The sequence below is a fragment of the Mchenga conophoros genome, linkage group LG7, assembly GCF_057382185.1.
Source record: "Mchenga conophoros isolate Kocher_MC1m ecotype Shallow Benthic linkage group LG7, M_conophoros_male_GT1.1, whole genome shotgun sequence".
NCBI lineage: Eukaryota > Metazoa > Chordata > Actinopteri > Cichliformes > Cichlidae > Mchenga > Mchenga conophoros.
Genome location: NC_140532.1, coordinates 20,691,200 through 20,763,288, shown reverse-complemented (window position 1 = coordinate 20,763,288; position 72,089 = coordinate 20,691,200). Strand labels below are relative to the sequence as shown.

Genomic DNA, 72,089 nt, shown 5'->3' with positions numbered 1-72,089 from the left:
GATTTTTTTTTTCTTAAAGAACTGGTTTAACAAAAAAAGTGTGCATTAACAAGGAATTGGAACAATTATTGATAATTTACTGGACAATTAATTGGATAATTGACTGAAAGGCAATTTTATGGCTCGATGTTGCCAGTTTCCCAGATATTTCATGACAAATTAAGAAGTTAACAGGTCTTGAATTGATTCCAACTATAGAGTTTGCATTAGTAGCTGTTCGTGGGAACTCTCACAATGTGGTCCAACGAGATGTCAATACAAGTGAAGGAGAACATAATTAGTTGAGGAGCAAATGAGACCCATCACTGAGAGCATAAACTTCAAGAGAAGCCATCTCAAAAAGCTCATATTTTATAAATAAGCAACATTAATATATATATATATATAACCAAACAGGATTATTGAAAATTCCTTTGTAAAGAAAAAGCACTTCACAACATGTACCCAAGACTGAGAAGGTCTTTTGAAACATGCACTTTATAATCCGAAGTACAGCACATTATATGGGTAGAGCAATACTGTGTGCTCACATCAAACAGATGCTCAAAAATGGTTGGATGGCATTTCTTACAATAATAATGATATTAAAACATACAACAAAAAAAAGAAATATTCTTTTATGACCCGGTTAGTCACCTGATCTCAACCCCAAAGCATCTCAAGAGATGAAACTCAACATTTACTTATGTCCATAGGTTCAAGAGTTTAGACAGAAAAATTCTTCTAAAAAAAGATAAAAATGATGTTAATGTGGGCTACACTCTCCCAGAATTAGCAATCATGATTAAGGGTGTTTTTGAGAAGCATCATCAAATAGAATTAAATACATCAAACTATTAATTTATTAATAATAATACAAATATTCATTATACTTGTGCACAATTGTGCAAAATTCAGATGAGTTCTGTAATTTACATTTTCTGATGTTCATATACTGAGTGATGGATTTAAGATTAATGAGAAATGGGAGAAGGAGCCAAAACAACCAAAACAATTTGGTTAAAAACACCAACAATGATGCATTTATGTTATGTAGAACACTTTTATTTTCATAGCCTTAAACATGCCACATTTTATCCAAGTTTCATGTCAATGCAGAGAGGAAATGTGGACCAAATATAAGGGTGTTACATAAGTGACGTTTTAAAATAGGTGTATGTGATCTCACATACGGTATAATAACGTAACCCCAATTTTCCTTAATGATTAATTTAAGTGGAAAAAATGCAGCTTCTCAGGGGTATTTTGAAGTGACTCATTCAACTGTGGGATTTTGACCAGCAGCTCCTGTATCAGTCACCTCTACAGTGCTGAATGCAGGAATAATTGGCTGCAACCTACCAGGGAGGAGTTGTTTAGATCTGGAGGAGACCTCACGCTGCGAGATTTCCTTTCATGGTGACTATGTTCCTGATTTGGCACAGGTCATCCCTAAGGGGAATGCAAACAGCTGTCCCACACACAAACAGAGATATACGCACACCTAAACTCACAGATCTTTATTCCCAATACCCGAGCTGACTTTCATTCTTTTGCGTTGACTTTCACTGTAGAACCAGAAGGGTCCTATTTCACTGGAAACAAAGGGCACTTGTTTTGAAAAGGAGTATTGCCTGGTATTGCTGTTAAACTATGGAACACATTGATACTGGATGTTTAAACAAGATGACCCTAAAATCTTATAAAATCACTGTCAGTCACCACATTAATACTTAATTAATACTTAGACTGAAAATGTTTGATTTCTACACTGTTCAGTCTGTAAGACAAATCTGAAGATGCATGTTGCAAGTTTTTTTTTTTTACCATCACCATAGTAACCACTGTGTCCTCCTTTTTTTTTTCTTGAAACAGCTTAGGACAAACATCCAGCAGAAAGGTATTTTTCCTAAGGGTCTTTTTACATCTTTGATTTGATATTAATTTAATCTGAATTGTTTATTTAAACAGTGGCAACACAAACTAAGACATCTACATGTGAATTTTTAGTATTTATTTTACTATTATGAAAGCCGCGTTGGAGCTATGCCTCCGGTTAAAGATTTGCAAGACAAAACAGGTGGATCTACTCCCACCTGTGCTAATGCTGTTCAGTGAGTGTCAGGGAATAGCCAAGACAGGGGTGGCATGCATTTACCCAGCTGTTATTGCAGGTTGAGTCGGCGCTCCTTCAGTGTTACGGGCCTCACAGTAGCATGAGTAGAGGAGGATTAGCCTGTATTACATGCCTCACTATGATGCTGGCTTGCACAAATCCTTTTTTTCTTTCTCTGTTCTTTTTCTCCTGATGACTAAACACTGGAGTGTATGCCATTAACAAACACCAGGAAGTCCAGAAAGAACATCTGTCCTTGCAGTGAGTTATCAGTTTTTATTGGAACGACTACTTGCTTTTTAATTGGATGTAGAAACAGGGCCATTTGACAGTCACGTTGACCCCCACAGTACCATTTATTTAACGACTATTGCTTTAGGCCCTTCATCTGGTCCACAGGGATGATATTGTCACCTCTGTCCCCAAATGCCCTTGGCACTTAATTAATCAATTGATGTGATTGAGTGGCCTCTGTGTGAGAGACATAATGAGCTTGAGATTAAAATCATTACAGGAGGATCTGTAGACTCTGTCATGGCTCACAGGTTTCACAATGGTGCTATATAACAGTAATTTACCATTGTAACAAGCAGAAAATGTTAAATAGTGTTGTTTTTTAACTTCTAATTGCAAACAGATAGATAGCGGGCAGTATATCCAAACTCGCATAGCCTGCTGAGCTGTAAGGTATTAAGTCCACTACACACAGAGCCTCAAGTGGGAACTTATTTTTTTATACATGTAAACACCAGTGATGGGAATAACGCTGTTACTAAGAACAGCGTTACTAACGGCGTTACTTTTTTCAGTAACGAGTAATCTAACTAATTACTATTCCATTCGTTACAACACCGTTACCGTTACTAACAAGAAAATGCGGTGCAGTCGTGTTACTATTTTTCAACAAACAGACGGTTAAAGCTGTCTTCAGCTTACCGCACCTTATATCAGTTGCACGGAAGTAGCTGTCTACGTAAGTAATCTGGGTGTACAGCTTTGAGCAGCTGCGCGCGCTCCCGCGGACGGTAATCACTTTCTGCCCGAAGATCACTTTTTGGCACAACACCTGGAGCTAAGGGGCAAAACAATCGCATGAGTGCTGCTGTTTGACTGAGGAAGAATAAAGTAGTCGTGGTGAGCCAATCACATGACCAATTTAAGATGATAAAGCAACAAGGTGATATATACCAGTTTTTAAATTGTGTTGATAGGCCAAAAAATATATACACGTGTTTTTTCCTGAATAGTTTCGTCACGTTTACTGTCTAAGGACAACGCTAGCAAGCACTCTCTGCTTATGACCAAAAAATAAAAACAAACAAATAAAAAGAAACCACCCCTTTCGTGTTGGTGAAAAATGTACCATGTCAACCAATCAAAAAAATTATATGGCAACATGACATTTGGTTGTTTAGGAAGAGGGGGACATTTTAGGAACGACGGCGAGAGAGAGAGGAAGAGGAAGAGCGAGTTTTGAGATGTGAGAGATTTGTGAGTTGTGTGTTTGGAGTGTGTAGTTAATGTGTTGTCTTGTGTAGTTAGTGTGTAGTGTTGTGGATAGTTTTGTGTTGTGTGTCAGAACAATGAGGCGACTGCTGAATGAAAACAGGAGGAGTGATACACCTCCTGCTGTGATGTTCTCCTTTATAGTGGGCAGAAATTATTTTTTTGGAGTGGCACAAATAATTTGTGTGGCATCTTATTGAATGCAGAACAGCTGATTGTTATGTAAATAGTTTGGAATGGTTATTTTAAAAAGAGTAAAAAGTAAATGGCTGCAAATAACTTTGTTGTTTGCAAAACTTGTGCATATGATTTTAAAATTGACAATTTATATTTGCATTTAAAGTTATGAAATATGATTCAATAAACAAGTTTTTCTACTCAGATTTTATGTTTTTTGTCTGATTTTAGATCAATTGTGTTAATACACTATGTCAAAATGAAAACATAACTGTAAATTCAGACATGTGAGGTTGTGCTGAAAAGGATGACACCAAACAAGTAAATAGTTTTTAAAGGTGTAATGCAGAGGGAACATCAAAAGTGGTTAAAATGGCCAATTATACCCTGGGCCCCAGAGGGTTAAACATTTTTTTAAAAGTAACGCAATAGTTACTTTTCAAGTAATTCATTACTTTTAGAATCTTGTAACTCAGTTACTAACTCAGTTACTTTTTTGAAGAAGTAACTAGTAACTATAATTAATTACTTTTTCAAAGTAACTTGTCCAACACTGCACACAAACACAGACAATCTTCTTCCACTATTTAGAAATTTAACAAGACTGAATAAAATGAAAACATTATTTTTGCGCTGCCTGTCTGCACTCTACATGGACATCTCCACCTCTGCACTCCCTCCTGTCCTCCACGACTGTCAACTAGATTAATATTACTGCTGCAAACGTTTAAAACTGATCTCACTTTAAATACGTTTTTTGTTTCATGTTCAGCATCATATTCTATAAATCTCATACTTGTGGCAACTGTCCTGTGAGGAACACGTCTATGAAAAAATGCTGTTCATGACCTCAGAAACGCAGGACTACACCTTGATTTTCGAAAAGCATCTTAAAATATAAATTTAAGAAATATTAGCTGGATTAACAGGGTTGAGCAGTGTGTGGCAACTGTCAGTATCCATGGAGAATTAAAATATGAAAACTTATTACATTCAAACTTTCTCATAGATGTTAATCTGAAGTGTTGGCTGAGCCTGCACGTCATCAGCTTGCCTATTTTATTAGATCAGACATGGCCCTCTGCATCATTGTCAGAGCTCTCCTTGCTAATACATTCAATGAGTTATTAAAAAATATTTTCAAACTCTATCAACAAGACCTTGCATGTGAGGAGAAGGATTTTAAATTTGATTCTGGATTTAACAGGGAACCAGTGAAGAGAAGGTTTTCGAGTGCCTGTCATTACTCTTGCTGCAGCATTTTGGATCAACTGAAGGCTTTTTAAGAGGTTTTTAGGACATCATAATAATAACAATTTACAGCAGTCCATCCTAGAAGTGATAAATGCATGAACTATTTTTTCAGTGTCACACTGTGATAGGATTTTTTCTCATATTGTACAAATAGAAAAAAGTAGTCCTACATATTTGTTTAATATGAACATTGAATGACATATCTTGCTCATAAACTATCCCAGGTTTCCTCACAGTGTCACTGGAGGCCAAGGTAATGCAATCCATAGTAAGCATGTGGTTAGATATCATATTTCTAAGACTTTTAAGGGCCAAGTACAATAACCTTAGTTTTATCTGAATTTAGAAGCCGAAAGTTAGAGGTCATGCATATCTTTATAATATTCCTGCTGTTTAAATAATGGGTGTCTGTTTTCTGGCTTCATGGATAGATAAAGTATGAAGCATAGCAGTGAACATATATATGCTATATATATTCTATATTATATTGGGGCGATCATGGCTCAAGAGTTGGGAGTTCGCCTTGTAATCGGAAGGTTGCCGGTTCAAGCCGCGGCTTGGACAGTCTCGGTCGTTGTGTCCTTGGGCAAGACACTTCACCCCTTCCCTGCTGGTGTAGCTTGCTATCACCAGTGATTGAATGGGTGGATGTAGTGTAAAGCGCTTTGAGGTACTTAGAGACTACTAAAGCGCTATACAAGTACAGTACAGTATATTGTATATGTTATGCCTTCTAATGATATTGCCTGTAAGTGAAACATATATAATGTAAACAGAATTGGTCCTAACATGGAACCCTGTGGAACTCCATAATTAACCTTAGTGTGTGAAACGGTCGCTCCATTCACAGGAACCATGAACTCCATTCAAGTCTATTAGATAGCAAGATTCAAACCATTGCAGCACAGTACCTTTAATACCTATGGCATAATATGCTTTAATTGCTGTAAATAAAATATGTAATTAAATGTGCACTTCATTTATGTAATATGCTATTGTAGTCTTATATTTACTTCCAATTGATTTCAGGTATTTAAACCTTTTAGATATTTAAAACATGTTTTCATTTATTCTTAAAAGAATAAGAATATACATTGCAGCAATCCCACATAATGTTGAAGAACATGTAGAAAAAAAAAAGTGACTACTGCCATGTAATAAGCTATGTCTATTTGTCCAAAAGATAAGGAATACAACACAAAACTTTTGGAAAAGTCCTATGTGAGAATGAAGATGTTTGAATGTCAGACCAGAAATTAAAGTCTTCACCTCACCAGCTACAAAGTACAAAGTCATTGTAATGTCTCATCTGGAATAGAGCGGTTAACTGTGTGTAAATTTTAGGAAGTGAACTTGATGATGATGTTTTAATTATGTCTCATCCATGCCGCTCCCAGTTTACAACCTTGCCTAAAACAAACAGTATTCCCACTAGTGGTAAAGCATTTCATGGTCCCCTGCACTCAATTACATGTAGAAAAGGCAACCGTGAGTCAGTTTTTGTCAGCTAGTCTCCAGATCACTTGATTATGGAAAAGTGATCTGGAGCTCACAGAAAAGTGTTAACTTTAAGGTTAATTAAGACTTTTACACTTTTGTGGAAACTAAATGCACTTTACACTTATCTTTTGATATTCCAGTGTCTGGGTGAAGTGAGAGGCGTTATGCCAGTTCTGCTTGCCACCACAGATTTAACAGATTAGGTGGCTTTTGAAACTGCAATATTCTAATTTCACAGTGTTTTAGGTAGACTCAATAATAAAATTTATTATGATACATATGCTGCAACTCATTGCACATTCCAACATCAGGCCAGGGTCTTTCTGTGTGGAGTTTGCATGTTCTCCCCGTGTTTGTGTGGGTTCCCTCCAGGTACTCCGGCTTCCTCCCACTGTCCAAAGACATGCAGCTTGTGGGGATAGGTTAACTGGAAAATCCAAATTGCCATTAGGTGTGAATGTGCGAGTGAATGTGAGCGCAAATGGTTGTCTGTCCCTGTGTGTTGGCCCTGCGACAGACTGGCGACCTGTCCAGGGTGTACCCCGCCTCTCACCCTATGACAGCTGGGATAGGCTCCAGCACCCCGCGACCCTGAAAAGGAGAAGCGGAAGCGAATGGATATATGCTGCATATGCTTTCCTGTATGTTTAAATTCATATCCAAATTGGAATGATAAACACAGAACCATGTCTTTGTTTGGGCTGTTTAGTTCTCTACAGCATTTGCTAACACTGTACTGTGAGGAACAAATAAATAATTATGCAGATAAACTGTAATTCTGTCAAACAGAATTCACATTAAAGAATGGGATTATTATAAAATGTATACATATGACATTAACTGATAAAAGTTTTTTTTTAAAAGGAAATCAGCAAGCGTACTGTCTTATAAAATGGGAAAAGGCAGAAAATATAAACTGTGTTGCTGATTGTTGTAATTGTTGTGGATGCATATTTAACCTCTATGTTTAAATGAGCTCCACCAGAACAGATCTGTAAGTGTTCCAATCTGAGCCTGTAGTACAAGCACAAAAAAGTAATATCGAATGTAGAGCTGGGCGATATGAGATTTTTTCATATCACGATATGTTTTTTTCATTTCAGGCGATAACGATATCTATCACGATATAAGCCAAATAACTATATTTGTAAGATTTAAATGTGCCGTTGCTCACAAGTAAAATGTGAAATAATCAGCAGCTTGTTTTTATTTAAATATTTATTTCCCATAATAAGTTCAACAGGGTAGATGTACTTAAGGAACATGAGACTTTTTCAGATAAATAAAGGCAAATATTGCAAACTACACAAAAGGCAGCCGCTAAAGCGTTTAAGTTTCAAAATAGAACAAACAAAACAGACTAAATTGTCAATTCCACTTAGAAACAAAATATTAATTCTAAAAATAAATCTTAGTTTGTTTTACAGAAGAACAGACAAAACTGACTAACTTTTGTCAATATCAAATAAACTAAGAGCTAAAAGGAAATTCTCAATCTCTCCTTGTTGTATAGCTGAGCTTTTCAAACAGTTTTAACAGTTACTTTAGTCTGACAAAAGCCGAATGACGAATTAGCGCTTCCAGTCAGAGACTGAGGCTACGTCCACACGTACACGGGTATTTTTGAAAACGGAGATTTTCCGTTTTCGTTTTAAAAAATAATCCCATCCACACATAAAGGGAGAAATGAAGGAAAACGCTGCTATGAACATGCCATAGCAGCAGGTGGCGCTAGATTCCTAACCGTGCAGAAATGTTGGCCAATCAGAAGTCTAAAAGCCTCGGTGGGAAAAAGTAAACAAAGCTGGGGCATAGAAGCAGAACCGAGTTGTATGTGTGGAGGGACAGTAACTGTGTGTATATGTAAGCATTTAAACACTGCAGAGAGTAGAATTAACAGTATTGTAGAAATTAATTTCACCGAAACAATAACGTGGCGCACAGTGTGACGCATGCACCAGTTTATTGTATTTCCAGACTTGCTTTCGGCACAATTTACAGTGCACGCTACTCTGTTTTTTGTCAGACTTGAACTAGCCGAAATACCTTCACACTACGGAACTTCTTTGGCTCTTCTGTTTGACAATCTCTCCGGCATTGGAACCATCATCTGTTTTCTCTTCGGTCACGCTCGGTTGATTTTTCTAGTCGGCACACTCATTTCCTCCATTACGCGCTGGCTCCATTACCCGCTGGCTGCTTCCCAAACAAACACACGTGCGGCTTGGCACTTGTGCTGTACGTAACAAGTCACGCGACGTGACGCTGCGGCTGTGATTGGTTCGGCTCTGCGCTACTTAATTTGGATTGGCTGACCTTTTTTTTTTTTTTTTTTTTGAGGACAAGAGCGGCGAGGTCTATCGCAATAGCTTAATTTCTCTATCGAGTAAAAGTTATATCGCGATACATATCGTTATCGTTCTATCGCCCAGCCCTAATCGAATGCATTACAGCACATGCCCTGTCCTTCTAACATGTAGCCTAGGGCCAAGAAATAAGAAAACCCTTGGGCACAAAAATCACAGTGTTCTTGGACTAACCTTAGTTATCCAACACAGAAATCCAACACATACATGATAAGTTTTAATGAAGCCACCAAGGCAGCCTCTAGGGGGAGACACTTTTCCAGAACTGTTTCTGTTGAGCCTGACATCTTTCCAATAGCACCGTTCCAGTCAATACATGTCTGCATGGGTCATTGGCCATAGACTGCATCAAGCTCCATCAATTTAAAGTGTTCTCCTGAAAACTCTGAGGCATAACAGTGATGGAAATGCACCGATGAATTTCACATCTTTGTCTTAATTTTAGTCTGGTCACCAGACTCTGGTGATGAGACTTTTTGTGGTCATCTCTGGAACAGACAGAGCTCTGAGTATATCACCCACGCCCACCTGCTTGAGCTCACTCTGACTCAGAAATATTTATATCGCTCTGTTACAAGTACTCTCCAAGTTTTGGAAGATGACAAAAAAGCTCGCTCTGGGTTAGGGATGAGTTTCTGCCTCAAGCAGAGATATTTTAGTATATTGTTCACGAATGTTCGTGAGTCGGATATGAGTGGATCGTGAGATTGACAGATGGATTGGTGCTTATCCACTTTCCTAACCCTGTTGTTAGTTACTGAAAGATTAAAATGGTTGATTTAAAGGGTATAAGTCTGTAAGCTGTTCTAATAGGGGCGATATGGTTGGTCATTGGGGACAAGCACGGACTAAAGTCACTGTGCTTCGGCAGCAAAAAGAATTAGCTTACATGGGAAAAAAGTGGGACAACCATCATCACTGCTATTAAGGAATGCTCCTCTTATATTTCTGTTCAGCTTTTAGTGAAGTAACACTGTACTAGACACTGTTAATCATAATTAATACACATGTAATGAGGCAATATTCACCTAACAGAAATGTTCTGCTTAAAGTATTGTTCCTGTTGTAAGAAAGAACAATGTCGACCAAGAACAAGAAATAAGTTTTTTTTTCACAGGTTTGTTTTTTTCCGTTTTTTTTTTTTTCTCTTTTTTTCTTAGAACCTTCTAACTGTTATGTGGGAATGAAGGCATGCTCAAAAGTACTGGTTTCTGTTTGCAGAAGTTAGGAGTAGTTGAACCATCAAAAGAAATATGTCTTTTAGTAAGTATAGCCTTAAAAGGCAGTGGTTGAACTAAGGGGCAACATCAAGTGCAAGTATTGTAAATCTGTTATTTTTTTCTGGGCTATGATTCATCCATGCTATTCTAGTGAAAAAATCTGAAATATATTATATTAACAATCATATAATTTATATTTAAACTAATATGTTAAAATGAGCAGAATGGAGCCCTCTTTCTTTATTGTTTCATATGTTCGTGTGTGTGTGTGCGCCACTTATGATTATTTTCAATACTGCAAAACACTTGCTGCATCTCTTAATGTCTTTTTCTCATAATTGGTTTGATTTGTGGGTAGTTTCCGTTAAAGTCATCTTTAAAAGTCAATAATGAATCGAATCCATCTCCATATCTGTACAGTTTTACAAAATAAAATTTTAATGCTTCCCTCAGTGACTCATATTTGAAAAACAAAAAAAGACATTTCTGCATCTACAGTCAATTGCATATCTTTCATCAAGAGCAATATTTGATTCACCATAGCAACATGCAGAGGGATGCAGTAATCATACATTATAGTAGGCAGCTGTAGTTTATTAATATATTATTCTAATTTAGGTCCCCTGACTTCCACTTGTTTCCTTTCAATCATAGTATTGCCTTCACATTTTTAATAGTTTTATTGTACAAAAACAAAACCATGAATACAAATACATTATATCAATAAATATCAAGTATAAAAGTATCTTTGAATTGATTACATGTATATCTAAAATTAGTCATTGACTCACATGTTGCACCGCTATCGCAGCAACACCGACAACTATTTACCACTGATTTAAAGTCAGTTTCTTGAATGTGTTTCAGTAAGTGACTTGTTCTAACAGACCATTATGGGTGAAGAAGAAAAAGAGGATTGGTAAAGTATATGTGTCAAAACTGTTTTTCTTTTTGCTTCATCAAAAAATGCCTGGGAGCTGTTTTTGTGCTTACATCTACCAGTTGACATCTTTACTACATTATGGTTCATGGGTCATTTTGAGGTTGTCTAGAGCAGATGTATCAGCCAGTTCAGTTCTTAAACCCTTTTTTTATCTCCACACTGCAGCTTACAAGTCTGTACTGAAAATAAGGTCCTCTCAGCTCCTGATGTTTCAAGCAGTTGCAATATCAGCAAAAAGGGCCGAAGTAAATATTCTGTGGTATTGATCAGTCACACATTTGCATGTTAGTAGATTAAGTGGGAAACCGTGGGGGTATTGAGGTTTTCAAGCCACCATCAATTTGTCAGTCATTAATCTCCAGATCTCCAGATGATCTGTCTGATCATCTATTTTTTATTTTTTTGAAGTAGACAATTAATTTTCACAGCTTCCACTCTGATATTAGAATATTTGTCACAGACTTATGACATTCATTTCACCTTCTTTTTGACTGGACAGATCGCATTTATACTATAAATATAAGGGGTTAAATCAAAACATGTATTAAGCCACTGAAGATTTATTCAGGAAATTGTAGCTCCCAATGGGAAATAAGCAGTTAGTCTGAAACAGAAGGTCTGTTATTTGTGCAAAGCCTTTTATAAAAAACATCAAGGATAGAGGAGTATTTCTCATAATTTGCAAATTACAAAAACACGTAAAAGTCAAATGTGTAATAAATTAAAATGTGAATATTAGTTTGACCTAATTTAAAATCAAATGAATAAACTTTCACAAAACAACAGTTTGGGAATATTTACCTTGATGTTATTTTGTCTACTGATGTGTCAGTTTAAACAAAAGCCTAGTTTCAACCTACTCACAAACATGATTTAGTTACACATTAAGTTTGGCAGATTTCTGTGTAATTAGATGAAAGATGTAAAAGAGTATAAATAGTATAACTCCTTCATATAAACCTGGACAAACTTCATCATAACTCAGCTTATCCAGTTTTAGTTCTGGTTTAACCCTGATTGGCTTTGTCTGAAAAACACTCGTTAAGAAGGAAAAGAAAACAAGAAAAAATTAAGAACACAAACTGAAAGTTAAATACCAGGTCCTGCTAAATTAATCTGGTTAACAATGTATAATCCTATGTACCGAAATTGATTGTTGGTCTCAAATATGCCTGGATGCTAGCAGGCAGGGCATACATAGAACGCCATAACCTTGTATGCCCGGCATAGTATACAGAAACATCAAGGGTGGTGGAGAATGACCGAGCTAAGATCTTGTGGGACTTTCAGATAGAGAAGGACAAAATGGTGTTGGCTAACCAACCGGACATAGTGCTGGTAGACAAACAGAAGAAGACAGCCGTAGTGATCGATGTAGCGGTTCCAAATGACAGCAACATCAGGAAGAAGGAACACGAGAAGCTCGAGAAATACATAGGGCTCAGAGAAGAGCTTGAGAAGATGTGGAGTTGGAGGTAACAGTGGTCCCAGTGGTAATCGGAGCACCAGGTGCAGTGACTCCCAAGCTAGGCGAGTGGCTCCAGTAGATCCCAGGAACAACATCCGAGATCGCTGTCCAGAAGAGCGCAGTCCTGGGAACAGCTAAGATACTCCGCAGGACTGCGCTGTATCTTAGCATACATATACATATATACATATGTATAAAACACCCAGCACGCCCCTGCGGGCGGTTTATCCTTCAAGCTCGGGTCCTCTACCAGAGGCCTGGGAGCTTGAGGGTCCTGCGCAGTATCTTAGCTGTTCCCAGGACTGCGCTCTTCTTGACAGAGATCTCCGATGTTGTTCCCGGGATCTGCTGGAGCCACTCGCCTAGCTTGGGAGTCACCGCACCTACTGCTCCGATTACCACGGGGACCACCGTTACCTTCACCCTCCACATCCTCTCGAGCTCTTCTCTGAGCCCTTGGTATTTCTCCAGCTTCTCGTGTTCCTTCTTCCTGATATTGCTGTCATTCGGAACCGCTACATCGATCACTACGGCCGTCTTCTTCTGTTTGTCTACCACCACTATGTCCGATTGGTTAGCCACCACCATTTTGTCCGTCTGTATCTGGAAGTCCCACAGGATCTTAGCTCGGTCATTCTCCACCACCCTTGGGGGCATCTCCCATTTTGACCTCGGGACTTCCAGGTTATACTCGGCACAGATGTTCCTGTACACTATGCCGGCCACTTGGTTATGGCGTTCCATGTATGCCTTGCCTGCTAGCATCTTGCACCCTGCTGTTATGTGCTGGATTGTCTCTGGGGCATCTTTACACAGTCTGCACCTGGGGTCTTGCCTGGTGTGATAGACCCCAGCCTCTATGGATCTTGTGCTCAGAGCTTGTTCTTGTGCTGCCATGATTAGTGCCTCTGTGCTGTCTTTCAGTCCAGCTTTGTCCAGCCACTGGTAGGATTTCTGGATATCAGCCACCTCCTCTATCTGCCGGTGGTACATACCGTGCAGGGGCCTGTCCTTCCATGATGGTTCCTCGTCTCCCTCCTCTTTCTTGGGTTTCTGCTGCCTGAGGTATTCACTGAGCACTCGGTCAGTTGGGGCCATCTTCCCAATGTATTCTTGGATGTTCGTTGTCTCATCCTGGACTGTGGTGCTGACACTCACCAGTCCCCGGCCCCCTTCCTTCCTCTTAGCGTACAGCCTCAGGGTGCTGGACTTGGGGTGAAACCCTCCATGCATGGTAAGGAGCTTTCTTGTCTTTATGTCAGTGGCTTCTATCTCCTCCTTTGGCCAGCCTATTACCCCAGCAGGGTACCTGATCACGGGCAGGGCGTACGTGTTGATGGCCCGGATCTTGTTCTTACCATTCAGCTGACTCCTCAGGACTTGCCTGACCCTCTGCAGGTACTTGGTGGTTGCAGCTTTTCTAGTGGCCTCTTCATGGTTCCCATTCGCCTGCGGGATCCCCAAGTACTTGTAACTGTCCTCTATGTCTGCAATGTTGCCTTCTGGTAGTTCAATCCCCTCAGTTCTGACTACCTTCCCTCTCTTTGTTACCATCCGACTACACTTCTCCAGTCCAAACGACATTCCAATGTCATTGCTGTATAGCCTGGTAGTGTGGATCAGTGAATCAATGTCTCGTTCACTCTTGGCATACAGCTTGATGTCATCCATGTACAGGAGGTGGCTGACAACTGCTCCGTTCCGTAGTCGGTATCCGTAGCCAGTCTTGTTAATGATCTCACTGAGGGGGTTCAGGCCTATGCAGAACAGCAGTGGGGACAGAGCATCTCCTTGGTAGATCCCGCACTTGATGGTGACTTGTGCTATGGGCTTGGAGTTGGCCTCTAGTGTTGTACGCCACATCCCCATTGAGTTCCTGATATATACAGTGGGGCAAAAAAGTATTTAGTCAGCCACCGATTGTGCAAGTTCCCCCACCTAAAATGATGACAGAGGTCAGTAATTTGCACCAGAGGTACACTTCAACTGTGAGAGACAGAATGTGAAAAAAAAATCCATGAATTCACATGATAGGATTTGTAAAGAATTTATTCGTAAATCAGGGTGGAAAATAAGTATTTGGTCAATAACAAAAATACAACTCAATACTTTGCAACATAACCTTTGTTGGCAATAACAGAGGTCAAACGTTTACTATAGGTCTTTACCAGGTTTGCACACACAGTAGCTGGTATTTTGACCCATTCCTCCATGCAGATCTTCTCGAGAGCAGTGATGTTTTGGGGCTGTCGCCGAGCAACACGGACTTTCAACTCCCGCCACAGATTTTCTATGGGGTTGAGGTCTGGAGACTGGCTAGGCCACTCCAGGACTTTCAAATGCTTCTTACGGAGCCACTCCTTTGTTGCCCGGGCGGTGTGTTTTGGATCATTGTCATGTTGGAAGACCCAGCCTCGTTTCATCTTCAAAGTTCTCACTGATGGAAGGAGGTTTTGGCTCAAAATCTCACGATACATGGCCCCATTCATTCTGTCCTTAACACGGATCAGTCGTCCTGTCCCCTTGGCAGAAAAACAGCCCCATAGCATGATGTTTCCACCCCCATGCTTCACAGTAGGTATGGTGTTCTTGGGATGCAACTCAGTATTCTTCTTCCTCCAAACACGACGAGTTGAGTTTATACCAAAAAGTTCTACTTTGGTTTCATCTGACCACATGACATTCTCCCAATCCTCTGCTGTATCATCCATGTGCTCTCTGGCAAACTTCAGACGGGCCTGGACATGCACTGGCTTCAGCAGCGGAACACGTCTGGCAGTGCGGGATTTGATTCCCTGCCGTTGTAGTGTGTTACTGATGGTGACCTTTGTTACTTTGGTCCCAGCTCTCTGCAGGTCATTCACCAGGTCCCCCCGTGTGGTTCTGGGATCTTTGCTCACCGTTCTCATGATCATTTTGACCCCACGGGATGAGATCTTGCGTGGAGCCCCAGATCGAGGGAGATTATCAGTGGTCTTGTATGTCTTCCATTTTCTGATGATTGCTCCCACAGTTGATTTTTTCACACCAAGCTGCTTGCCTATTGTAGATTCACTCTTCCCAGTCTGGTGCAGGTCTACAATACTTTTCCTGGTGTCCTTCGAAAGCTCTTTGGTCTTGGCCATGGCGGAGTTTGGAGTCTGACTGTTTGAGGCTGTGGACAGGTGTCTTTTATACAGATGATGAGTTCAAACAGGTGCCATTCATACAGGTAACGAGTGGGGGACAGAAAAGCTTCTTACAGAAGACGTTACAGGTCTGTGAGAGCCAGAGATCTTCCTTGTTTGAGGTGACCAAATACTTATTTTCCACCCTAATTTACGAATAAATTCTTTACAAATCCTACCATGTGAATTCATGGATTTTTTTTTCACATTCGGTCTCTCACAGTTGAAGTGTACCTCTGGTGCAAATTACTGACCTCTGTCATCATTTTAAGTGGGGGAACTTGCACAATCGGTGGCTGACTAAATACTTTTTTGCCCCACTGTATATATGTATGCACACACATACCTATATGTCAATATCTTTTTTCTTTCTCGTTTGTTTTACCAATTGAAATTTAGTGTTTCAAACTTAAGCACACGTTGCATTATTTACAATATTTTGTTTTGCCACTCCAGGAAAACCTCTAGTGATCGCTTATGTGTCAGGAGTATCGGAACAATTGAGACACATTTTCTCTAAGCACTGCATCTCTGTGGCTTTGAAACCCCAAAACACGCTGCGCCAAAAACTGGTGAACCCCGAGTCGATCCAGTCCCCTGACACAAACAGAGTAATGTAGTGTACGCTGTGAAGTGCCAGGAGGATTGCCATGAGTTATACATCGAGGAAACCAAACAAACCTCTGGCAAAGCGGATGGCACAACACAGAAGAGCTACCTCGTCAGGACAGGACTCTGCAGTCCATTCACACCTACAGGCCAGTGGACACTTTTTCAAGGATGAGGATCCTGGACAGAGAGGAAAGCTGGTTCGAGCGCGGAGTCAAGAAGGCCATTTACATGAAGACGGAAAGACCATCTTTGAATCAAGAAAGGGGGCCTAAGGGTACATCTTTCACCATCTTACAATGCTGTGATTGCAGCCAACTCTCTGTGAATGGTTCTCATGGCCATTGATCAGTGGTTGTTGATCAATGGTCATGACAATTTGCATATTAATGATCAAGTAACTAACCTCCCAGCCCATTGTTCATTCAGTGGGCTGGTTTCAGTCATTGTACAAATTTTATAAATTTGTTTATAAGGTTGGGAAACCTGCAGTCAGCTGAGACTGAAGAAGTTACTTGGATGAGTGACGAAATGTTTCTCCCACTGAAAACGTTACGTCCAGATGAACAGAATCAACCTTTTCGGATTTACTTACCTGGATGATTGAGCATGCATCAAGACAAATTTTAATATTATCTTACAAAATATATCCAGTGAGAATGAAGAGCCAGTAAAGCAAAAATTGCTCTAATGATCTAGGTTAGTAAACACTCGGGAAACTAAAGAAACTAAAGTTCCAGTTTTGAGGACTGATTTGGTGGGGTTGTTTTTCTTAGGACACGTAAGTAAGTGCAGTACGCAAAGTGACTGATTTAGAGACTAACCAGTGATACATTTTTAAGTAAAATTACGAAACATTTATCAAAAAAAATCTGTTTTTAATGATGACATAATTAGAACATGTTAATAAGAAATGTAAAATATAGATAACTTCTTCGTCATAGGATTTCAGTTTGCTAAAATTCACAATAAAATCACCAATATTTGTTTTTTAAACAAAAATAAAAAACAAAAATGTTTCCCTAAACTTTGTATTAGACATCAAATCTGAAGCATAGTTTAATTGTTATTACCCCATAAATGTTCTAATCATAACCATGAAATTGTAACTTTGTACAGATGATGTCATGACAAATACCTGGAAGTGGACATCACTGATCTTTAAAAAGACACTGATTAAGTTCCAAGCACTGTGAGCTCACTTAGACGGAATTTATGGTTCTGTGTTAAATTCAAACTCCACCCATCTAAAAGCCTACAACGAAACCTATGCTGTAACTAAGCCGTAACCTGATGTGCAAAGGATTATCCACGCAGGCCCCAACTATTGTGATTCCTCTGTTTAATACAGCAATTCGTCCTATGCATTTCTGGTACTATTTTCTGGCAAATGACCAGAGAGAGAACAATAATCACAATAATCAATCAAAATAAGGACTAGTAACTATATATATAGCATTGGGATGTGATCACAATGTAATTAACACATATTGTGCTGCACCACATTCAAGAAGGAATGCTGGCAATGGTGTCAGCTATTTACATAGGTTATGTTGTAGGAGTGACAAAAATTCCACAACAAGTGTAAAGGGAGATCTTACAGCATCACATATTCCATATGTGGGTGTTAATTTCATGGTATGTATAAATATAATAAATAAAGATAAATAAAGAACCTTGAACCTTGAATATAAAGTAGTATTATACTGCTGGTGTTTCACACTCTTGTTCCATATATACATAAGCCTTGACCAGGTATTATTATTTGCATGCTGTGTAGAGCAGTGCAATGACAGCTCTGAGTTATGATGGTTGGTAGAGTTGGCATTCCTGGGAAAATGACACAATATTCTGCAGTCTGAGTTTAATGGAATCTCTGCAATCAGATCCCTTTGATGCATCCACAAGGCCCACAGCCAAGACAGGAGGAAGAGGACCTTAAAAATGAATGAACTTGAAAATGAGAAGGTTAACATGATTTATGCCGAAACATAGCGGGGGAAAGCTCATTGAAATGATGAGAAGCGCTCTTGGAATTCATTTGTTCAGTGCGACATTTGGCAGGGAGGAATGCCATTTATCTTCATCATTCATCATCTGTCTATTGTCTTCCAATCTATGAATGACAGGAGAGCCACCACCGATTCTACACTTATAATTTCACTTGCGCTGTTATAGGCTGACACACACACAGCAATATTCTGTCAAATTGAATTCCAGGAAGGAGGCTGGTAGTGAGACAATAGTAGAGAGATGTCACAGTTTCAGCTGAGAGCCATGCTAACTTTCGAGGGGATTTTAACTACTGGTAATTTGAAAATGGCCAATTTTTCCATCTTTCCTGCTTGACTTGTCTGTGAAGTCAACACCTTGGAGGTTGGAGGTTTTATCCATTTTATAAAATAAAATATTATACGCCTTTTTTTAATTCGCTCTATTCTTAAATTATTTGACCAAAGAGATTCCAGTTAAATGGAGGAAAAGCTTTCAAAACGTAAAACCTTTTGGTCAGACAACAGCGAAAGTTTAAAAATCAAACTAATGTTGTGACTGACCGATAAATTCTACTTTGTATTCTATAGTACTCTTCAATGGGACGAGTTCCAGCAGCTTATTGAAACATCTAAAGAAAGAAAGAAAAACTCAGTTTGTACAATTCTAATACACTTGAAAATCAATATTTGGTATGACTGCCTTTTTTCTTTAACACTGCATGATCTCTCTTAGGCAAGCTTTCTTATCATTCTTTAGGTGGTTTTACAGATGCCTGTAGACACCCACTCGTGTACCCTCCTCCTGAGCTCCTCCATAAATATTTCAGACAAATAAAACCAAAAATTTCAGTTTGAACCAAACTGATTTACCACTTCATAAGATCTGACCTTACCACTGACAGTCTGGTTTTTGTGTAATTTGGCATACCTCAGCCTTTTCCCTCTCTTTCCTCTTCATTAAGAGTGGCTTCTTGACAGCTGGCTGTCCATTGAGACCATTTCTTACGAGGATTCTCTGAACAGTAGATGGCTCAACTAGAGTGTCAGATGCAACTCTCTCCGCTAGGTAGTTTTCTGTAGGCCTGCCTATTCCTCTTCGACCGCCACGTTTCCAATTTCCTGAACAAGTGGAGGAAAAACTATATACTGCTGCTGAGGTGTGCCATGTTTTCAGCTAATAGCTCTTTGGGAATCACGTTGTTTGTGCAAAATACTATTTTATGTCTGTCAAACTGTGTTATCTCTGATATTTTTCAAATATTCAACTACAGAAATGGGACAAAATTGTGTGTTGTTGTGTGTTCTTAACAGTGCATAAAGTTGCAACTTGAAAACAGAATATTCCAACATTTTAGGTTCACACATGCTCCTGAAGACTCAAACCATTTACTCCAGTAAGTAATGTTTGTTTTTGTCCTGATTAAGACTCCTTAAACCAGTCTCAACAGGATGCTTTGTTCAAACAACAGTGCTAGCCTGTGTGCATCAGCTGGGCAGAGAGGAACAGACACCTCAGTTAGCAATTCTCAGATCAATCCACTCCTTTCAGCATGAACCAAACCAGCCACACACCATGGATGCAAATATTCAGTGCCAGTCAAAACATCAACAAGCATCTCTTTGTTGGCATCCGCAATGAATCTTCCACCCTTGTTTATTATGAACAAAGTGCCTTTGATTGTGAATGTTTCACAAAAGAACAGACAGGCAAAGTAAAATTACTGAACTGGTGAGACAGAAAGGATTATCAAAAGGGATCTGGCAAGAGTGACCAAGACTGTTTGATGAATTATTTGTGTTATTTGAATTAGTTGTTAAATAATGCATTGCGCTGTTGTTTTCTGTGGCATCAGCATTGACATTCTTTGTATTTTTCCAAGAATCTGTGTGACAGGAGCAGAGCTGCAGCGCTTTAATAAACTTAGATATCCCACTTCTGGGAACAGTTCTGCTGACTTCCCTCCCACTCTGAAGTCATCACTCTTACTTTCTCAGATGTTCTTCTGAGTTAAGAGCCTATTTTCCTTGCGCTCAATATGTCAGTTCAAGTCCGGCATTTTGATGCCACAGACAGGTGGAATGGCTCTGGATAACACAGCAGTGGCTCGATGACACAAAAATAGGGCAAGAAAGCTTCAAGCTCTACATTCATTGTCGGGGCATTCTGGTACACTGAACATGTACTGTAATTCTTTGTGACTCATTAGATAACAGATAAGGGCGATAACTGTTTCCCTCGTGTTTCAGTAGTTGTTGGGCTTCAACGCTGAATTAAAAAAATACTCCAATTGTCATGCATTCAAGGTGAAATTAAGTTCATATACAACCCTTTAGCCTCTTGCATATTCTTGAAAAATATGAGGGAAAAAAAGTGTTTCATTGCACCTGTTTCACAAAGAAACTGACTGGGAAAGTGCCAAAGGCCTTTTTACATGGAACAGATACAGTGTTGGTGGTGTCATGAGCTACACCACATTTCCCATACTATACCGCCTATATGTTCCTGTCCATCAGGCTTATCTTATCAGGGTCATGCACTACGAAGCTAGTGTAATATTTGCAGAATATCTTCCTGTGATCTGGTTTCACTTACCCTAACATCAGCAGTCATGCTAAGCAGTCACACAAAGGTGCTTATCAGCTTGCTAAATCAGGCCTTGGTCTCCCAGCCTAGCTATGAGCACATTCACATAAAAGTGTCATTGTTGCCACCCTGAATTGGTCTAGTAGCAGCAGAGTGCCATATTTTACAAATGAAGAGCAAACTATGATTTTAGAAAAACACAAAGAACAGCAACAATTTGCAGACATTCTGGAAAAGACTGAAAATATCTAAACACAGGAAGAGTGTGGCACAGCGATGCAATGGTTAGCACCTCACAGCAAATACGCCCCAGATTATTCATTGTAAATGAAAACAGTTTTCAGGTGCTGAGGAGATTCCTCTTATGTTCAAAACATGTATACATTCACTTTGGCACGGTACTCGGTCTGTGATCCAGGGGTTTGTGTTTATTGGTTAATTTATATTCCTTGATTATTGTCATTCATGGTTATGAGTCTCATTATTTCAGTCTCATTATTTTCTGCTTATGTTCTGCTTATATTCATAGTTCCTCGAATTTAGGCTTCTGTTACTTTGCCTTCCTCGTGTTCCTCGTCTAGTCACTCTCGTCTCCCCAGTCAGTCGTGTCGCTATGTCCGTGGTGCTATGTCCGTGGCACTATGTCTGTGTTGCTATGTCCGTGGCGCTATGTCCGTGGCGCTATGTCTGTGTTGCTATGTCTGTGGCGCTATGTCTGTGGCGCTATGTCTGTGTTGCTATGTCTGTGGCGCTATGTCCGTGGCGCTATGTCTGTGTTGCTATGTCTGTGGCGCTATGTCCGTGGCGCAATGTCCGTGGCGCTATGTCTGTGTTGCTATGCAGGGCTCTAGAGTGCGACCACTTTGGTCGCAAATGCGACCAAATTTTTCAGTGGTGCGACTAAAAAAAAATATTTGGTTGCACCTGTGCGACCAACTGTTCGGGTAGCAAAAAAAAAAAAAAAAAAATCTGCAACCTTCCCTGTGGTCAACAACAGACACACATTATGCCCCTATCGTGGACTAAACCAATCAGAGATAGTCAGGGGCGGGACCTCTCTGATTGGCCGTGGTCCAGTTGAAAGTGCAGGTGGAAGTGGGAGGTGAGTAGCTTGAATAAAGCGATATCAATTCATTAAATCCTGAATCGACTTTTAAATATAACTGTGTTTTGCCAGAAACGCCAGATTCTCAGATTAAAGCTCACAAAACCATTTCAACAACAACCAAACAGCAAATGAGAGCAGGTACACGGATTCCACACAAAGACGTAAACACAGAGCGGACCGACGCATCAGAATCAGCTTTGTCTTTCTCGGCTTTCTCACCCGACGGCCCGTAGACGTACACGCTGCCGGAGCTTAGCGATCCTGATGCGTCCGGTACGCGCTGTGATTACGTCTTTTTGCGCTGATTCTGAGCTGCAGGTTTTGTCTCTCCAACCAAAATTCACCGAGCCAGCAGCAAAAGAAGCAGCAAACTGCGCTTCACATTTGATCAATGTGGTCATGAATTTTGCTGTTTTGCTTCCACGACTATTAAAATCACACTCCATGCACAGCTAGCTCTCTCTCTCTCTCTCTCTCTCTCTGTACTTCAAGAACAGTTTCCCGTCTCCAATCTCTGTTTTCTGTATTCGCTTATTACCCACCAGTCTACCGTTGTTTACAGCGCTGTCGGCTGCTGTCTTTTTCTTTTCTTTTTTTCACTTAAATGACCTCGGACAAGAAAGCCTATTTTTTCTGTTATTCAATACTGAAGAAATTTAAACTTTATATGCAGAACATTGTAGAATATTTTTAAGGTTATCTGCTATAAAAAGCCACACCAGGAAAATCTCCTTCATGTTTTTCTGTGTTTTATTCTCAGTTACTTTCACACAAAGGCATCTGCTGTGATGTTCACAATTCTGATGAAGTCAGTACTGATAAAGGATCAGAATTATAATATTTCTGACTGTCTGAGGCTAAGTTGAATCGAATCGGGACTTTGAAAACCGGAATCAAATGGATTATAGAAATCAGTGATGATACCCAGCCCTAGTGAGCAGCCTAGGCACGACAGAAGTGGATGTAGCTGTAATAGGAAAAGAACTATTGCTAACTTTTAAGTTAAGGCCTGATCCTTCTGAAATTCATAGCCAGTGCTCTGACACGGTGTCATCAATCTTTGAATGCTGAAAAAGCACAGTGTATCCAGAAAAACACATTATATTATATCAATTATTATAAAATTTGTGTGCGCCTAACTTTTGTGCCGGTACGCCTAACTTTTTAAAGGCGCTATGTCTGTGATGCTATGTCTGTGTCTCTGAACACCAGCCGTCCTCTGTAATGGACATTTGTTTTTGGTCTACATCTTTTCACTTATTTGACATATCCTACTAAGTCCTGATGTGGAGGACATCCTGGGCTTTCCAATGATATTTCATGTGTTTGGGTGGCTTGTTCTAGCTTCAAAGAGGCAAGAAATCACCCAAAAATGTTTTTCCTCAGTTCTCACTGGGATATTGTGTAAAAAAACAGTCCAAAAAGGCGACTGTTTCTCACACACACACACACACACACACACACACACACACACACACACACACACACACACACACACATATAAAATTTCTTTTGTAAAGCTATAATCCTAAAAAACCCAACGGTCACATCAATATCTCCAGCATGTCATGGTCAGTGCCCTGGTCAAAGCAAACATGAAATAGAGCCTGGCTTGCAGATTTGCAATTGTCTGGGTGCACAGGGGTTGCTGCATTTCACCCTTTCTTATGCACAGGGTCATATATGGCTGGTAACACACGCCATGTAACATATGCACTGTTCCCCAGGGCCCAGCTACTCAGAAACATGTGCAGAGAGCTGCACATACTGTATGAAACAATGACAGTGTGTGATAGGATCCACAAAGCTTCACATACAATTTATGGATGAATGATGATGAAATTTTGCTCTGTTATTAACTTACATTAAATGGATAGTTTTAGTTGACTTGTATTCAAAAACGGTTATTTTAGTTTGTTTAAATACTCAGAATCAATGTGAGATAGATGACTTTGGCTGGAAGTCATGCATGTGCTTTTTTCTGATGGCTACCCTGACCATTACATTAACGATATCACTTTACAGCTATAATCTTTGGTAAATATGTATGTTTTTATATGTCCATTAGCAATGCAGTGTTTTTATTTGTCTGTCAATTTTACCTATGCTCATCATATTTGAGGTGCAAAAGGATATCATGGCTTTCCTGCAGCTTCAAAGTTTCGGTGTCAATTCCAGTTTAATCTTTTCCTATCAAAGAATTACGCTGACACCCTATGAATCGAACGTGGTCTCATCTTCAGAGAAGCAGATGCACAAAACTAATTTTTAATGTCAATTCAAGAAGAGTTACTCCGTGGCAAAGCTTAGACTCAAATACGGCTTTTTTCTTTATAAGGAGTGATAGCATTTTAATTTCTACGCATCCTAAGCAGAAGCTACAAATACAAGACAAGATTATTTATGCATTACTTTCATCAGTGTCGTCTGAGAAGAATATTACTTTCTATCAAAATCCTCGATGCCTCTCAAAGGAGTATTCATGAACCAGTGAGATAACAGCAAAGACCGAATTGTTGAAACATTGGCTGTATCAAGAGAAAAGTCTCAAAGAAGGAAAACGCTTGAGCTTACATAGGCTTTGTCATTTATTGAACAAGGAGAGCAAAACATTTTACTTTCACAGGCCTAGTCTGATCAGCTGTTTTAGAGTAGGATGGTTGGTCCGAGCTTTAGCTTTCAGATCATTAGCTCAAATGTTTACGTGACCTCGGTTAACTTCTTCACAGAAATTGAAAATTATTCTGCATATTGGGCAGAGTTGGAGCTTATGTGGGTAGCAAGGCCAAACATTTTGACTCCAATCTAGTCACAATGACTTTTGATTCTGAATAGAGTCCATTTTTTCACATCATACATTGCATTACTTATTACACAAAATGTTAACAAGATGATATTGTCATCTTCCTTGATGTTCATTAATATGTACTTTTTATGGTTAAACCATATTTTCTTCGTATTTAAAGGAGCCATTCAGTGTGGTCCAGCTGTGATATTCAAAGAATAGCCAATTGGAACAGGACTGCAGGGCAGATCAAGGACACACTGGCCTAGGAACATTTACACCACAGCAGGATGTGAAGGAGTCTACATATCTCATGTAAAAGAGGACATTTAACACCCTCATTACCAGTGCAGTCCTGCAATCTATAATATCATAAGGGATTTCTAAAGGAGACCTACTGAAGGCTGAATTTGAAGATCACTCACCACAAACTTGGAATTAAATATATAAGTATAATATATTTAATAATATCGATGAGGCATTCCACTTATTTCCACAGTATGTGAGGACTCAGGGCTGTGTGTCGGACAGGGTCGTCTGCAGTACGGGGGCCCCACAGGGAACGGTTCTGGCTCCGTTCCTCTTCACCATCTACACTGCAGACTTCTCCCACAATTCCACCCAGTGCTTCCTGCAGAAGTTCTCTGATGACTCTGCAATAGTCGGCCTCATCACTGATGGGGACGACAAGGAGTACAGAGGACTGACTCAAGACTTTGTGGACTGGTGCCAGCTGAACTACCTCCAGATCAACGCCAGTAAAACCAAGGAGCTGGTGGTAGACTTCCGCAGGCACAAGCATTCTCCACTGCAACCACTGAACATCCAAGGTATGGACATTGAGGCTGTGGACAGCTACAGGTACCTTGGTGTTCATCTGAACAACAGACTGGACTGGACTCATAACTCAGACGCCCTCTACAGGAAAGGGCAGAGCAGGCTGTACCTGCTGCGGAGACTCAGGTCGTTTGGGGTGGAGGGCCCACTCCTGAAGACCTTCTATGACTCTGTGGTGGCTTCTGCTATCTTTTATGGCGTGGTCTGCTGGGGCGGCAGCATCTCTGCTGGGGACAGGAAGAGACTGAACAGGGTGATCCGAAGGGCCAGCTCTGTTCTAGGATGCCCTCTGGACCCAGTGGAGGTGGTGAGTGACAGGAGAATGGCGGCTAAGCTGTCATCCCTGTTGGACAACGTCTCCCACCCCATGCAGCAGACTGTGACAGCACTGAGCAGCTCCTTCAGTGGGAGACTGCGGCACCCACGGTGTGGGACGGAGAGATTTCGCAGGTCTTTCCTCCCCACTGCTGTCAGACTCCACAACAAAGACTTTAACTGAACAAACACACACATCCACACATGTGCAATAACACTAAGTGCAATAATCTTTTCTGGCATCGTTGTATTTTTACTCAGTTGTATATAGCATTCGTATTCTATTTTTATCTTATTGTATATTTTTATTCTATTTTATTCTACTGTATATAGTATATTATTTTATTCTATTCTGTACAGCTGTGTACTGTATTTATTCTTATTGTATTCTAATTTTTGCGTCATAACTTTTGCACTGTCCACTTCCTGCTGTGACAAAACAAATTTCCCACGTGTGGGACTAATAAAGGTTATCTTATCTTATCTTATCTTAAATCCTAATAAAAAAGAAAATAGTAATCTTGAAATAGGTATGATATATAAAATCTATTCGGAAAAAGTACATTTAAATATTATGTATTTAGCTTGCAGAGTGAGAAAAACATTTCTTTTATAACTGGGATTCTTATTTTGCAGATATCAGCAGTCAAAACCAAATCTGTGTTTTAGTACCAGTGAGCAGATGGTCCACGTCTTTGCTAAGGATATGGAAAAATTTGAATTGATTGACACTTTTCCTATGCACTCACTTTAGAACTGAATTTAAACCAACAACACCAATCTTCACTGTTTACTGCCATTTTGCTATGATTGTCTATATCAGCAAGCTTAATAGGTCCCACAAATGTCAGGCTGACATAGTTTTTGCTGAAGAAATGTCTATTACGACAGGCAACCAGTGCAGCTGCACAGAAATGTTCTTAATTTGTTAAAGTGAAAAATGTGACAGTGAGATTACAGAGGCCCTTAAAGCATTGTCAAAACAAGGACATAAAACGGCTGGAAGACATACACCCAGAAAAAACATCTAATGCACCTTAGTATTGTTAACAAAAACACTGCTTAAGCTACACCAAACACCTGGTTTTAAGAGGAGAGTGCACACTACCAAACAGCAATTGCAGGCATTTTTGTATAGGTAACTATAAATATCTACTGTAAATACAGATGTTTGCTTCCGGAATGATAACTATCAAAGTTATCAAATACTCCATGCTCCATTAAGCTGACAGCATGGCTTTCTGAGTAACTCACTGAGACAAAAATACATAAAAATGGCAGTTGTTTAAGTTTCAGTTGTGTTAATGCAGAGCATCAGCAGTGAACAAAGTGAGCAATGATTATTTTTCATAGAAGTTGTATTGCTGATTAAAATATTTCCTTTTTTCTCACACTACAAGAATCCCACTGGCATCCTGCAGGACACTGTATATTAGCATATTATAGTTTCCTGATGCCTAGCTTAGCTTTTTAGCTGCAGTATTTATTACCTTAATTCAACTGCTAAGGTGAAAACTGAATCAAATGAATGCATAGCCTTTGATAAAAACCTGATACAGCCAGCAATAAGTGTGTATCACTGGGGCAGACTGTGATGTACAGTACAGGCTCCAATCAGGATAATCTTTTAATAGACGATGGCTGATGTTAACAATATGACCCAGACAGCTGAATGAAGTTAAAATTGAAATGATAAGCTGTCATGCTATTTTCTAATGAAAAAAACCCCAAAACAATTCAGCCAAGTGGGCTTGCAGACCTCTTGTCCACGGCATCCAGCTCTGGGATGTTACTTCTTAGTTTGACCCAGTTTTTAAAAAGCCTTGAGAGGCATGTTTTAGTTGCTGCTGCTAGAAAAAAGAAACATGTTAATTGATTGATTTTTTTTTTTTAACCATTAGCTGTTGGGGAGCCTTCACCTTGAGAATGGTTCGGTAGTTCTGTTTCTCTTTCAAATCCCACAATGGAACCAACTCCACAAACAAAGGGAGAAATCAATGGACTTTCTTTGGCAGCTCTGAGAGAGATGCTTAGCATCACAGAATGCTTGCCTGAGGTGAACATCCCAGAGTGTATTATGGTGTTGCTCCATTGCCCTGTTCACATCCGCAAGCTGTTCTAAACCCATTTGAAGTGAAGCACACAGGGTTTTAACAACTATCAGCACTAGTGTGAATAGCCTCCTAAGGCACTCTCACTCTATTTGACCGTTGAAATGGTTTCTCTTCTCAGTTGAACATCTATATATTCCAGTGTGAGTGCGTTAAGAAGAGTGTTTACATGAAAGAAAGGTGCTTCATCGAACACTACACACTGAAGCACTGTTCAAAGTCTACAGTTTCCTGTTCATTACTTTATCATGAATACTCGTTCCCTTTCGATTTATCATTGTGAACTGCAATAATCACTGCAGAGTTTAAAAATTACATCACAGAAGATGGTAGCTTTTTTTTCCATTTCCTTTTATTATTTCATCTCACCACTGACTTAGACTTCAAACTTTCATTGTCGCCCCGGGTTGATCTGAGATTCAACCACTCCTCTGTGTGATTGAGGAGCCTCATAAACTGCACTGATACATCCCTTTGGTCCTTTGGAAACCTTCCTTTTCTCTGGAGGATGGTAGAGGATGTAATTCACTTTACAATATCAAATAATCACCGCTTGTGATTCTTGTCTCCTGGCTAACTTGTCAGGCATAAGTTTATGGCTTTTAAAAGCAGAGGTGAACTGCAAGGAGGACAGTTTCCCATGCTGAGTTTCGAAGGTGATGATGCCCAAAGTGAAGCTTTGCCTCCAGGTCGTTGAGCAATAATGAGTGTTATCAAGCAAGTGCCAGAAGACAGGTAACGCAGGTAGAATTTATGAGAGGCCTTGCAGGATGACCCTAAGCACGACCAGCCATTCTTCAGCAGAGACAGGGCTAAGGCTAGGAAAAGACTAATATGGCAGGATTGTGATTAAATAGGCCCTTGATTTTATAGGCTTTGGCACCAACAAGCGAGTCAGTATTTATCAGCATAGATATAAATTGTAAAAACTGAACACTTCACTGATTACTGTACTCAAGGTGATCTCAGTGGGGGGCAGTGATTGTTTCTTACAGTAAAACACTGAACAATAGTATGCAAAAGACAAATCTGCACTTTAACAAGTACCACCCTCAAACACAGTTGCTTTCTTGATCCCAATCACTGAAGCATCTGTAAGATGTGATGGCACAAGTACTTTTCTCAAATGCACCACCCAGCGATCAGCATGATCTAAAATATATGCTATCAGCGTCTGACTCTCAGACGCTACAAGATACCACAGAGGTCCTGTGTTCATGACCTGACAGGTCAGAGATGTTTAGGCAATCTAATACACTGCCTGCATATATAGCATACTACAAAATTAAACTTTGTTGTGTGCTATAAAACTTTGGAGTACTCACTCACCAAACCTTCTCAGGCTTACACAAAAGATGTGATTAGCAGCAGTTGGAAATTCTTGGCTATCAAGTGCCGACCTCGTACAGACTATGTTGGCAGACACACTGTCTCATTCAGTGTCCGTTTTTTCATTGCACATTTTCCACTTCTGTAAGAAGGCAGCATTGCCAATCTGCACTACATTGGCTAACAAGAGGTCTCAGCTTCTTTTGTTTAAGTTTTGATTTTAATTCTTGGTGCTACTTTCAAGGTACATATTTTCAGCTGCTCACTGCACATTAGTGCAACTATCTAATTAGCCAATCACATGTGAGCAAACCCGGTGTATTTAGGCATTTAGACATGGTCAAAATGACCCGATGAAATTCAAACTGAGCATCAGAATGGAGGAGAAAAGCAATTTAACTGACTGTAAACGCAGCATGGTTATTGATGCAAGATAGGCTTCAGAAACTGCTCATCTACTGGGAGTTTACCACACAATGTCTAGAGTTTACAGAGAATAAGAAAAAAAAACAATTGCTAGTTCGCCACATTCACTAGATCTCAGACCAGCAAAGCACCTGTGGGATGTGGTGGAACAGGATATTCCCATTATGGATCCACAGCTGACAAATATGCGGCATCTGCAGCATGTAACACTATGATGTCAATACTGACCAAAATAACTGAGGCATGTTTCCAGCAACATGTAGAATTGAGGCAGTAGTAAAACTAAAAGAGGCTCCAACTTGGCACTAGCAACGTGTAGCTAATGAAATAATAGTTAAATGTACATGTTAAGGGATTAAATAAAATATATATTAGTCAATATAACATAGTTGCTGCAACTACATCTAACTATAAATGAAAAATGGTCCCTAGCAGTATAGCGGCAATGCGTATGGCAGTATGCAATGTGTATGCATCACCAACGGCATTACCTTTTTTCAGTAACGAGTAATCTAACTAATTACTATTCCTGTCTTTACAACGCCGTTACCCTTACTAACAAGAAAATGCAGTCGCGTTGCTATTTTTCAACAAACAGACGGTTGAAGCTGTGTTCAGCTTCCCACACCTTATATCAGTTGCACGGAAGTAGCTGTAAGTAATCTGGGCGCTACAGCTTTAAGTACCTGGAGGTAGGGGGCAAAACAATCGCATGAGTGCTGCTGTTTGACTAAGGAAGAAGAAAGTAGTCCTGGTAAGCCAATCACATGACCACTTCAAGATGACAAAGCAACAAGGTGATATATACCAGTTTTTAAATTGTGTTGATAGGCCACGTAAAACCAGAGTCATGATAAACAATATATACGCGGCGTTTTTTCCCCAATAGTTTCATCATGTTTAACGTCTAAGGACAGTGCCAGCAAGCACTCTCTGCTTATGACCCAAAAATTTAAAAACAAAACAGAAAACAGCCATTTCGTGTTGGTTGAAAAATGTACCATGTCGACCAATCAAAATTTATATGGCAACATGACATTTGGTTGTTTAGGAAGAGGGGGAAGTTTTAGGAGTGACGGCGAGAGAGAGAGAGAGAGAGAGAAAGAGGGAGAGAGGAAGACAGCAGAAAAAGATAGAGAGTTTTGAGATGTGAGAGATTTGTGACGTTTAGCGTGTTTGTAGTGTGTAGTTAATGTGTTGTCTTGTGTAGTTAGTGTGTAGTGTTGTGGATAGTTTTGTGTTGTGTGTCAGAACAATGAGGCGACTGCTGTCTCCAGGTAAAAAACAGAAGCGGTGATACACCTGCTGCTGTCAGACCTGCAGGTATCAGGCTGTGATGTTCTCCTTTATAGTGCCAGAAATTATTTTTTTGGAGTGGCACAAATAATTTGTGTGGCATCTTATTGAATGCAGAACAGCTGATTGTTATGTAAATAGTTTGAAATGGTTATTTTAAAAAAGGGTAAAAAGTAAATGGCTGCAAATAACTTTGTTATTTGCAAAACTTGTGCATATGATTTTAAAATTGGCAATTTATATTTGCATTTAAAGTTATGAAATATGATTCAATAAACATGTTTGTGTACAGTAAAAAATATAACCTTTTTTACTCGGATTTTGTTTTTTGTCTGATTTCAGATCAATTGTGTTAATACAAAAAATGTCAAAATGAAAACATAACTGTAAATTCAGACAGGCGAGGTTGTGCTTAAAAGAATGATACCAAACAAGGCAAAGTAAATAGTTTTTAAAGGTGAAATGTAGAGGGAACATCGAAAGTAGTTAAAAATGGCCAATTATACCCTGGACCCCAGAGGGTTAAACTTTTTTTTTTAAGTAGCATAATAGTTACTTTTCAAGTAATTAATTACTTTTAGAATATTGTAACTCAGTTACTAGTTACTTCTTCAAAAAAAGTAACTATAATTAATTACTTTTTCAAAGTAACTTGCCCAACACTGGCGTATGCTTATATCAGCATGCACAACAACATGGTTGCAATGTTAGCATGGATGACAATGCTCATTTACAAATGCTAACTTGCACTGTAGTACCACTGAGGAAGATGTGATTATCAGCAGCTTTTCATTTGGTCTTTTTTCAGTATGAAGAGATCTTCAAATGCTTTAAAGGAAACCAACATTTCTATACAAACATTCAAAATGAGAAGGGTCAGAGAAACAGTGAGGAGGGACAATACCTGAAAAAGGGGTACATCCAAGAATCCAGTCTCTGGGCACGAATGAAAGCCTGTTTACTATTTCACAGCACTTGTTGCTATAGTCATTAAAGGCTTAAGTATATGTCCAAAAAAAAGGGGTTAACTGAGAAATTAACAACATTATCATAAAGACAATGGAGGCAAAATGTGTGACATTAGTAAGTCTAGCTTTCTCAACTGTTACCAGCCTGATTAAATTTGTACTGCACATTTTGTTCAGTAGTCTCATTTTTAGGTTAGTCCATTGTTGAGTGTAGCTGATAAAACAGGTGCATTTGCTTAGTGTTGCTTTAAATTGCCTACACTGTAAAAAAAAAAAACGTTGCTAAAACTTAAAAACTCAAGGCAACCGACTGCATTTACGTTTTTAGGTTCTGATGGATAACTTATAATTTCAAGTTTAGGAGATAAGTTGCTTTAGCTAATGTTTTTGTGTTGACAAAATTAATAATTGTCCTTTTTCTCAACTCATATTTTATTGTTTTTGCAACGTATTTCCTAAAGTTTACACAAGGTATTAGTTTTAGTTTCGGCAACGTATTTCCTAAAGTTTACACAAGGTATTAGTTTTAGTTTCGGCAACGTATTTCGTAAAGTTTACAAAAGGTATTAGTTTTAGTTTCGGCAACGTATTTCCTAAAGTTTACAAAAGGTATTAGTTTTAGTTTCGGCAACGTATTTCCTAAAGTTTACACAACATATTTTTTTTTGTTTTGCCAATCAATTTCCTAAAGTTTAGAAAAAGTATCTTTCATAGTTTTCATGAGGTGCTCCCTGTTGTACCAATGAATGTTTACACAGTTGATTTTCAAATAACTTTGTGTTCAAACACAACTGCACCACTGACAATGTTGACTTTTGAGATCAGCCATTTTTAACATACTGACAACATTCAGCCACAAATAAAGTCCTTCCAAAAACACAAAAAAAGTCAAATTTTTGTAACAAATGTTACTCATCCAATTTTAAAGGTGGTGTTGTCAGACAGAATATCAAACCTATCTTGATAGATAGTCACTAACAAACGGATTCAAAACATCAGATGGCAGGATGTGAACAACTTCTATCTGGTTTCCATACAGCAAACAACTTTCAAACAAATTTTTCCACCACTTGTCTTTTAATAGTAATCAACACTCCAATTTCCTGTGAAGTTCAGTATCGCGCCACATTTGTTATAAAACTAATACAAAAGTACCTAAAACCAGATTATAAAAATTGTTTAAAACAGCTCAAGTTAGAATAAAACCTTTCAACATTTTATAATAACATGTTATACATGAAATCTGCAATCAGTCATGCAAGCCACATTAAGTAAAGTTAGAACAGAAGACATTGATTCAGAACTTTCTGCACCTTAGTTTTCTTAAAGACAGAAATGAACTTTTTTCAGAGCAACTTGCCACAAAACCCAAAAACTGTAAATCAAAACAAATTGCTGCATTCTGTTTTACACAAGTTGTATTTGAGTTGAACATGTTGTCAAATAGGTTAGACTTTGGTTAAGAGCTTGGTTTTGAAGCTTCTTATCCTCTGGGAACAGGTAGATGTCAACTCCATAAAAATGTGTTGCACAGCTTCAAATGTGTACTTGAGTTCTTTGGGAAACTCCATGTTGAGCCCATAAAGTAGGCCAAACAAGTAGGCAAAGGCAGTGGGAAGGTCTGGCAGATCATCAAGAATAATGTCCTCTTCCAAAACAATGGCAGTGTTGACCACTGTGGACTGCGAGTTGGGTCCCACGTAGTCCTCCAGAACAGTGAGGATGCCCACCGTAACACCTCGGGTTGCCCTCTCAACTGGATCTGTATCCTATGCAAAATAAAAAACAACAGTACATATAAGTCTCTGAAAACCAAAACTGAAGATTGAGTAGATTTGCATACTCACCAGACATGTTAAGAAGAGTTTGGTCTCGTCGTCGCGAACAAATATCGGTAACCCTTCCAAACTGATGGTTCGTCGATGCTGGACTATGTTTGAGACCTAAAACAAGGAAATCAAATAAGACTCAGTCTCATTTATAAACCTACCATTTTGTTTTTAAAACACATTAAGTGTTGTTGCTCAAAATACAGCCTTAAGAAATAAGATGTTGAAATGAGTTATTACAGATAATTGGTCATGTTTTTGTCAGATTTTTTTTATTTATTTTTTAAGTAATTTTGATGTGCAACAAATGTAGCACACTTATTACAACATTTATAACAAAAAGTGCCATGAGTGGGATGAGAGTTGAACTGTCTGTCATGACCTGCAATCTGCCAAACACAGCGCTGCTTGTTAGCTTATAATCCCATTCAGGACACACTTTTTGAAAACTAACAATTTTTACATCAATTTAGTAAATATTTAATAAAGTATCTTTCGTTACAGTGGGAACTTCAGGTTCCTCATAAACCAGACACAAATACATTTTTATATATTACCTGTTCATCAAACTTCTGCAACAGGGAATCCATGTCATTGCGGAAAGCAGCTTTTCTAATTCGATACAGCTTAATCAGCCGAAGTGAGTAAGTGTCGAGGGCAGTCAAGAAGGTCCCCATGAGATCCTTGGTGGTAATGCGTGAGAATTCCGCACAAATCTACAAAGCAACAAAAAAAATATAGAAGAAAACTTTTAAAGGTACATTATATAAAAATCACATTGTTTTCAAATTTGGTTAAAAGAGCTTAATTTCAAAACATTTAGTCTCGGTTGATCTATTGGTCAGGCCTTGATTGGATTTTTTTTTTTTCCTTTAGTGGTAGTGGTGGTACAAATTATAACTGACGTATTAAAAAAAACAAAAAAAAAAACCCAAGAAAAATCTGATCGGCAGATCTTACAGTAAGTCTATAGAATACCTAATCAAATGTTGATAAGACAAAATAATGGTTTCAATTGTTACAGGATTCATTGCAGAAAAGAAATAAATCAATAAATTGTATTTTAAATTCATTGAAAAAATTCCATTAATTTTATAGTTATGTAGGAATGAAGTAAGAATAACATCCTGTGGTCAAATTTGTATACTTTCATAACACGTAAGTGACTTTCTCAATCCTGTTCTGTGAGTTTCATGGCTGTTGCCTGCTAAGGGTCAGCACCAAAAGATTCTAGATGCCCAGTGAAGACACGTCATTGCGGCGACCGTGGTTCAGGGGGTTGGGAAGCTCATCTGTAACCGGAAGGATGCTGGTTCTATCCCCAGCTCTCTCTGTCCTGGTCGTTGTGTCCTTGGGCAAGACCCTTTACCCTACCGCTTACTGGTGTTGGCCAGAGGCGCGATATGGCAGCGTCACTTCTGTCAGTCTACCCCAGGGCAGCTGTGGCTACAACTGTGGTTTCCCTGCACCGATGTGTGAATGTGAGAGTGAGTGAGTAGTGGAATTGTAAAGCGCTTTGGGTGCCCAGAGAAGAGCGAAATAAAAGCAATCCGTTATTATACACAGCAAGTTGACAAGTAAATAGATTTCACTTCAATAGTTGTTGGTAATACCAAAATTAGCTTCATATTTTTAGAGCCAAGTATTTTTTTTATATTTTACCACTAGCATTGTTAGCTCATCGCGAGCCTTCAACCTTTTCTACAAGATATTGGAGTGATACAAACAGATGCTTTTAAAGGTCCTATATCATGTAAAATCAACTTTTTGGAGCTTTTAAACACATTTTAATGTTATTTCCTTAGATTAAAAACCCTCCAGAGTGGTTTTTGGCTTAATTCAGGCATTTCTTAGTTGTCTCAGTGAATCCTTTCCCCATAACCGTGGCTCAGCTCTCTCTTGCAAAACGACTGACTCGTAACATTGGGATTAAAATTTCTTTCTAACAACTCCAAATGCCTTGAAATTTTTCTGGGTGAATAAATGAACGTTTTCCATTTTAGAAATAAGACCACACTGGGGAAAAAGGGAAGAAGAAAAAAAAAAAAACGGAAGTTTTCCTTTAAATATTTAAGAGATTATCTTACCTGTTCTTTCAAGAAGAGAGCTGGCCATCTGAGCTGCATTTCCTTGACCAAGGGCTGCATCTCCACAACTTCTTTCCTCCTGAGAGAGAATGTGATGTCCATCTTTTGGGTGATGAGTGCCATGTTCTTATCCCTCTTCTTCATTTCATCTTCCAAAATGCATCTTTCATTTTCAAGAGACTCATCATTGTAGTTTTCTGGGCCATCAGGGATAAAGTTGACTTCACCTCGCTTTGGTTTCTTTAAGGAAAATCTATTTGAGCCACTGTCATCTTCTTCCCCTCTTCTTTTTCGATTGACTGCAACTTCACTACATCCAGCTTTACTTAGCTTGGAACGGTAGTTGCCAAGCTTGAACTTAATGCTTGTTGCCCAACCATCATATCCTGTGCCATTGCCAGGCTCTTTGAGGCAGGGATGTTTGGAAACTAGCTCCTGTGCAACAGATGTTATTTCATTCTTGTCAGGGTACGCTTTGATTGCAAACATTTCTTGTGCCAACTTGTCTAGAATTTCCATCTTGATGTCTCTTGTTACACTTAAATTTGCCCCTGCTTTCTCATATACCTCATTGCCCTTGCGAAGTTTTAACGCTACATCATAGGAAAAGGTTGGGATAGGAAATGGATTTGGCCACTGTGAAGTGCTACGCATGTAGGTCTTTGTGGATGAGGATGGGCTGAAAGAAGATGCTGAACTCACACTGGCTGTATCAATAGATGAGATAGCGCTATGATCAGATGGAGTCTGTGGTGGCGAGGCTGATGCATTTTCCTCCCAAATGAGGTGCAACACTGCCCGTCCAGCAGGTAGCTCCTTAATATCCATCAGGTTGCAAAGTGCGTTCCCAAAATCTGGGTCTTCATATTGTATTGCAAAGTCACCTTCAAGTCCAAGCTTTGCTTGTAGTTCATCTTGAAGCTGCTTCACAGATTCTGGAACAGTGGACAGTTGGATTTTTCTGATAAGTTTTGGACTGACGTGGACTCGCAGTAACAGGGCCTGTGAAGACAAACCAAAAAAAAAAGGGCGCAATTCTAAATAATTGACAAATTCAAAGTAATCAACTGAAAACTATTTATGAATAATACATACCATCACTTTCAATGCAGGAGGCACGTAACAGGTGTCACCATCAGTTGTCCATCTACGCAGTATTCAGCTAAAGGGTGGTAATCATTCAAATCTTCTGGGTCAAGTATTTCCAGATCTTTGTAGCTGCTGTCAAGCCGATATGATCTGTAGTGTTCCATAAACCAAGAGGAGAGCTTTGTAGCAACAAATGACACTTTCCCAGAGTCTACCAAAATGTTCAGTATCTTGTAGAATTCAGGTAGTCCACTCAGTTGTCCTGATGAAATGATCATGCCTTTAACATACTGGGTCCCATACAGATAAACACATTTAGCAAATGACACAGCTTTTACCTGTGGATATTTCAGTTTCAAGCACTTCTGAAGATTTTCATTCAAGAAACAGATGTCAACTGTGTCAATATTATCAACATGCAGACTTGGTTTAAAAAGACTGTGACCATCTAACAAGTATGCCATCATTTGTTGATGCTTTGAAGAAAGTGTTAGTAGTATATTCTTAAAACATTGGACATCATGCACAGTTTTCTTGAAAAAGTTGTGCTTAGATTCAAATCGAATAGTCCACAAATCAACTAAGGGACCAAAACAACGCACAAGATGACTATAATGTTCAATATAGTGGTGTTTTGGCTTCAAATTAAAATCAGGAAAAGTCTCTATCAGTAATCGTCGATGATCCAATATTTTGGTGTCCAAGTATGACAATATTTCTTCTGATAGAGTTGTCGAGACAACAATTTCAACAAGCTCCTTAAGGTCCATCAATACTTCCCATGATGGCTCATGTTCTGGTATACGGGTCCCAATGATAAAAGGCAGCAAACGCAAAAGTGTCCAGTTTTCATGTCCATTGCCACTCACTCTTCCTGTTCCAAAACTGGCTTTTGTAATTTGTTGTGGCTTGTTGAGATTATCAGAGAATTTATATGGAAATGATTTTATACGTTTGTTTAATCCTTCAAATGTAATAAAACCCTTTCTGATTAAATCTTGAAGACACAAACACAATTCCACAGGGACAACACCTTCAAAGAAATCATGTAATATATCTGGAGGAAATCCAGTGACTGGATGAAAATAGGACAACGCACTTAAGGCACAGGAACCTTTGACACCACACACACTTTGTCTTTGACCATCCTCAAGCTCTTCTAGAAAAATGTTATGCTGTTCCACAGTTCTTAATGGAAATTCTGTAGGATCAAGAGCTGCAATCTGATGTTTATCAATACTACAAAATCGACAAAATTTGTCGACATTAAAGGACTCCAAAAAGCCTGCAAGGCTGTGAGCCCCAAGGTTATCTGCACAGACACAAAATACAGTTCCCTTTAAAAAATTATTTAAAGATTCAACATACACCCCTGTGCTTTCAAGACATTTTAAATCCTCAATGAGTGGATAAAGAAAAGCATCATACCCAAACTGTTTAACGTCTACACTTTTACCAAGAAGAGCAAGCTGTATTGAGTGTAATGTAGAACGAAACCTTGCAGATAAGTTGAGTACAACCCAATAGACAGCAGTTATTTTATGAATTTTTCGAGATGTTCCTAAAGGGTTGCATATTTCAAAGTCGTCAATATACAAAGCTAAACTAATGCAAGTATCTTGCAATCCTAAAAGCTTGTTGTTTTTGAAATACTGCCCATCTCTAAATGATCTGTAACCTTCACTAATTTCTTTATCAAATGCTAACTTTTCAAAGAAACTTTTCTCTTTCAATAAGTTCTCCAAGACCTGGTTTACTGAGACATAAACAAATGTATTTCTAGTTCTCGCTTTGTAGATGTACTCTGTAGGCTCAATTACATGAAAATTATTCTTGAAATAAATATTTCTCTTGTAATCAGTAGATAATGCACCTTTTGGTTCTGTTGAGATAATTAATGGGTTGGTTTTGAAAAGTGCATCATTTATATTTTTAATTACATCATCATCTGCCTCAATGTTCTGTTCAGCAAGCACCTGTTTGATTCTTTGAAATGAATGAACCTGAGAAAATTTTAAAATGTCACTAATTTCCTCAATAATTCTCTGCAAAGCACTTTTAGAAACATGTAACAATGTTTGCATGCATAGAAAAAGTCTAGCTATTTTATGTTCAAGACATTGGTAATCTACAAACTCATTGTCCTCTTTATCACTTGATGCTACACCTGAACCACTTGGTAATGTCTCTGGCTCCTGAGAGGTATTTAAGGATTTATCAGGGGAGCTACTTTCACTAGGACATGCATTTGCATGAGAAATCAGTCTAATACAGTTTTTTATATCTTTTGAGTTTTTGTGCTTTCTGCTTGTGTGTGACGTAAAGGTTGTTAAATTGTTGGTAGCATAGTCACATTTTTGGAAAGGACAGGATACAGTCTGATTTTTTTTTTAAGTGCCTTAAAATATGTGAAATAAATGTATGCTGTGAGCAGTTTTCCTTAAATTCACAAAAATCACAAAAAAATGTTGAGATCTCCTGCCTTTTCTTAGCCCTGTTGTGTGATCTGCTAAGGTGAGACTTCAATGCCCCTCGTGTCCTGAACGAACAGACGCAGTCACTGTAAACACAGGGCAAATGAAATCCTCTTCTATGTCGTAGCTGGTGATGTCTTAAGAGTACTTCTTGGCTTGAACAGACAAAAGAGCAGAACTGGCACTGCATACAAAAGCTATAATGAGAAGAGAGGAGAGGACAGTGTCAACAATTCAAAAGAAACCTGAATTAATCTCAAATTACCAAAGTTACATTACCTGATAATGTGTTTGGGGCGGGGGGCAGGCACTCCTGTTCTGATTCCTCTCCTTACCAACTCCTCATCAGTCCCTCATAAATCAGGACAAGCAGTGGTCTGGAGTTGGCTTTTAATTCTCTAAATAAATAAAAATAGCAATTAGTTTTAAAATAAAATACCAGCTTCCTGACATTACTTAAGAATTTTTTTCTCCTGTCCTAATTTTTTTGGCTCACTAAAGTGAGCTGATTCTGCCTTGTAAAATGCCATGTGAAACACAGTAAAACAAATAATTTACAAAACATACATTACATCAAATGTTTAATTTATTTAATTTATTATTAACAAATTGTATTCTACATGGAATGCACCAACAGTATACTGGGATGTATTATGTAAGCCAAGGATAATTTTGTGTGATTGGTTTTACAACTTAGAATGACAAACATTGGATTGAGAGTATGAGTGGGATAAAACTCCTGAAGCATCTGTTTAAATTATCAGTGCATTTATTAATGGTGCTCCATAAATAAACCAAAACAATGTTGTTTTGTGCATAACAAAAAGCTCACAATTGTGCAGTCAAAATGTAAAATAAAAGATGCTGAGCATAATAACAAAGACAGATTTTGCAGCTGCTCTGTTTCCAAGTTCTACTGCGCAACTGACAGCCTGGAGTTTGAAATCCTCTTTGTAACCGTGTCTCTTACAGGCGCCATTTATGGTCCTTACACGCATAATATGGTAATATTACGTTGAAGCAGAGTACGTATCACTCTGCGAGGCTCCTCGGTAGACGTAATGCTCCAACAATCCATCAAGCAGTGCAGCTTCATAGCTTACCAAAGTCGTACCAAAACATTTTTTGACATATTTTTTTAAGCTGTGTACCACATAAAATTGGTTCGAGGTCAGTAAGCACAACCAGAATTCATACATAAGGCAGACTGTCGATTTTTGAGATGAAAGGATTTTAGGCCGTGCGTCAACGCGTTAGCCCGGTTAGCTCACTAACGCCACCCAGCCCCACGCACGGGGTGATCCGCGGTAACTAGTTAACGGAGATTTGCCCCGTTAATGCAGTTATGGCATTAACTTTACGCTGACAGTACTAAAATAGTAATCTTCAAATGTTTTCTTTTTACCGACCAGCTCCTCTTTGATAGCTGCCGTGTCCATCTTGTCGTTGCCTGCAGGTGAAGCGATGGGGGAGGGGGAGTTGTGTTCAGTGAAGGAGAGAGGCGGAGTAACACAGCGTAGAGACAAAAGTGGACGAAAGAGAGGCAAACTTGCGGCTCCACGAGTATAATGATAATGTAGACTATATCGATATAAACTATATTGTCACATCTCATATTTCATTTAGTGGAGCTCGCTGGCCATGAGGACTCCACCACCCCGTTCACACAGAAACTAAAGCACACATTTTATTGGCTAGATGTGATTCGAACAAATTAAACGACATGGCAGCAGGCGCCCCCGAACTTTATTTTATTTTATTTAAATAGCGGTGGGGGGTTGCTGCCGTTGGTCATGAGTGAGCCAGCCTATTTTGTTTCGTTCGGTGGTATGGCGGCCACAGACTGCACTTCATGAAATACGCATAGGGGGTGTCGCGGAGGCTTGTCAGATATGAGCGCGCCTCTTTAGTAGCGAAGTTTGTCGGATTTTCATTGTTTTGTGACATGGCACGTAGTTTGTGACATGGAATCTTAAATGATATAGTGTAAACATACCCATAAGCCACAAGGCTTCTTAGCCAAGAAAGTAATGCTATGCTAAGTTTCGGAAAAATACGAAGAACTTCAGTTGTGATATTTCTAACAGACAAATTGAGACTGTTCAAACATATACTGTCTGATATAATAAAAGAAACATTACTTGCCTTTAGAAACTTGAGATGAACAGCTCCTAGCCTCACGTTCTCATTAAGGCAGACGGGCAGGTGGCTTTCAGTCCTTGCAAAAGCGCAAAGTAGACCCCGTAGCATCCAAAAATATGAGATGCGCATGCGTACTCAGGCACAGAAAGGCGCCAACAGCTTCAACTCATGTAAAACTTGAATTCATTCATTTTGCCAGCAATAAATTTCATCTGAGACCAACTTTTGCTCCAAAACGTTAAATGATTAGTTGAAACCCTTAATGTATTTGAGTTTATGGGCCAACTGAACTTTTATTGTTGAATTGTGAAAGAAATGACTGTAAGCTCAACAACTGCAAGTTTGATTTTTTACAGTGTACCTGCAGAGTTTGAGTTTTTTAATCGAAAAAGCACGGCTGTGTGATAAAGCGTTACTCATCTCACAGTTTTTCACATTTGACACAGGTATCAAGTGCCAAGCCAACTGGCTGGTTTAATGGAGAAATATGACCCGGCAAACTTGACCTATTTTTAAACATATCTGCACTCCAGCCTAAAAAACATCAGGCTTTTTGTTAATACAGTCATCTTGTTTTGCATTGGAAAACATGACATTTGTAGGATGCGTTCTCTGTGATGCAGTTTGAATCTAAATGTCAAGATTCATCAAGATTCAATAGGATTCCAGCGTCATCATTGCAATCTGATGTCCCATGCCTACAGCCATTAAATTTTGGAATATAGCAAACAATTATAAACAAACTGCTATTAAGAACAATAATTTGCAAATATTGAACAAAATAGAAATGGAGTGTGACAAAGTGGTGCAAAAAGTTCACTCCTGGAGCCTTTCTGTGTGGAGTTGGCATGTTCTCCACAAGCCTTCGTCTCCATATGTCATCAGATTTCAGTGATGACTGCAATCTCAGTGAATTTCAATGAAAGTGGATACTCTTATCAACTTTTAGAAACTTCCTTCCACTGTGCAAAGACATTAATCTGTGATTCTAAATTGGCTATAGGTATGATTGGTTGTCTGTCTCTCTCTCTGTTAGCCTTGCCATAGACTGGCAACCTGTCCAGGGCCGCCTCTCATCCCATGACTGATTAGATAGGCTCCATCATCTTCCCAACTCTAAATTGGACAAGTGGTTGAGAAAATAGATGGATGGCAGAGTGTATAATCATTAACCACTTTTTTTGCAAAGCCTACTCATGTTTGAGTGGATGCAAAGTTGTGGCCTTTGTCCATTTAAAAATGGTAAATATAGTTACAACCAAGTTAGAAAGTTTTCAGAAAAGCTTGTTGAATTTGTTTTTTTGCAATCTGTACTGGGTATTTGTGGGCTTGGTAGCCTGCAAGCATGTGTCTTCTGGATTTGATGTCATGTAGCATGTAACATGTACACATTGTTTTGGACTATCAGCAACCACAGTTCTCCCTTTTAATTGGTATTGAAGTAATGAGCACTCAACAAAGTTTCTGAGACAGATTTGACAGTCACTATTCATTATCAAACTGATACTTGCAGCACCATTTAGCTCTTACACAGCTGATGGACCAAACACTGGCACATTATTCACAGCATGACAAAGAATGGAGGGCTTCTGTCATGACTGTTTAGGATATCCATTATCTTTTAGCCCTAAGATGCACAGAGTAGCTAAGTCATTGAACTGGTGGAGTACATTCAGCTTGATGATTGCTTTGCACTATGCAATTTCTAAACAAAGTAAAAGGCTTACTATGCTGCTTGTTTGATACATACTCTGCATTTGTGACAGACACAGCATAGTTGTTTTTGTCCCAAATTAATAGACAGATTTTTAAGTGGATGACAACATTGCAGCACAATGTATAATAATTGAATATGAGTCTCCGTATCAATGCTGTAAAGCAGGATGATCAGACAGATTAGATGTCTCACACATGGTGGCCTTAATTCATATGCGCAAAGATACTACCGGTACAGCTGCTACACAACACAGGAAACCTGAGTGACACTTGACTTGCAGATAAGGTTGACAGTGGGAGTTTTTTTTCTCTTATCTCACAAGGATGCAACATGATCAGGGTATCACTCATGGGATTAGAAACATGAGGATTTTTACTTTCAGATAAAAAAACATTTTTTTAGCAAATTATGGATTGGTCAAAAATATTAGACTGGGCAAAGCATTTCACATACAACCTCTAAAAACTCAGAGATAAGGTCATATACTCAAGCCACAGAGACTCTGTATTCACAATGTATTAGTATTTCAGCTGCAAAGTCTGCACTGCATGACAACAGCCATGCAACATTGCCATTAACAAAGTTACAAGTGATTAACAAGACCAATCTCTTGCAGTAAATATATACATTAATATATATGCACTAGGGGTGCAACGATATTCGTATCGATATTGAACCGTTCGATACAGTGCTTTCGGTTCGGTACGCATATGTATCGAACAATACAAAATTTGTAATTTATTTTATCAACTTTCCTTCTGACGATGCTGTCTGTGTTGAGCGCTCAGTGAATCTGCGTTCGACTACTCCGCCTAGGCTGCACTGTCGAGCGCAGATCCACTGAGCGCTCAACACAGACAGCATCGTCAGAAGGAAGAGCGCAGGGCACCTCCCCCACCCTCATTCAGATGTGGTGTTTGGAATTATTTTGGTTTTCATGTGGCGTATGACCCTGAAGGTAAGCGCGTCATGGACTAAAGTAAAACAGTATGTTGGATGTGCCATGCAATGCTCAATTACATGGGTGGGAACTAGTGTGTTAGCGCAGTTAGCTCGTTAACGTGTTGGCCGTCCAGCCCCATGCACGGGGCGATCGGCGGTAGCTCGTTAACGGAGATTTGCCGTGTTGTGGCGTTAAGGTCATTTCAACGAGATTAACCTGAAAGCACTAGTGGGAACACAACGAATATGACTGCACATTTACGCCGACATCATCCTAGTGCAAAGACCAAAACAACAAGCATGCTACTAACTTTAGCCGAGTCATTTAGACAGCTGTTAGCACATGATTCTCCTTATGTTTAATATGCTGCTGAGAATATAGCCCAGAAGAAGCGGATAGTATAGCTTTTATTTTGGAAAGAGACATTTCTCTGTAATAAACTCTCTTTTCCAAAGATGAGTGATTCCTCAATCAGATACAGGGCTTGCAATATCGCTAGCCCGACGTCCTGGGGCTAGCGATTTTTTCAGTCGGGCTACCAAAATCTATCTCTGCCCTGCCCGTCGGGCTATTGTAGGAAGGAAAAATATATGTCAATGCTTTTGCATTCTTTCAGAAATGTAGCTGGGTAATTGTGTCATTGGCATCGGTGAGCCACTGTCAATATGTGACATATTGAAATCGCGTTTGAATTTGCGCTTGTTTTTTTGCTTTCACTTTGCAATTGCGCGAACTGTGTATAGAGAGCGACAGCACTGATCTGTGAGTGATGATAATTTGCGCACCAATTCCTCTGACATCGTCTTATTAATCGTTAGCTTACTATGCAAACATGACAAGTGAAATCTCCCGCAGCAAGCTTAAACATGTGAGAGGTTGATCGCGCAGAGAATCGCTGAGCTTATGTGAGTGCGTCTGTAAAAGCAGCAGGATTTATATTTGACTACGATGACCTGGATGACTGAGAACCTTCACAGAGCGATATATATTTTAGTTCTGCTGAGCCAAATAAGACAGGTCAGGGTGAAGAAGTGACAGCCAAAGAAAAGCTTACCACAAAACGGAGAAGTTATGACAAATCAGACTATAAGGCAAAAAGAAAGTGCAGCTTTATGGTTTCATGGACAAAAGAATTTCTGTGGCTGCAATATGACGAGCTAAATAACCAGGGCTGCACATAAGTGGTCCGCAGGTGCGCATTCGCTGTCAAAATAAAAAACACGCACAAGGGTTAGGGTTAAATTTAAAAACTGTACTTTTGAGTTAAAATATATATTTATAATTTTAATAAATGACAAATTAAGAAGGCATGAACATTTTTTTGTATCGAAAAAATATCGAACCGTGACACCAAAGTATCGAACCGAACCGTGAATTTTGTGTATCGTTGCACCCCTAATATGCACATTTAATTTTTTGCACGCTTGTCTTCATAATATCTGTATGTCACATCCCTCCGCCTCACTTGAAGGACCAAGCTGTAAGCACCGCTAACCTCTGAATCCACTGGGAAGCAGCCAGCCACCGTGCCAACCATGGTGCTCTCCTGATGCAGGAAACTAAGCAATCTAACTACAAGAGGCACCCAAGAGTGTCACATCTGCTAATTACAGCAATAGTGTCTACTGAAATGGATATACACATGGGCTGATAATACACACACACACAAGCACACCCCCTTTAATCTCCCTGCTAATCAAGGCATAATCAGTAATCAAGACGGTGAAAACGTTTCATGTCTTCAGGTGGTACACCCTCTTCTGTAATGTATTTCACAGATCAATTTGTTGAATGTGGAGCAAGCTCATAACAATGAAGCTTTTTTATGCTGAGATTGCTTTGAGTACAGCATTATTGCTTGAGGTCGGAGCTGTAAGATGGATTCAGTAAAGTCACATGTTAGCAGCGAAAAGTCAGCAAGGAAATGATCGAGCCTGTTCAGCGAATAACATTAGGTATAGTTCTGCATTCTGACTGACATCTTCCTGCTGTCTGGCCGAACACCAGTTACCATGGCAATGCAATAAATACAGCTGGTGTTCCCTACTGTACCCAAGGCGAACCGATAAAGAGTGCATAGCATAGAAAAACCCATATAATATGTGAACAGCAATATTTTCTTTAATAAATTATGTTGTGGTTTCATTAAAAACAAATAGGCAGCAGTGTCTCGTAGCTCTGCGAGCAGAAAACGATTAAGAGCAACCCTGAGAAGCAAAGGGTAAGAGTGAATTTTTTAAATAATAAAACAGGCTTTGTAAAGGTGTGACCTGGGATTCTGGGTAATTGTGATGGAGATGTTTCAGTATTTCTAAAAACTTTATGAAAAATCAAAGAAATCATGACCATACAAAACACTTCAAATTACCTAAGCCAGCTGCAATAGAAAAAAATGCTTTTCACATTACTAAATTAGGATTAATAATACATTGATGTAATATGTATAATACAAGAGGCACTGAGGCTCGTTTTTACTTTTACATTTTACACTTTAAATTAGCAAATTTTACAAGTATAAATTGTCTGATCAACGACTGATAATTAGATGGAAAGAAATGACCTTGTGAAAGAACGGGATCACCAGCACTCTCCAAAAAATCCTTCATTACATTTATTACAGGACCAAAACACAACTTGTTTCAGTGATAAGCCAACATCAGTGACCTTGATGACCTTGATCAGTCTGATCAACCTAACAGCGCACTTGTTTTGCTCTTTCACTCCCTAACATCCTGACTGCATTGCATGATAAATTCAATGACAATGCTAAACTGGTGCCACAAGTGTTGAAAATAAATGTTCCCGAGCTATAATGGTGTGTTGTTGTTGAAAATATTTCTCACATGTGGTGCACTGTTGCAAAGCATTTCCATTACAAGATCAAGGCTCGTGATGTTTGCGGTCTTCCTTTCTGATCCAGTTCATTTTTACAAGGTTGCCCCGCTTAGCTGTACTTCAATGCTGATCCACACTGCTTTGCTCCAGCAAGGCCACGCTGACTTAGTCAGGTCATTGGGTTACCATACCAATCATAACTGAGCCTATATTTACAGCTAAACATCAGGTAGGAATTGCAAAAAGAGCCATGGCCTGTCATACATTGGTATTTACTAGGGGTGCAACAATACTCGTATCGATATTGAACCGTTCGATACAGTGCTTTCGGTGCGGTACGCATATGTATCGAACAATACAACATTTTTTTTATTTATTTTATCAACTTTTCTTCTGACGATACTGTCTGTGTTGAGAGCTCAGTGGATCTGCGTTCGACTACTCCACCTAGGCTGGACTATCGAGTGCAGATCCACTGAGCGCAGTGCAAGCTAGCAAGACAGAAGCTAAGCTCGTTGCAACATGGCAACTGCCTCAACGCTACCCGAAATTGAACCTCCCCCACCCTCATTCAGATCTGGCCTTTGGACCTATTTTAGTTTTCATGTGAAGCATGACCCTGATGGTAAGCGCGTCATGGACAAAAGTAAAACAGTATGTCAGATGTGCTACGCAATGCTCAATTGGTGGGAACTAGTGCGTTAGCGCAGTTAGCTTGTTAATGTGTTGATGCTGTCCAGCCCCACGCACGGGGTGATCCGCGGTAACTCGTTAATGGAGATTTGCCGTGTTATGGCGTTAATGTCATTTTAATGAGATTAACGCTGACATCACGAGTGGGAACAACGACTATGACTGCACATTTATGCCGACATCATCCTAGTGCAAAGACAAGTGGAAGCAGACAAAAACAACAAGCACGCATGCTACAAACTTTACCCGAGTCATTTAGACAGCCGTTAGCACATGATTCTCCTTATGGGGACCTGATATTTTTAACGTGCTGCTGAGAATATAGCCCAGAAGAAGCGTATAGTATAGCTTTGTGTGATTTCTCGATCAGATAGATTTTTTTATTATTATTATTTTGTTGTTTCAGCAACATTAAATTTAAAAACTGTAATTTTGATTTAAAATATATATTTATAATTTTAATAAATGACAAATTAAAAAGGCATAAACATTTTTTTGTATCGAAAAAATATCGAACCGTGACACCAAAGTATCGAACCGAAACGAACCGAACTGTGAATTTTGTGTATCGTTGCACCCCTAGTATTTACATATCACAAGTGTATTCTGTGTATTATAGTGTATTATATATTTGCAAACTTGATCTGCAGATTTCTAAGTTAATGTGTTAAAGTAAACTGTGAGCAAATGGCTTCGTGTCTGCTGATGATCAGTGTTCTCAGGAGATGTCTGCAGTTGTTGGCAAAGTAGGCTATATAACAATAATGCAGTAATAATCTGTGTGATTATTTTCTGCTGACAGAGGACTGCAAAAGCAGGCAGTGCCAACAACAACCATTTAAGTGCAAAGTGCAAAATGCAGCAGGTGATTTTGTGTGGCTTTAAAGAACTTGAAACATGGTTGGGATAATCTGTGTTTTCCTTTATATAATAACAAGGTATTATTTAAAGTACCACTATATTAAAATAGGTTATAATCACTTATGTGATCACATATGTTATAGAGAGGATCGTTGTTCCAAAAATTCAGTAGCATGGGATATCTTTTGCCTTACATCCTAAAAGATTTTTTTATGCATGTATGTTGTAGAGGATTCAGTTTCTGTTCAGTTACTTTTATCTTGTGAATCCATTAGCACCAGTAGAATCTCTCCAGAAAACAGTCTTAGGTGCTCAAATCTCAAAAGTTACTGAGAAGACACTGATGTGATTCATGATACAGCCTAATCCCACATCTATCATCCATATGGTAAACACATAAACAACATCAATGCGCCCACACTTCCATGGATCATTCGTGAACAGTTTGTCAGTTTTGTCCAGCTTCGGGTACTGATTCACGAACATATAACCCTGCAGAGAATTCTAAAAAGAGCTGACAGCAATAAGACTTGTCACAGCTGAGTCATTTCAAGCCTCAGTATTATTTATTGAAGGACAAGGAGCACACTACAGGATATGGGATTCTCAATATAATAAGCAGTGACTGAGAAATCAGCATTGATTTGAATTTGAGACTAGAGAGTCACTTAAACCATGAAAGCATTTGCCACCTACAGATTCCTATTTTATGTTATTTTTGTGCAATACGGGTTATGAACTCCAGCCATCTTTTCTCCTAAACAAACTCGTCTCCCTGAACTGCCAGCGTTGGCAAGCCAAGGCAGCGGCCCATTATATTATATTATAGCAGTGGAAAAGAAGGAAAAACAAAAACTTATCAGACGGGAGATTCCAGCGATTTGACTTGCCATTTGAGAAGACAGGGAGATGTCTGCTGCATGTGAGACGTAAGGTAGAGTCTCAGGTCTGTTTGCACCAAAAGCTCCCGTCATATCAAGTCTGACTCCTTTCTGAACCCTCTTTGAACTTCTGACAGCTTGTGTGATATGAAATGCTCCCCTCTCCCCATCCAGAACTTTTGTCATGCTTCACAAAGCGGCCGACTTCCTATGGAGACCTTGTTCCTCTTCGGTATTTGACAAAGAGATGGTGGGATTTGCTGGTGAGATTGCTAAGTTTTGGGTGGCTTTCCTCTTTGGATTCTGCCAGTTTAGTATCAAGTAGTCAGAAAGCACACCGAGCACTGATGTGTCTCCTGCTATTAAAAGGGATTCAGAAGGCTTCCAGCCATCATATCTGTCATCAATTTTACTTTTTATATATCTTAATTGTCGCGCGTTTTTATGCAGTTGGCCCAAATGGAGACTATTCATGCAAACCTGCAGCAAAAAACACAAGTTGTCAATCACTGTTTTTATATTACCAATGCATTAAATTATATCTATGTGCTTTAGTAGCTAGAGATAAATACTACAATAATGTATATACACACAAACAAAATGATGATCTGATCCTGGTGACACTGAACAAGAAAAGGGAGAAACAGATATTCTGCATTCATCTGGTTCCCAGGAGCAGGCAGCAGCGGGGATAATGTCATGGTTTCATCCAGGAATTGTCTTAATACAATTTTGAGGCCAGAACATTTATACTGAGGGTGTCCTAAAACACAAATGACTTAAAAATGTCCTCAAAAACCAATAAAAGGGTAAAGAATGACTAAAGTACCTATAGTAATCATAGAAGAAGAAATCAAATTGTATTTATTATTTTTTTTTTTATTATTTATTTTAACTGAGAATCACACTTGCTGTAACTATGAATGGCTGTTGACAAATTTAACTCAGTGGTATCAAACTGAGTGTTTTCTAACAGCTGTCAGAGAGATTAAAATGAATGAATTGAACACTATGTTGTTCATCAATACAGCCTAATAGGCTTTGGGCCCTTTTGGTTAAATGTCTGGATTGAATCAAGCACTAAATGTTATTTGGACTTAAGAACAATGGTCTTAACTACAGTCTTGTGATAAATGTATGCATCCCACTAGTTGCTGTCTATCCAGCTATAGCAGACAGCAGTCGGCTCAGCCACTCTGCATGGAGCAAACTGTGGGCTTGGCTCAAGCAGAGGGGACACACTCCATCAAGCACTGCAGCTTCTTTCCACTCCCCCTATGCTTCCACTGCTCTCCCGCTAATGATTAACATCATAAATCACACTACACTGTTTTCTCCTACTGCCAGCAGTGAGGGAAGCAGCTCTGCACTGACCCTAAGCACTCAACAGCACTAGGGGATACTTGTGAAGTGAAAATAGTGTTTTTGGGCTGGTTTCTGCCTGTATTTAGGTTGATAGGATTTTTGGAAGTACTAGAATTTGTCCTTTTCCATTTATCCAGTCTAGTATCACTGAGAGCAAACACTGATTATTAGACTGGCAGAAAACCGACTGAATACCTGTCCAAGCAAACATAAACTGGCCAAGCTTTACCTTTGGGATCTACTGGCTGGTTCAGATTTTCTGCTTTTACACCAAAATGTCAGATTCGCTTAAATTTAACTGTCCAGCTTGAAAAACTGAAATCTAGAAAGTACCTAAAAATAGCATATTTATGTATTTTGTAAAATTTTTATATTTTTTGTTATATTTTTCAGTAACAAACAGCAATGCTGTTTCAGAAGAAACAGTGATAACAGTGATACTTGTGCACAGACCAACTGTATCCCAACCCCAAATTAAAAATATCCAGAAATTATTTTGGTTTTTTAGTTCTATTCTAGCCACTCCATCCTCCTTGTAAATTAATTTGACCTATACCTTGTGTTTTGAACATTTGTTCTTAAATTTAAAATTGTTTCACTACAAAATTATACTGCCTGAGACATAATTGCAACCATTTACCTCCACATTTGTTGGTGTACTGTCATGTTATCCAATCAAAGTATATCTGGAACAGGCTGAACCAAGCACCAACCTACCAACAGAGAACTAAAAATGCCAATCGTATAAAGACTTGGAGCTGGCTTCAAAATAAGAATGTAAATGAATGCAGATGTCAAAATGCCCAAAGGAGGGGGAGAAAAGCATTTACAGATTGGTCCATGAAGCTTTTTTGTCCTTAATTTCATTTTTCATGAAAATTGTGCAGAGGGTACACATTTATATGACTCACCTGTTACGAATGTACTAAGCTGTGAGCTCTTGGAGTGAGAAGTGACATTTTATGTTCAGGATTTGGTTTTACTGAAAGATGCTCTAAAAAGTTGGCTGCTTGGGTTTTTAATAAATACTTTTTTAAAGCTTAGGCTAAATCCAAAATGTATTTATGCAAGCCCAATTGAATTTGCCTTATTAACCAATTAGCCTGGGCTAGCCAGCCAATTGGCCCGGGCTAGCTTTAGCTCACATCTTAGCATGGCTTAACATCAAACAACCTGGACAAATGTTAAGCATGTGATATCAAAGCTGCCATTACTGTCAATCTCATTGGTTATTTTTTGCTTTTATCTGTGTCTTTTTAAAAATCTAAAATAAGGATCTAGGATATTTCTTAACTATCCCTACAGATTTGGTATCACAAGCTACAGAATGGCAACAATCTAGCTCTTTGGGAAATGTGTCGGTAATGGACAGCCCAGGGACAAACTGTAGGAAATATTAAAGTATAACATCAGCCCAACCTCAGCTGTTATGACTCACTGAGCCCTCACTTTTAATTATTGATGTAAACATCCACTTTGACACTTTCTCTGTCAGTGATGACAACCCAGCCGCTTGCCCAACACATGAAAGAGTAATGATGTACTAGTAGCCTCGCCATCGGCAGGGGTTCAGGGGATTAGCCAGAAATTTGCTGTCCAAGCAGTAATGCACTTGGTTTTCTTTTCCCTCCAACACCCTTAGTCTTTCTGATAAGACACATTTCACAAAAGGTAGAAACCTTGAAAGACAGGGGCTAGGAGATCAAAGTGACCTATGTTGCTGATCCTTGAGGGAGGAGGCCAGGGCACATTTATACATCTGCACAATACCTAAGAGTCAGGCTGGAAACCCAACAATGATAAACCTTGAAAGACAAGTGCACATTTGAAGACAGCAAACAAGAATCTGAATGGAATTCTTTATCAAAAATATAGAATTTTAATTAACCAAAGCCTTCTATCACCATTCTAGATTATGCAAGGACTGTTCAAGCCAAGACCATTTCACATTAATTTTCACAGTAATACTGTAGGAGCTCCTGTCTTCCTGTATTGCTGCAGCACATGGTTAAGTAGAAAGTCAAGTCCACTGCTAATCAGGTTGAACCTGCCTGCCCTCATTCGGTCTCTTGCAATGAATTTTAAAAATGCAGGTTTTTTTGGGGGGGCGGGATTGTTACTAAAGCCCAAAAAATAAAATAACATAACTGTATGACATTCATCTTTTACTGTAGTATTATTGGAGATTCACTTTTTTCACTTTTTCCAACTGTTTCAAAATATGTTGAAATATAAGGTATGATTATTCTATCAATATATGGAATGCAAGTATAGCCACAGGCTACAGTAACCAGTACCCATAATATTCTTAGTGGATGTACTGCAGCTTCTTGGCAGAGCAGCAAACTTTGATTTAGAGTGTCAAGATGGTTTTCAGATGGTTGCTCGGAGTTTTGCAATCCCCACAATCACATGGACTCACCCTAAATGTTATAGGTGGAAAGTCTCACTAAAACTGTATGACTTTAATCATAGAGAGTTTTGCTGCCATAAAGCCCCAGTCACAATTTACTGACGATCAGTACACTAGCAGTTCTCAGAGGCGCTCAGAGACGTGATCTGATTAAATCAATGTATTTGGAGAAATTGTTGCTCTGTTAAAATTGGAGACAAACTGATTTCTTTAAGCACAGACAAGGAGTTTCTCAAAACTGCAATCCATTTTGCAAAGTCCAACTTTATCTAACATCTAACAAGGAGCTTGCTGTTCAGATGGAGCAATGCACTCCTTGCCTCTACATCCGAGACAGAGAGGTGAAACCTCTGTTTTATGCTGATGACCTTGTTCTACTGTCTGCTGTTGGACAAGAAATACAGCAAACAGCTGATCATCAAAGAAAAAAGATAAATTATATATATGGTGTTTCTTTTCAAAAACGATTTAAATGTCAGGAAAACAGATACCAGTTTAGCATAAATAATCAAACACGCAGTATGAGCTACATCTACCCTGGTATCACCATAATAGTATCAGGAAACGTCAATGTGACAGTGAATGCATTAAAAGAAAAGTCTCTCTACAGTAAGAGCTCTAAATGCAATTACACTGTCTAACTTTCACAATCCAATTAAAATGTGAGTTAGAATATTTAATGGTGTCATCTTGCCCCTTGTGCAATATGTTAGTAAAGTATGGGGTCGACTCAGTCATCAGAGCTTTACCCACTGGGACAAACACCCAACAGAAGCTCTACAAGCAGAATCCTGTAGATGCGTTTTATATGTGTACAGAAAAACACCAACATATGAATTATGCAGATGCTTAGTGGTAATTAACGTCACTTTTTTAATCACCTTAAATCCAGCCCCTAACACACTCCCCATTCCAAAGCCTTTCAAACCTTAGCAATGAGCCCTGAAAAGACTCCCCTGTGCCAGTTCATGATGAGACTAACTGCCCCCTCTTAAAACACACTAACCAGTCTTACATCAACTTTGCTTTCCAAACACCAATCAGAATAATGCAAATTAAAGCACACTGCAAAGAAAGTGTTTCAGAAATATCTGAAACACTAGAAAGTTAAGCAGATTAGAACGGTGTCTGACCTGAAGCTGTGATTATGAATTGGTCTGGTCCTAATCAACAAGCGGCTCAGTGACTACAAACTGGCAATCAAACAGGGAAAACACAAAAATCATGGCAATGGGAACATGTGATCACAGTTTGGCAGGTGTGGTTAAAATGCAAATCATTCAACAAAGTTGTTAACATTTCTTAACATTTCAAGATTATAAATACTCCTCGGAGAAGAAGACGGGGCATATCTGGCAGATCTATATTTATCAACAGGTCACAGCCTGGACATGGAAGTAATACAGTCTCAGATCAAAAGTGGAAAATAACAGAAACACTATTGCAATGAAGAGATTTATTTTAAAGTATATTAAAACCAGTCATTTAAAATTCTGAATAGTACTCTGAAATTTGTTTTTCTGTCTATAGTTCAGCAGAGTGACACAGTAAGACAATGGAGTGTAACACCCACATGCCGTGTCTGTCACCATTAGCTTTGAAATGATTAATACAGGATTAATTTTTGTCAAATCTGATAGTTCATACAAAAAGCATATTGTCAGTAGTCTGCAGCCATGTGTTGCTGCTTTTAAAGTCATTGTTTTCATGACAGTAAATGATTACGCTCTCAAAACACACAAATCTAATTACCCCTCCTATAAATTACAGTGCGGATGACCAGCTTTAGAGATCAAAATTAACGTCAAATTAGATTTGCCTCCTGTCAGAACACAGCGTTCCAGTTTCTGAGAGGACACACACTACTTCAATATGATGGGTGCTCTGGGCATGCAAGTGCCTGAATGAACTAATTAATCATCCCACAATGTTTGAGAACAGCATCATTTTTAACCATGAAGGTAATACTGCTTGATAAAAAAAAATCCTAAGCATGACAAAACTTAGATCCTGCAAATAATCGTCTGAAGGTAAGAAGCAGAGGATGTTTTTCAATTCTTTTTTTTTTCTTTTATAGTCAAGCAGGGTTAAGTGTTCTCTTGAGACAACAGCGTGCATGCAGTGAAGTTTCTCAGAAGTGTTTAAGACTGTTTATTCAGAGTTGCAGCAAAAGTTATTTTTAGAAATGTGAGATTGGTTTCGTGCAAGAAATGGCATTCAGTTTCATTCATTCATTCATTTATTTATTCATTTTCAGGCACAACAAATACCTATATTGAACATAAAATACACAAAACAAAAAACAAAACTTGCCTGAAAAAGGAGTGGGACGAAGAAAACTTATTAAATCCCACCCCTATACTCACTCATCAACAAAAAAAAAACAAAAAAACAATAAACTTCCCGCAGCTACGCCCATCATTGCATACAGACCCATCAACAGCCCCGGGCAGATACAAGCATCTAAGCGGCAGCTCGCAACCAACAATTAGAGCCTTCATAACTGAATACAGAATATATAAATTATAAATTGCATTACCACAGGTAACAGGCAGTAATAACTACAAGTAACAGACACACATACATATACATACATATATATCTACACACACAAGTACATATATGTACATACATACGCACACTTTATTTTTTATTTTTTATTTTGGAATCCATACCAGCAATGGTAAGAGGACAGACATTACAGAGCACACTAAAACCCATCATTGAGTATACTGTGACCAGACCAACTGTTTGTAGAGAAATTTAAATCTATGAATATTTTTGCATTGTTTCAATTGTAAACTCAGACTGTTCCAGATTTTCACACCACATACAGACACACAAAAGCCTTTACGGGTTGTTCGAGTTCTGGGTAATTTGAATTCTCCAAAGCCTCTCACATTATAAACCTTTTCTCGAATTTCAAATCTAGTTTGTAAATTTGCCGGTAAAAGTTTAGTAAAAGCTTTATACAAAATTATGGATGTATTGTAATTAACCAGATCCTGGAATTTAAGTAACTTTGCCTGAAGAAAGAATTTGTGAGTATGATCTAGATAACCAGCCTTGTGAATAATACGCAGTGCTCGTTTCTGTACTGTGACTAATGGATTAGTTGTATTTTTATATGTATTTCCCCACACTTCCACACAATATGTAAGATATGGAAGAACCAGGGTACAGTACAGAGTACGAAGTGCATCTTTATCAAGGAATTGTTTCACTTTGTTCAAAACTGTGAGGCTTCTGGAAATTTTGGTTTTTATGTGTCTGACGTGGGGTTTCCATGAAATTTTGTTATCAATTACGACTCCCAAAAATTTTTTTCACTCACATTATCAATTGGTACACCTTCAATGATAATTGGTAATTCTATATTATATTTTAAATTACCAAAAAACATTGCTTTAGTTTTATTTATATTTAATGATAATTTATGTCCATCCATTTTTTTTATTAATTTTAGCTCCCTGTTTACAGTCATTACAAGATCAGTATAATCATCGCTACTGAAAAATATGTTGGTGTCATCTGCGAACAGTATGAGTTTAAGTACTTGAGAAACATCAAAAATATCATTTATGTATACATTGAAAAGTTTTGGTCCCAACACTGACCCTTGGGGAACACCACATGTAATACCAAGTTTCTCTGAATGGTAATGCCCTATGCTAACATATTGTTCCCGACCTGTTAGGTAACTTTTTAACCAGTTACCAGCTTTCCCTCGAATACCATATCTTTCCAATTTATCCAGTAAAATTGAGTGATTGATTGTGTCGAAGGCCTTTTTGAGGTCAACAAAAATACCAACTGCATATTTATTTTTATCCAGTGTATCAGTAATTTCTTCTACTGCCTCAATTATCGCCATTGAAGTGGTTCTTTGCGTTCTGAAACCATACTGACCAACATTTATTATTTGATGTTTTTCAAGGAATTTTTCTAATCTTGAATTAAAAGGTTTTTCTAGAATTTTTGAGAATTGAGGCAGTAGAGAAATAGGCCTATAATTGGTAAAACTGTGTTTGTCATTACTTTTATATAGTGGTATTACTTTCGCAATTTTCATTTTTTTTGGAAAACAACCGGACTGAAATGATAAATTACAGATATATGTTAAGGGACTAGCAATATTCAGAATAACCTGTTTAACTACAGACATATTTATGTCATGATAATCCATTGAAGACTTACTTTTACATTTTAATGTGATATTTATTACTTCTTGCTCATTTGTAGCTGAGAGGAACAGTGAAAAGGGATTTGATTTTATATTACTGATATTTTCATTTTTATGACACGGGATGTCCGCTGCTAGTTCAGGGCCAACATTTATGAAGAATTTATTGAACCCATCGACAATATTACTCATGTTGTGATTTTCACCATTTGCATCAGTAAAATATTCAGGATATGATGTTCCAGAAGCTCCTTGTTTAATTAAGTTGTTTAACACATCCCAAGTTCCTTTTATATTGTTTTTATTTTCATATAATCTTCTTCTATAATAAAGTTGTTTGCTCGTTCTTATAATATCAGTCAATTTATTTCTATATGCTTTATATCTTTGTTCCACTTCTTTTGTTTTTACTTTGATAAACTGTTTATACAGATTGTTTTTCTTTTTGCAAGCATTAATAATTCCTTTTGTGAGCCAAGGACTTTTTATCTTTTTTTTCTTTGTCATGTGTTCGTTTACAGGACAATGTTTATTGTACCACATAGTAAAAATATCTAGAAAATTATCATAAGCCTTGTCCACATCTGACTCTTCATACACCGAACTCCAATCTTGTTGTGCTAAATCGAAATTGAAGGAATGAATTGCTTCTTCATTTATTGTTCGCTTTGCTATCATGATCTTGGTATCTATTTTTTTAAAATCACAGTCACACAAAGTAAAAACTGGTAAGTGGTCAGTTATATCACAGACAAGCAGACCACTATTAATTTGGAAATCCATGACATTAGTAAAAATGTTGTCAATAATAGTGGCGCTATGTGAAGTTATACTGCTTGGCTTTGTTATTGTTGGATATAGTGATAAGCTGTACATTGTGTCAGTAAAGTCATCAATGGCTTTTAACCTTGTTGGATTTAGCAAATCAATGTTAAAATCACCACAGATAAATAGTAATTTTTGGTTCACCGAAGCAAACGTTTTTTCTATCCATTCATTAAAAGTGTCAATACTTGAACTGGGTGTCCGATATATACAACTTATTATAACATTTCTCTTTTTTTCATTCATAATCTCAATAGTCAAACATTCCAAAATTCCATCAATAGCCATAGACATAGTTGTTACAACATTATATTTTATAGAGTTATGAACATATATAGCAACCCCGCCGCCCGCCTTATTTAATCTATTCATGTATTTTAAATCATATCCATTCAAACAAAAATCTATTCCTTTATCGACATTGAACCAAGTTTCAGTGATGGCTATAACACTAAAGGGGCGAGAAAATTGTTGCAAATAGTCCTTAATGAAATCAAAATTAGAGTACATACTTCTGCTGTTAAAGTGAATTAATGAGAGCTTCCCGTCTAGGTTAATTTCTTTTTCATATTGTTCCTGAGTGAAATAATTACAATTTTTAACAAAAGAAGAGAGAAAGTTACTTTCAGAATCTATTTCTGGATCTATTATGCAAACTAGACACTTCTGTGAAAATAATTATTCCAACAGTTGGTGTGCAGAAGTACTTAAGGTGGATTTCAATGGGTGCAGATTACTATTGATTAACATCTATGGTGGTTAGTTGGATTTGTTAGAAATATTTGAACTAAACATAAATATTATTCAGCAAACCTGTCCACAGGTTGTATGAACTACACGTGCCTTTCTCAAAAATACTTGACTGTTCCCTAATTTGTACCTTTTTACAACACTAACTAGCAACTAACATCATCGAGACTTATTTAATGTATTTTTGCATCATTATTGCTCACCAATGTTTTTCCTGCTTTCTGTGGAATTTAAATTGGGTTTTAATCAACAGACAGACTCAGTGTCCCCTATGACATTTCAGGAAATTAAATTCAAATTCATTGGCTTACAAAAGAAAGGGCTGGGCCAACTTTATCTGTTAAATAACTGTTTCCTCAGAGCGCGGTGCTAGTCCATATCCCAGCAGAATTATTTTTACAGTAGCTTCAACTTATCCCAGTACACATAGAGTTCCCTATATACAATGGCGTGTCCAGCGGGGTGGCCTGGGGGGGCACAGGCCACCCCCCCAACCAGACTGGCCACCCCAGGTGCCACCCCAAAGGCAAAACAATACAATTCAATCAAATATCAAATGTCCGATTATGTTTTCACGGTGAAGCTCAGATATCCGAGTGTAAGTGAATGCAGCATCGGCTTCTGCGCATCACGTTAGCAAAGGTAGGAGAGCCAAGTGTAACACTGATGTAGCGCTAATGAGTTAATACAGGCTAGGGATTGAGTGTGATTTTGTGGTTATTATTAATCAGAAGATTTAGGAATGCTACTGGAGCTGATGGGCAGTAATTAAATACACACAACACAAAATGCTTTTGCAGGTACCATGTATTTAACCGAAAGCAAAGAAAATTAAGAAAAGAAAATGAAAGCTTAAATAATCATTCCTGCTGTAGCTATTTAATTAATAGAAAAACCCAGTGGGGGTGCACAAAAACAACTAAGCAAATTCTTCTGGCTTATACCAAGCAATATAGATTCTCAAAAAAAGTTCCCCATAAATAACACATGTTAACATCGAAAACACTGATCCACACTGAAGTCCATGAGTTTTATCTGAATATCCATGAGAGATGTCCAAGCGCTATTGTCCATAAACGGGGGAACTGGTGTGTATGATTGTGGAAATCAGTGTATTCGGATATTACGGGACAGAGCGTAGTCTTTGATAGCTTCCTACCAGTCCAGTGGAAGCTTTAATGCAGAATGAGTCCTGCTCCTAGCCGTTCATTGGCTCGCCATCCTTTTCCATACCCAAAAAAGGTTCACCTGGCCTGCATTAAATAAACAAGGCCAATAAGAAATCACAAGAACAACATACAAAAATGTCAGCCAATTAAGCTAAATACATTAAGTTATTCTTGTTCCTGTGTACACAATTTATAAAAATAAACAAACAATATATTGGTTAAATATAATATTTCTAACCAATAAGGATTTAACTGAAAACATTTCAACTGCTACATACATACATACTATGTAGCTCCACAACATTTGTTATTCAACAACTATCAGTCAAATCAAAATCAAATTGTTTGGACCGGCAGCAGCCGATTAGGGTCAGCTGGTAGCAATACAAACAGTCAATTAAAAGTTCAAACTCACCAATTCCGTTCTGTTCAGTGCACAACAACATTATGGCTCTGGCTCACAGTAATCAGCATCTAAGTTGCATAAGTTAGTTGGTGTTAAAAAAATGCATTAAAACGGGAAAAGCAAATGTTTGCCAATACACACCTGCAACAGCTCTGTCACCTGGCTTGCCTCCACGCATCTGACGGGAGGAAGCCGGGACAGGCTTACTATGGCCTACATGCCATTCGATTGGCTGAGCAAAGTCATGTGGTTGGAGTCATGCATTTGTGATGCGTTCAATGGCAGGAAATAAGTGCAGGAAATTATTCTGGGTTACACCCTCCCCCCTTGAATACATGCACGTCCCGTTGCATGACAACACTACACAATATGTACGACTGAAGGGTTAGAATCGGTGGTTGCGGTGGTTAAAGCATCTGACAGACTATGTAACAGAGACTGAACAACTGATATCAATGGATTGCCTAAGCGGGCATACTGCAGTCGCCTAGGTGGTGATCTGTGACGCGTTGACCGCCTCAAAGGGGGGTCAATAACCGAATCTGAGCAATTAAGAGTTGGTAATGTCACAGGACTAGGCTCGGCCGCTAAGTTGTCAGAGACTCCAGGATCGGACAAGTCTGTAGACACGGTTTCAAGAATGGGTTCGGGTAAGATTTCAAGCAAATCTTCCCCCGATGTCTCATCAGCGTCAAACTCCAATGGGTCTTCCCTCTGGGATCCTGACAGAGCTTCTCCAGCCGATTCCATTTCAGGTGTAGATGTTGGAGGAAGTCTTTCCTCCTCACCACTGGGAAAAGACTGTAGGGGGTTGAGAGACTTCTCCACTCTAAACTCCATTGGGAGCGGGGCAAGGTGGACAAAGGTCGGTTCAAATACATTCTCTTCAACAAAGTACTCAGGAGATTCCTGTTGTTTCTTGGCCTGTTGACGAGTTAAAGAGGGTGTGATTGGAATAGTCTCATCTGATGGTCCTGACTCTGTTGCAGGAAGAAACCCACACGGAAGAAGGAGATCTCTGTGCAATGTGCGAATTGGGCCGTCTTTGCATTCTGGTTTTACAGTGTAGACGGGGAGATCTTTGGCACATTTCAGCACTACAAAGACATCTGGTTCCCATTTGTCAGCAAGTTTATGTTTGCCCCTCAGCCTCATGTTCCGTACCAAAACTCTGCTTCCAACTTCTAGCTTGGACGGTATAATACGTTGGTCAAATCGAGTCTTGTTCCTCTCAGCGTTCTTTGCAGCATTCTTTGAAGATAGCAGATAAAAGCTAGGTTGAAAGAAAGTTAAGTCTTGTACATACTGTGAATGTGTCTGTTGTTCTTTCTCACGTACAGGAAGATTAAAAGCGAGGTCAATGGGGAGACGAGGACAACGTCCAAACATTAGTTCGTATGGGGTGTAGCCAGTGACTTCATTTTTAGTACAGTTGTAGGCATGGACAAGTGGTTTCACAAACTGTTTCCATTTGGATTTCTGTTTGGATTCAAGAGTTCCCAACATGGCCAGTAGAGTGCGATTAAACCTCTCTACTGGGTTTCCTCTTGGATGGTACGGTGTTGTGTGACACTTTTGGACTCCCAACAGGGCGCATAACTCCTTTATCAATTTCGACTCAAAGTCTGGCCCTTGATCTGTATGGAGTCTTTCTGGAATTCCATAATAAACAATGAAGTTTTCCCAAAGACAGTTAGCCACAGTTTTTGCCTTTTGGTTTGGTGTTGGAATGGCAAGGGCATATTTGGTAAAATGATCTGTCAGTACCAGGATGTCTTTGGTGTTGCTAGTATCGGGCTCGAGACTGAGGAAATCCATACAAATGAGTTCAAGCGGACGTGATGTCCGAATGTTAACCAGAGGAGCAGCTCTCTCCGGCAAGCTTTTCCGGCGAATACACCGGCCACAGGTTTTTATTTTATTTTCCACATCCACTGCCATTCTTGGCCAATAGAACCGAGTCCTGGCAAGGTCAAGGGTCCGTTCCACTCCCAGGTGGCCCATATCATTGTGGAGGCTGTGGAGAACAGTTTGCCGCAGTTCTGTCGGAAGGACCAGTTGGTATGATGGTTGTTCATTTTCATATCTTATCCTATAGAGGATACCATCAATCAGCTCCAATTTGTTCAGTTCGCGAAGGAGAAGAGGAATTTCAGGAAGCTCTTTCCTGGCTGTCAGAGGAACTTTTTCTCCTGACTCCAACTGGTGAATAACCTCCTGAAGAGTTGGATCAGTTCTCTGTTTTTCATAAAGCTCAGAATGGGATATGGTGGAAATAACAGGAAGTCCATGTGAATCTTCTGAGTAATTCTCAGGAAGCACTGCTGTGTTGATGGACAGGGATTCAACCAAACTATTCTCAGCTTGGGTCCTGACAACACCACTTTGGCAAATCGCATCGACAACTTCAGCTGATATTTCACCATCACTGCTGCTTGAGAGATGTTGTTGAGTAAACTGATTAATTAGCTCCTCATCTTTTTGAGCAGGTTCCCCAGAGGAAGTACCATCATGGGGCAGACGGGAAAGTGCATCTGCATCCAAGTTTTGCTTGCCTGCTCGATACTGTATCTTGAACGAGAATGTAGAAAGAGCAGCCAGCCAACGATGGCCGGTAGCATCCAACTTTGCTGATGTCAAGATATAGGTAAGTGGGTTGTTATCCGTGACTACTGTAAAGCTTGCTCCGTACAAGTAATCATGAAATTTTTCTGTCACGCTCCACTTCAGTGCCAAGAATTCAAGCTTGTGAGCTGGGTAACGACTTTCACTGGATGACAACCCCCTACTAGCATAGGCTATCACCCTAAGTCTCCCCTCTTGCTCTTGGTAAAGGGCAGCGCCCAATCCGTTGGTGCTGGCATCTGTGTGGAGAATGTAAGGCAGTGCCGGATCAGCAAAACCTAGAACTGGTGCAGTGGTAAGTTTGTCAATGAGGGTATCAAAAGCCAACTGACATTCAGGACTCCACCTGGAACCAAAGGAGTGCTTGGGATCAAACTGTGAGCTCTTAGAAGTCTCATTTTTGGAGCTTTTGTGTGTGGATGGGTATCCACGTGTGAGGTTGTTGAGTGGCTTGGCGATCATGGCATATCCCTTAATAAAACGCCTATAGTAGCCAGCGAATCCCAGAAAAGATTTCAAGGTCTTCAGGTTGGTTGGAATTGGCCAGGATTTCAAGGTGGCAACCTTTTCTGGGTCTGTCTCAACACCATTTTCTGAAACAATGTGGCCCAAGTATCGGACGGATGTCTGAAAGAATTTGCATTTTTCTGGAGAAAGTTTTAACCCAAATTCTCTCAAGCGATTCAACACCCTCAGCAAACGGTCTTCGTGCTCCTCAAGAGTGTTGGAGAATATGATCAAATCATCCAAAAACACGAGGACCTCTTTCAAGTGCAAGTCTCCCATGCACTTCTCCATGAGTCTTTGGAACGTTGAAGGTGCATTAGTAACTCCTTGAGGCATTCGGTTGAACTCCCAAAACCCAATTGGCGTTACAAAAGCGGTTTTGGCTTTATCAGCTTCATCCATCTCTATCTGATAATAACCAGATTTGAGATCAAGCACAGAGAACCATTTCGATCCAGTGAGTGCTGTAAACGATTCCTCCAAGTTGGGCAATGCGTACACATCCTTGATCGTTTGCAGGTTGAGTTTGCGGTAGTCAATACATAGTCGAATGTCTCCATTTTTCTTCTTGACAACCACTATTGGTGATGAAAATGATGACTCCGACTCCCTGATAACACCAGTATCTAGAAGCTCTCGAAGATGTTTACGAACAGCTTCTATGTCCTGGGGATGAATAGGTCTTGCTTTGTGTTTAAAAGGGGTATTGTCATGGAGCTTGATGTGATGCTTCACTTCCTTAGTGCAACCAAAATCCAAGTCATGATGTGAAAAAACTTCAGACATGGCATTTAGTTTTGTTGTGATCCGTTCTCTCCATTCTGCTGGTATTGGTGACTCGCCAAATTTGAAAGTGAGTGGTGTTGACACCATCTCCCGATCTGGGGGGTTGGTCACACTGTGCTCAGAGACTATGCAGTCATAGGCTCCCAGCTCTGCAATGACACTCAAAGCTGGTATATAGATGTCTTGCTCTGTTCTGTTTGACACAACAACTGGAACCTGAGTATGTGTACCACCTTTAAGAGCGACTAGACAATTACTGACACACAAACCACCCGGCAGGCCTGAACCCGGGTGCTGAATGACAACACATTGACTAGCTGGGCTGAGAAGCTTGGCAGAACCCTCGACCACAACTGTGCAGCCAGCTGGAATTAGCACAGGAGATTTACTAAGGGTCGTCACAACACCAAGATGATCATTCCAATTCTGTTGGTATGTCACTTGGAGAGTTTGCAGAACTGCTCTGTACCCGTAAGAGGTAGGCTGGAATGATGAACAGTTACTAGAAGAGAATTGTTCATAAAGAATTTCAAGTGTATTCATGCCAACAAGTACTGAGGTTGGATAATCAGGTCTCACATCAGGAACAACAAGTGCAAGCGTTTGAACTGGGAAGTCACTCCCAAGAAAGTCTTTTGGAAATGTCATGGCAACCTCAACATACCCAAGGTATGGAACACATTGACCAGCAGCCCCCTCCACATGAAGAAGCTCATTCAATGGGTGGACTGGCTGATCGGAGAGATGCTCATTATAGAATGAAACTGGAATTGTGGTAACCTGGGAACCAGTATCCAGTAGACACGGGCAGTTGCAACCTGCAATGTTGACTTCTGCTGTACATCTGGATCCAACTAATCCTGGTGGTAATCTAGTGTGGATCTTTGTCTGCGACTTTGCACACTTGGCATGCTTTTTGTTCTCAGCGGGACAAGGTTGGTCCAGCTCAGCTCCTGTTTGCCCCTCAACAGGAACTGGAACTAGTTTAAATCCTCAGAAGCAGAGGACTTTTGCTTCTGCCACTTTTGTTTGCTGTCAAATTGCTTCCGCTTGGCACTTACCAATGCTGAATTGGGTGCATTTTCACATTGTGGCTTAATGTGACCATCTTCTCCACAGCGGAAGCAAAACCCTGGTTTAGGGCTGGAGACGCTAGGTTTTGGATTCTTACCAACCTTCTTTGGCCCATAGAGCTTTGGAGCTGGGCAGGCAGCAACTGGTGGTTTGACATTACACTGCTGTGCTGTCAAAGCTGAAAGCTGCTGTTGTATAGCTGCCATCTGTTGTGAGAGCCGTTTAGTCAGAGTGGTTAGCGCAGCACAGAGGTTAGTTTCTTCTCCAGTATTGGCAAACTGGGCATTAGTGGTGGCTTTCTGTTTTGTCGGTCCCAAATGCTGTTTCATCCTTAATGTCTTTGCTGCCTCTCTGTCCTCTTCAGTTCGAAGGAGTAATAGAAGCTCAGTAAATTTGGGGGGGTTGTGCTTCTTTTGCTTAAGTTGGAGTTCCGATATTAAATTGTTATCCCAACATCCCCTGCAGAATTGATTCAACAGTCTGTTGTCTATGTCTTTCTCTAAAACACCCCCTCTTTTTGCTGCATGCTGTAACACCACCTGCAGACGTTGCAAATAGGCCGAAGGCTTTTCCCCGCTGTCCTGGAAGGTGTCCATGAACTTGGCGTATAACTCATCTCCATCTTGCACAGTGCCATAGGCTGAGTCAAGTTGTTTCATATAGACCTCTGGTGGTGTGTCAAGGCTGAGATGCTTTACCATATTACAGGCAGGAGGCAGTAGACTGTCACGAATCAGTCTGGTGCGCTGCAGATCAGATATAGATGGATCTTTCAGGGCTAATTCGACCCCTGACCGCCATATATCATAATCTGTCTCTTGAATTGGCCTGGGCACTTTACCAGAAAACGCTCTCAGTCGATGGAATGCATGCAGCGAGCTGTCCCCACTCCGAACAACGTGTTCCACAACATAGCGTTGTACTTCAGGAGGGTTGAGATCAGCCGCTGGAATGGAGGCAGAATGCCTCTCTCCGCCGTGCGCTTCAGCACTACTGGCAACAGAAGGGGACTTAGATGGAAGAGGGGCTGGTAGTGAAGAAGGAAAGACTGAATCGGGAGGGTTTGAATCTTCTAGTTCTGGTTTTGCAACCACTGGAGTCTCTGGGTTGAGCTCTGCAAGGGACCGGCGTATCTGGGTCATCCCCTCACTGAGGACTTCTGCATAATCCCTCCCAGATAATTTGGCTATTCTTTTTAAGTCTGCCAAGTAAGTATTTGTCTTGGAACCACTAACTCTTGATGCATAAACTTCAGATAGACTTTCAATATGGAGTTTGTCACCTGAATCTGACATAGATGTGCGGTAGCAACTGAGACAACCGCGTTAAAGATAAACCCGAAGCGTACTCAGCGACAAGCATGTCATTAAATTCAGATTCTGGTGAATCTATAGTAACCTTGCGAGCTATGTCACCATACTGTTCAAGGAAAAGTACAACTTCATTAACTGAGTGCTCAGTTACTCCGTCAACTAAAACCGCATTTGGGATCTTAATGGCAAGTGTCTCAAAAACTTCCATTATGGGGAAAAATGAATTGGTGAGTTTGAATATATATTAATTACTAACCAAATCAGCTCCTGGCTGGCTCGCCAAGAAATGTAACACTGATGTAGCGCTAATGAGTTAATACAGGCTAGGGATTGAGTGTGATTTTGTGGTTATTATTAATCAGAAGATTTAGGAATGCTACTGGAGCTGATGGGCAGTAATTAAATACACACAACACAAAATGCTTTTGCAGGTACCATGTATTTAACCGAAAGCAAAGAAAATTAAGAAAAGAAAATGAAAGCTTAAATAATCATTCCTGCTGTAGCTATTTAATTAATAGAAAAACCCAGTGGGGGTGCACAAAAACAACTAAGCAAATTCTTCTGGCTTATACCAAGCAATATAGATTCTCAAAAAAAGTTCCCCATAAATAACACATGTTAACATCGAAAACACTGATCCACACTGAAGTCCATGAGTTTTATCTGAATATCCATGAGAGATGTCCAAGCGCTATTGTCCATAAACGGGGGAACTGGTGTGTATGATTGTGGAAATCAGTGTATTCGGATATTACGGGACAGAGCGTAGTCTTTGATAGCTTCCTACCAGTCCAGTGGAAGCTTTAATGCAGAATGAGTCCTGCTCCTAGCCGTTCATTGGCTCGCCATCCTTTTCCATACCCAAAAAAGGTTCACCTGGCCTGCATTAAATAAACAAGGCCAATAAGAAATCACAAGAACAACATACAAAAATGTCAGCCAATTAAGCTAAATACATTAAGTTATTCTTGTTCCTGTGTACACAATTTATAAAAATAAACAAACAATATATTGGTTAAATATAATATTTCTAACCAATAAGGATTTAACTGAAAACATTTCAACTGCTACATACATACATACTATGTAGCTCCACAACATTTGTTATTCAACAACTATCAGTCAAATCAAAATCAAATTGTTTGGACCGGCAGCAGCCGATTAGGGTCAGCTGGTAGCAATACAAACAGTCAATTAAAAGTTCAAACTCACCAATTCCGTTCTGTTCAGTGCACAACAACATTATGGCTCTGGCTCACAGTAATCAGCATCTAAGTTGCATAAGTTAGTTGGTGTTAAAAAAATGCATTAAAACGGGAAAAGCAAATGTTTGCCAATACACACCTGCAACAGCTCTGTCACCTGGCTTGCCTCCACGCATCTGACGGGAGGAAGCCGGGACAGGCTTACTATGGCCTACATGCCATTCGATTGGCTGAGCAAAGTCATGTGGTTGGAGTCATGCATTTGTGATGCGTTCAATGGCAGGAAATAAGTGCAGGAAATTATTCTGGGTTACACAAGCACGAAAGACGGCACCGCTGGAAACAATTTTTCGGTGAAAGAAAATGAGGACAGAATAAATGTCCCGGTAAGTAATATTAAGTTTGTTGAGTTTAGTAAACTTCGGTGAAATTAGAATACCAAGGAAAAAATAACACTTAAAGAATTATTGCAGCCCTCGAATATTTCAGACAGTATGCTACTGAGGGGAGCTAACATAAGAGTTATGAGTTATATCATCTAAGTCGTAACATTGCTGTATGGAGCTGCAGATTTGGTTGCATAGCTGGACTGGCCATCGGGCATACCGGGCATATGCCCGGTGACTTATTTTTTATTTTTTATTTTGTAAGGGCATGAACAATGAGAGGTGGTGGATTGGCCAGATGCAGGTCGATGTGTAAAAATAACTCAGTTGTTTGGTGGTGGCTATGGCGGGGCTTCCACAGAGGCCAGCAGGTGGATGAGGGAAGGGGAGGCAGGAGGAGAGCCCCGAGGCAGCCGCCAGTCCGAGTGTCAGGTGAACTGAACTTCATGTAAGAAGTTATGACCTGCAGTCTATCTGGGTCAGATATAAACTAAGTTTAGGTGCAGTTTATTTTTGTTGTGCTGACTTTTTACTGTCAGTTGCAATAACTCATACTGCCCGAGCTAGCATGAAGGAGTTTCTGTACAGCTGTTCAGTTGCTATGATGTTACTGATAGTGAACTTTATTTTATTCATAAGGTTAGTTAGTAGAGTTGCCAACGGCTCCTTAAAAATGGAATGGTCCCTCATTCAGAGAAAATATTATGCGTTTGGTATTGAGCTGAGAAGAGACGCAGTTTGTCCCAAACTTTAGCTAGAATGGAAAAAGACAAAGCTGGATTTATTCTGTGTGTTTACGCTGCACAGCTGCCTCTTCTTCTCTCATTCTCTCCCCCTCCCTCTTCTGTTGCCACTTCAATCATGAAACTGATCAATGATCAGCTGATCGGCTTTTCTCTCTTGTTTGTTTATCGCCCACTTTGGGCCAGAAAGAGGAAACCAGCGGATGTCGCGCTAAACAACAGCAGCACGTTTAAGCTTGATCAGCTGTTGTTAGAATTTATTTAATATTAATTTCAAGTATCAGCTGATGTTTGCTGGAGCCACAGCTGTAAAGCTGCTGGTCATGATGTCGGTTTGGATATGTGGTGAGAGGGAAACATGAAGATGAAACCAGGAGATGTCCTTACTGAATCATCAGAGCTGAACAGGTGATGGAGAAACAGGTTTACCTTTTAGGTGACAGGAATGAGTTGAAGGGAAGTTATGAACTGTTTCTGAGAGACAAATAACACCAGGATCCTTTTTTACGTAGCTGACAGCTGGTAACTGTGCAGGGGTGGGTCTAGCAAAGTTATGCCAGGGGGCCAGGTAGGGAATTAACAGGGAAAGGTGGAGCACAAAGAAATTACTTTTCTTTCTTATTCTCATTTAAAATATCTCGCTTTTATTAAATAATTATCTAAATCTTACAACCAAAGTTTTTATCTGACGTAAAATGTATAGAAATCATACATATACCAACAAGATAGTGTACATCACTGTCACAACAGCATTTGTTTTCATTCAAAGGCTTTATGGTTTTAATACCTGGTGGGCCGGTCTGTAGTCAAAATGCCTGATTTTCTGTCCCGGTCCAGCCCTGCAGGTTAATACTGGCAGTGTCACCATGCCAGCTGACTGTATTTCATCATCAGCCAGTGTTGTTCTTGATCAATATTACCAAAGTTTACCATAAGGCAGCAGAGAAAGTATTTACTTGCTTTCAGGTTTTATTCAAATGTTAGTCTTTTCAGTTGTTTCCCCACTTTTTTCCTGTTTCAAAATCAAACACCAGTTTGTGAGAAGATTATCTTCTTTTTTTAATAAGCAGATAAAGTTTTGCATTGGCATTGGCTAATTTGTCAATTGTTTGTTACAAATGTTCGTATTTTAATATTCAAAAATGTTTTTGCCCAAAACATATGTGCACTACATGTCAGTAAAAATACTATGCAAATATTGCTGTCCTTGAATGCTGAGTAAGCACTGACAAAGCACTGATTGTATCTCTTGTACTTTATCAACGCAGTATCTAAAAACTTTGCACCGTAGTGGTTAAAATCTCATTCTAATAAGAGTTAAAAGCGCATTCGGTTATTAGGTTTATAGGGTTATTGAATTATGGTTAATGGTTGGTAGAATTTTTTTTTAAACATTATCTGCCAATTACATCTGCCACCCTTCTCCAAATCTGTGCCCCTACCTGGCCCCCCCAACAAAAATTTTCTAGACACGCCACTGCCTATATAATGCCAGATCCAGAATATGTTATAAATGGCAGCATTATCACCCTGGACTGAAAAAGTACAGACTCTCAGTACCAACATTTTTAGTTGTCTGATGGAGATAAATGATCAATGTTAAGTCTACTGCCTGTTGTAGGCATCAGTGTGCTTTAAAAAAAAAAAGCATGTTAACCCTCAATTTTGGCAGTAATCTTAAATAAAAACAGTGGCGCATTGAAAGAAGGTCCTAGCCAAGTCTCTTTGTTCCCTGGGGCCTTTAATAAACATGCATTAACGTGCTTAAAGATATAAATGTTAGGTTAACCGATGATTCAAAATTGGTAAAATAGATGGATGCATGCATGAATGGATTTATACTACTTACATCTATTTTGCAGTGTGTTAACTGCTTTCGGAGCAGACTCATTTCAGTCTGTGAAATTTTCAGTATTTTTGCATTTAAACCCGTAGGAGTTGCGTGGTATCTTTTTACATGAATTCACAATAATTTGCTAAAAGGTTTAACTCCAGTTGTTGACCTATTTATTTATTTAGCCCTAAATGTTTTTGATGCAAAAATGTAGCTGCCAGTAGTCCCCAAGGAATCCATGGGCTTCTGTTCCCAGTACCATCTCGCAGAGATCGCGTCATGCAGAATCAACATTTTAATTAAGGGCTCTAATAATATATGATTGTGTGCCTGCATGGGTTAAGGTTTAATGGAGGACATTGCTTTAAATAACAACCTGATCCGAGTCGCTTTGTCAATAGAACATGCTCCCTCACATGCACCTCGCAGACTTCCTAGTTATGCTTGAGGGCACTTACATCTTTGTTGGCACCTTGGGTATTCCATTGCACACTTGACATGCACTCCCATCTGAGACTGCTCGTGTCACACTTTGGCCCGAGGGTTATAGCAGGCCAGACGAGCGAGGGAGTCAGACTCTCTGCCTCACCTCCCTGCGGAATGAGGCACAGATGCATTGTGAGCATGAACTGACTGGGTTTGTCACAACCCGCCCCACACCCCTTACCTTCCCTCCTCTCCTTTTCCCCTTGCTCTAGTGTGCAGCCCCTGCATCAGCTTTTTTGTCATCGTGTGAAGCACACTGTCAAGTGCATTGTGAAAGTAAGATTAAAATGGTTAAGACAAATAAAGAAGTAGGCGTTTATTGATTTATTTATTTACGTATTTATATGTCCTTGCAAGCCTGAATTCCACAGCGGAAGAAAAAGCCTGTATGTTTGTATGCATGTACA

At 39.3% G+C, this 72,089-nt stretch overlaps 2 protein-coding genes across 3 annotated transcripts; both read right to left on the bottom strand.

The window, feature by feature from the left end:
* Positions 1-32,327: 32,327 nt before the first annotated feature.
* Positions 32,328-41,757, bottom strand: LOC146570053 (uncharacterized). Of its 2 annotated transcripts, none has more exons than XM_085282830.1 (8): positions 41,683-41,757; positions 39,817-39,935; positions 39,546-39,734; positions 37,070-37,213; positions 35,975-36,976; positions 34,445-34,603; positions 33,906-34,001; positions 32,328-33,827 (listed from the first exon to the last, which is right to left on the bottom strand). In XM_085282830.1, exons 4-8 carry the CDS (start codon positions 37,070-37,072, stop codon positions 33,507-33,509), a joined length of 1,581 nt encoding a protein of 526 aa, XP_085138956.1. In that variant the 5' UTR covers positions 37,073-37,213; positions 39,546-39,734; positions 39,817-39,935; positions 41,683-41,757; the 3' UTR covers positions 32,328-33,506. The 2 variants fall into 2 exon arrangements, with proteins under 2 accessions (XP_085138956.1, XP_085138954.1); XM_085282828.1 differs by lacking the exon at positions 41,683-41,757 and adding an exon at positions 40,947-41,472.
* A 23,861-nt stretch (positions 41,758-65,618) lies between these two features.
* On the bottom strand, positions 65,619-67,007 carry LOC146570052 (paraneoplastic antigen Ma3-like). Its single transcript, XM_085282827.1, has one exon. It carries the CDS (start codon positions 67,005-67,007, stop codon positions 65,619-65,621), a length of 1,389 nt encoding a protein of 462 aa, XP_085138953.1.
* Between the last annotated feature and the right edge of the window lie 5,082 nt (positions 67,008-72,089).

What these genes read in the sequence shown, in the direction of transcription:
- LOC146570053 (XM_085282830.1), bottom strand. An exon ending in TGCAGAAGTTTGATGAACAG is followed by an intron (nt 34,002 to 34,444) that starts GTAATATATAAA and finishes TCCTTGTTTTAG; the next exon opens with GTCTCAAACATAGTCCAGCA. An exon ending in AACTCTTCTTAACATGTCTG is followed by an intron (nt 33,828 to 33,905) that starts GTGAGTATGCAA and finishes TATTTTGCATAG; the next exon opens with GATACAGATCCAGTTGAGAG.
- LOC146570052 (XM_085282827.1), bottom strand. Translation starts at nt 67,007, where the DNA reads ATGTCAGATTCAGGTGACAAACTCCATATTGAAAGTCTATCTGAAGTT.